The 71,282-nt window shown below is 47.2% G+C and overlaps 2 protein-coding genes and 1 long non-coding RNA gene across 5 annotated transcripts in view; 1 reads left to right on the top strand and 2 right to left on the bottom strand.

The window, feature by feature from the left end:
• The window catches only part of KCNA2 (potassium voltage-gated channel subfamily A member 2), a 12,128-nt gene extending 7,172 nt beyond the window's left edge, over positions 1–4,956 (bottom strand). Inside the window, exons 1-2 of one of the 2 annotated variants that reach the window (XM_037884809.2) lie at positions 3,177–4,956; positions 1–2,520 (exon numbers count right to left, since the gene is read on the bottom strand). The exon at positions 1–2,520 is cut by the window's left edge and continues 7,172 nt beyond it. In XM_037884809.2, the coding sequence (XP_037740737.1) occupies positions 857–2,356 (1,500 nt within the window). In that variant the 5' untranslated portion in view covers positions 2,357–2,520; positions 3,177–4,956 and the 3' untranslated portion in view covers positions 1–856. The remainder of the gene's footprint in view (positions 2,521–3,176) is intronic. The other variant, XM_027825940.3, reaches the window with a different exon arrangement.
• A 14,809-nt stretch (positions 4,957–19,765) lies between these two features.
• LOC122463451 lies at positions 19,766–57,998 on the top strand. The gene is made up of 4 exons (XR_006286847.1): positions 19,766–19,776; positions 27,016–27,019; positions 33,334–33,949; positions 57,124–57,998. It is a non-coding gene; the product is annotated as an uncharacterized LOC122463451 (long non-coding RNA).
• Positions 37,238–67,971, bottom strand: LOC102931698 (potassium voltage-gated channel subfamily A member 3). 2 transcript variants are annotated; one of them, XM_027825935.3, is made up of 2 exons: positions 64,388–67,971; positions 37,238–46,132 (listed from the first exon to the last, which is right to left on the bottom strand). In XM_027825935.3, the coding sequence occupies exon 1, from the start codon at positions 67,895–67,897 to the stop codon at positions 66,176–66,178; it is 1,722 nt and encodes a 573-aa protein (XP_027681736.2). In that variant the 5' UTR covers positions 67,898–67,971; the 3' UTR covers positions 37,238–46,132; positions 64,388–66,175. The 2 variants fall into 2 exon arrangements, with proteins under 2 accessions (XP_027681736.2, XP_043389470.1); XM_043533535.1 differs by having other exon boundaries at positions 37,238–45,060.
• Positions 67,972–71,282: the final 3,311 nt, after the last annotated feature.

The raw sequence follows: 71,282 nt of genomic DNA, 5'->3' as shown, positions 1-71,282 counted from the left end.
TAAATATATTATAGGCCACAGCATAGTTTGCTCCAATATGCTAAAAAAGGATGCTTTTTAAACTCATCTTGAATGTGTCAGTGGATGTGTCTTTGGTGACCCTGGAGATAGTGAAGATGGAAGGTGTCATTGGAAAAAAAACCCAAATAAAAAGCGGGCTCTTGATTTGTTTATGTCCCTTCCTATCACCAGCATAGAAAATTTAAGACTTAATAAATAGTGTTCTGTCATGCTAATTGTCTCTCCCCTAGGTCTCACACTGACATACTGCAGTGGATGAAACCATTGCAGCATGCAGCGTTTTCAGTTATGAAACACAAGCCTGCATGATGTATTCTTGCTTGGCATTTCCAAGGCAGAAATCTGAGCCATAAAGTAATTTGGATGCCAGGATGTATGTTCCTTTAATTAAACTATGCATTACCTTTTCATTATGAATCCATACGCTTGGAAGCTAGATGTGTGCTATTTCCTTGGGATATATTTTTGTATGTGTCGAGTGCAGTGAAACACTTTTTCTGCTTGACATTTGTGGGGACTGTTGTTTACATGAGGTTTCTTGAATGACTTTTTTGTTCAATATCCCTGGGACTGCAAGTGATATAATTTTGTTTTGAATGCCTACATGCTCCGTGTCTTTGGAAACCCATAAACCTGTGATGTAAAAAAAACAATTTTTGCATGAAAGCTTATTCGGTGTCTAAATAAGTTTAGAAAGTCACTTACACAACTATTGCTTCCCATGCAGAACCAAATGCACGCTGCAGAACATACGGTATTAACTACAATGCAGGGTATTATGCAATAGCTGTAAGTGTTCCACTTCAGCTTTAAATATGGTGACAGGTTTTAAGGACTACACGTCAGTTAGCATTTTGGTGATATTAACGTAGTTTGTGTTAGCCAGGGTGCAATTGGCTGTCTTCAGGTTCTCCTCTCTAAAGTCCTCATTACTATTGTTTACACCTTCCTGTATCTCCATATAATCAGACTTGCTGATAGTGGAAGCACTCCTGCTTTTCTTTAGGTCAGGGGAAGACGGGATCTTTGGGCAGCTGGTCACTTGCAAATACTGGGCTTGCTCCTCTCCTTCCGTCTCACGGTGGTAGAAGTAGTTGAAGTTGGACACTATGACTGGCACTGGTAAGGCAATCGTTAATACACCGGCAATGGCACATAAGGAGCCCACTATTTTCCCCCCGATGGTCGTAGGGACCATGTCTCCATAGCCAACTGTGGTCATGGAAACCACTGCCCACCAGAACGCGTCTGGGATGCTGGGAAACTGAGACTCGCTCTCATCCGCCTCTGCGAAGTAGACAGCACTGGAGAAGAGGATGACGCCGATGAAGAGGAAAAATATCAAGAGGCCTAGTTCCCTCATGCTGGCCTTGAGTGTCTGCCCCAGGATCTGCAGCCCTTTAGAGTGCCTGGACAGTTTGAAGATCCTAAAAACCCTCACCAAGCGGATGACTCGAAGGATGGCCAGAGACATGGCCTGTTGGCCTTGCTGGCCATCCTCTGGTTTCTCAGCCAGTTCGGTCCCTAGAGTGATGAAGTACGGGATGATAGCTACAATGTCAATAATGTTCATGATGTTGGTAAAAAACCCAGCCTTGCTGGGGCAGGCAAAAAACCTTACCAAGAACTCGAAGGAGAACCAAATGATGCAAAGTGTCTCTACTATAAAGAAAGGGTCTGTGAAAGAGGTCGACTGCTGATAGCTCATGGTACTGTTGGAGTAGGGGTGATGGCTCATCCCACCGCCATGCAGGTCTTCGTTCTCATCCCGAAAAACGGGCAGCGTTTCCAGGCAAAAGCTCACGATGGAGATTAGAATCACCATGACAGAGACAATAGCTATAATCCTGGCGGGCCCTGAGCTTTCTGGATACTCAAAAAGCAGCCACACTTGTCTCTGAAACTCATTCTCCGGTAAAGGCCTTTCTTCTTCCTTAATGTATCCTTCATCCTCTCGGAACATCTCCATGGCTTCTTCCCCGAGTTCATAAAACCTGATCTCCTCCGAGAAGATGTCTAAGGGCACGTTGACAGGCCTCCTTAACCTACCCCCCGATTGGTAGTAGTACAAAATAGCATCGAAGCTGGGTCTGTTTCGGTCAAAGAAATACTCATTCCGGAGAGGATCGAAATATCTCATTCTCTTTTTAGGGTCTCCTAGCAAGGTCTCTGGAAACTGAGCTAGCGTCTTTAGTTGCGTTTCAAACCGCAGTCCCGAGATGTTAATGACCACCCTCTCGCAGCATTCATGATCAGTTTCAGGGTTATAGGTGTCCTGAGGATGACCTGCCAAAGCTGCTGCTTCATCCGTGGGGTCTCCAGTAGCAACTGTCATATTTAGGTTTAAAAGCAATCCTTAATCTAAACTCTTCCGGCTGCCCGATGCTGGGATCAGGTTCAGGGGAAGGCTACTCTCCTGGGAAAGGACAAGTTCGTAGGTTTGGAAGTGGCTCATGAAAATGCAGAGGGATGATCGGGGGGGGGAAATATTTTAGCCTGCTGAGAAAGAGAGAGACGAAATAAAGTAGTGTGTATTAGGAACCTGTGCCTGGCAGAATATATAGCATACTCCTCAGCTGATTTTAATTTGCCTTCTTGGTGCAGAGTTTGAAAACTCCAGTCCCAATATCTGGTGATGATGAAAAAGCACTTGAGGAAAACTTTCTAATGAAAACGAGGGAAACATTTGCATTGGCAAAACCAAACTTTTTTTAAAAACTACAAGAAAAAAAACACTGAATTCTTTTCTATTAAAGGGACTAAACTCTGGATGCCAGTGAAAATGAATATGATATCAAATAGATTCTGCTCATGCACTTAACGGTTAGAAATCAACCATGCAATAGCAGGCAATTCAGTGTTAACCTAAAGGAGCACATTAATGTCTCCAACTTAAAGTTAAACACATTCGCAGTTCTTTTGCACTGGAAATAAAATTGCAAGCCAACATGCTTCCCTATGATAATTTTTCTCTCTCTCTTTAGGCTTTACAGACAAATGGTTTGGTTTATTTTTTTGTGGCTAGTTAATTTGCAAACACCTGTGCTAACTGACAGTTTGACTACTGCATTTCCCATCCTCAAGATTTTTTCTGTGGCTCCTCTCCCCTCCTTCTTTGCAAACGACCACTGCGTACAGAAAACAAATCGCATTACCTGGAGAAGCAAATCTCAGTGTCTCTTAGTGACACAGATTAATTGACTCTGGGGAAATCCTAGAGAGAAATACAGGCTTCCAAGATCCCCATAAGTTCCTCTCTTCAAAGTTCAAAATAATGGTGAGTCATCGTAGGAAGGGTGGCGGGGAGGGTTAGCTCTCCAGAATGTGCAGGTTAGGTCTGGTAATGGGGTGGGATTGGACAGGCAAAGGAGGAAAAGCCTCTTGATGGCCGTTGCAGCTCTTTACTTCAGGGCAGATGAGTGTCTGTCTGAAGCTTTCTCTATGATGGTGGAAAGATGCTAAGCTCAGCAAAAAACCTGATGTCCCCAGTGTCCTCAGGAGGTGTGGCGTTGCCTGGAAAAAACAGCAGTACGGTAAAGAGCTGGTGGATGCTTTAAAGCGGCATCTGCAAAAGACCCAGTTCCTAGAGGCAGCCCTCTTCCTCCTGCACGCTGTTTTATAATTCCTCACTGCCCCGTATGGCAACAAGAGAGAGGGGCAGAGAGCACCAGTGGCCACCCGAAAACACAGAGCTGCATCTCTGTCTGTCACACGCGCGGTGGCCCCTAGCACAGGGCGAAAGCCACCCTGCCCGTGGGAATTGGCGCTGGGGATCGCGGCTGCAGCCTGGTGCCGGGCACTGCGCAGTGTGATCTCGATCTCCTTTCTCCTCACCAAGGCAAACAGCAGACCGTGCCCCCTGCCATGCTCAGCTCCTGTACCACTGCGCCAGGCTCGCGGTCATGCCGCACATCCGAGTTGCCTTGGGATGAAGCCTGCTCCCTGACTCCCATGCACTAGCGGCTTTGCAGGGGGTTCCTTTGACAGCTGGGGGGGATGCTCAGCATCATCTCCTGAGCCTGGCTCTCCAAACAGCCCACAAAAAGCCCCAGGTGAGCTCAACTTCTGCGGCCAGAAACTGTCACTGAGACTTCCATGCCCGAGTCTCCGGCACAACATGGTGTCATCAGGTTCCCTGCATCTAACTTGGTCAAAACCAGACCATCTCAGGCAGCTGGGCCGTTTCTTTGGAGGCTGGCGTTTCTTAGTGCAGAGGAGTCCAACCAACCATTTTCCCTCCGAAAGAGAGACTCTCTAACGTCCTTTCTTCAGCTGCAGACAGCCGCCTGGCTTGCCTACTTTGAGCCAGGATTTCAGAACTAGGTAGGGGGAGTCAGGTGGAATCGAACCCTTAGCTTTCAGTCTCCGAGGCAGCGATTTCTGCCTGCTCCTGGGCAATTATGCCTCTTGTTCTGCCTCTTCATTCTCAACCTTGGAGGTTCTGCTCCAGATCCCCCTTTTGTTTGAAATCTCCCAGTTTCCTTCAAATTCTCCTCACCCTTCTCCTTACGCACGAGAGGAAATAGTACAACCCTGACAAGGCTTGCAGCATTCAACGGCTTCACTTAACCCTTTTTTAACAGGCCCAAATTAGGGAAGGTTAAAATGTATCCCTTTTTTTTTTTTTTTCTTCTTCTTCCTCTCCTCACATTCCTCCCTGCAGTGACTCTTTGGGAGACTCTGACCCTCTCAGCCACTCACGAGAATCTTTTTTTTTAAAAAGCCATGAACGGCGTATTTAGTGCTGCAAAACCGACAAGCACCTGATTGGACCCAATTTCCTCTGCAAGACAAAACAAACCAACCTTGATTTTTTTTTACATAATTATTTTTCCTCTGTCCATTCAAACAAACAAACAAACAAACAAACAAAAACCCAACAATCAAGGTTAATTTAGCAGCAGAAATATTGTTCTAGCATGCTGATTTATATTTCACTGTCTTTCTATATCAAAACAACCACAGCTAGTGCATACCAGGTGTTGTTATGGTGTCATCTGATCTTTGCATTTTTCAGATCCCACCTCCCTTCCCCTTTTCTCTGTTTTATGATTTCAGGCATCCCTGGATCATCTAAGGTTAGAAGCAAGCGGGGGGGAGGGGGGGAGAGCCCCATCCTTTGGCCTATTTCATGCTCATTGAGGTTTTGAGGGGTGGGTTGTTTCTTTCTCTTTTTGCAAAAAGCACCCTGGTTAGTTGCATGCACAGACCTCATTCAAAATCAAGCTCACTGCAGGCATGTGAGCCGGTCCACACATTTCAGAGTGCTTAGCATGATTTCGGAGGACAGAGGGAAGACCGCATGCATTGAGGAAAAGGCTGTGTTTGCTTAACCCTTTTCACTCGAAATATAAAGCATCCGTTCTCACAGTTTGTGGTAAACCTCTGGTTAACAGCGTTGGGGGGGGGGGGGGAGGCAACAACTTACAATTGGTTCTGCAGTCAGGCATGCAGCGCATACATAAGGAGTTGTCTGCACTAGGGTACCACTCCTTACCTGGGAAAGGTAACTTAAAGGGGACACTGCTGGAGGGGTGGGGGGCAGGAAATAGATGGCAAAAACTGCTTCTGACAATGAACCACCTAACACAGAAAGGCTTCAACATTAATATTCATATGATTAACATCAGAGTTTTTTCCTGCCCTCCGAAGTGGAGACCCATGTTTCATCCACTGGGAAATAATAAAACCCTTTGCTTTATGATGTTACTGAAACCTATAACTCAGCTCCTTGGCCATATAACAGTCTGCATCTGACCGATTAAGATTTGAAGGGTGCAGAATAACCAGCTACCCCTAACTTCAGGAAGGGAAACGTGTTAGGGTGATCAAAATCAGGAGGAAATATAGGGCCAGATTCTGCCATCCTTCATTGTGACTAGCACTGGGGTGAAGGGCAGCGTGTCTAATGGTTAGAACACTGTCCTAGGAGACCTGAGTCCTAGTCCCAGCGCTGGGAGCGATTTGCTGAACAGGGTTGATGAGAGTAGGGAAAGCCATATGAAAGATAAGGGGCCAGGCTTTATTTTAAGGGACATTTTAGGGAAACACCACTTCCCTGAGCAGATCCTGGGTTTTTTCTCTCAATTGTACATTTCTACTGCCCTCAAATATACCATGCAATGATTATAAGCTTCAATGTAATGTTTCAAATGGTACTAATGATCAATGTTAAAACAAGTCAATACATCATCAAAGAAGGGATGGGTGATCACCCTAAGTGATAAATCAATGAAATAAAGGACAGTCCCCTAAAATAAGAGATGGGTGGTTCCCCTACATGAGAGTGGGGGGGAATGGGGACAATTGTACTGGGGACCCGAGCTCAGGGAGGCCCCTCAGAACGTCTGTGTAATAAAGGGAAATGGGAAGGAGTGGGGTCCCACGAACATGATGTACCGGGGCCCCACATTTCTCTCAATGCCCTGGCTGTGATGCCTTAGGAAAATCACTTCACATCTGTCTAGTCTATTTAGACTGCAAGGTCTGGAGGGGAAGAACTATCCCTTCCTGTGCATTGGTGAATTGCCACTATGGGACCATGAACTTGGGACCTCTCCTATAGTTCTACTAACAGAACTACTAATCATTCCACCAGAGAGCCTAGGAGCCCTTGACCTAGACCTAGACCTTACTGGGCTAGGCGCTGTACAAACACAGAATAAACAGACGGTCCCTGCCACAAACAGCTCACAATCTACGTAGAAGACAAAAGCCAACAGGTGAATACAACAGGCAGAAGAAAATAAGGCCACAGCATTGGTCAGCATGCTCGTCGCTGGCTTAACCGCTGCTGAGTTTTGTGTAGGCATCGCAGCAAAAGAGAGTTTTAAGGAGGGCAATGAAGTGGTTTTGCGGATGTTTATGGGACGGGCCGCCCAAGCGTGAGAGGCAGCAGGGGAGAAAACATGAAGGGGTTTGTTTGAAAATGGAACAAGTGGACAACGGAAGCTGGTATCATCGGCTGATCAGAGCTGGGAGCTGACATGTGGGTAGTGAATGAGAGATGACAGGTTGGGTGGGGATGGGCCTTGAAGGGTCTTGAAAATGAAGACAAGCAGGTGATGTGCGGCAATATGAGATCCTTGTACTGAATAACACCTCAGTGCTGAGGAAGGCAGTAGGGCTCATCCTAGTGCAGAACATCATTCGTCACAAGCAACAGGATCAAACTTTTCAGAGTAACAGCCGTGTTAGTCTGTATTCACAAAAAGAAAAGGAGGACTTGTGGCACCTTAGAGACTAACCAATTTATTTGAGCATCAGCTTTCGTGAGGATCAAACTTGGAGCCTGTGCGAAGATTCCAGGACAAATGTGCCACCTGTCAGGAGCGAGGGCGCCCAATTCGGTCTCGAAGAAAATAAATGTCAGAAAACCGCAAAAAAGAAAAGGCGTCCCAAGCGAACCTTGAACGCCACTGAGGAGAGTATAATATTATATATTATTAAAGCATGCCAGGCTAATAAGCACATTAAGAGCCGTCAACCCTTTTCCCCTCCAGCACTCTGCGGCACGAGGGAAATGGAGAACATGGTCTCAGGGATCCCATATGCAATTATTGTCCCAGCGAGGAGCAGGGCTGACCAATGACAGAATATTTCTAAAGCATCTTATATGTGAAGATGTGCTATACAGCAGTGCTATCTGGGCAAGGTTGTTCTCCAGCGTAAGAGGTCGGTTGGAGTGGTGGATTTTAACAGGTTTTGACTCAGGCCCTAAGTGCGAGTTGAGGAGAGGCTTTGGCCCAAGGGAGATTAGACGCTTGGCAGGCTTCCCTGCAAAGGGGAAATAAATCAGAAGCTCCTATGTCAGCCCTGACATTCAACAGCACCCAGTGAAAAGCGCCAGGGCCTGAGCAGAGAATGGGCGTGTTCGGTGAGACATGGGCTTAAATGGAATCCATGTCACACCAAGGGGGCGCTATACTCGCCATCCCCCTCGACCACCCTCCTACTGTGAAGCAAGAGAAACTTGGTAACTGTGCCCTGCCTCTCTCATCCACCCAGGATGGGGGTTCACCTGTACTTGCCCTGTTATGTACAGCACCCTGCACCCACGCTCGGGAGGACCAAACCCAGTATATGCTAACTATTGCTATTTATATTTCTAGGGTGACCAGATAACAAGTATAAAAAATCGGGATGGGGTGGGAGGGTAATAGGTGCCTATATAAGAAAAATCCCCCCAAATTGGGACTGTCCCTATAAAATCGGGACATCTGGTCACCCTAAATATTTCATCCATGCAATCTACTTTAATAACCGCGGATGAGTGATGGGTGTCTAAAGAGAAAGAAACAAAAGAAAACAGTTTATTTGGCATTCCTATACTGCTTGCTATTGTTACATTTTTCTCTACAAACCTAGCATCTCTTTCTGCTCATGAGCTGTGCACCAGAGACGTAGGCAGGCTTGTAGAAACCTCTTTTCGCTGCTTTGCCCACAGCCCTGCTACCTTGGGGGGGGAAATGTTGTCAGGTTTTACAAGCTAAGAGGGGTCGGGTTTTGTCGATTTGTGGACGGGAGAACACCACGGAAACCCCAGGCGACTGCCAGAATAGTGTCATGTCTCAGTGGATGGCACCAAGCCAATGACTCAGCGGGGGGCGCTGAAGGTGCCATTTCTCAGATGGGATTCAGAGGAGAGCGCCTGACTCTTTGTAGTCATTTGAGAGCCCACAGCATTTTTAAAAGCAGAAATGTATTTCACTGCTCAACTGAACCCCATCCAAATTCCACTCTGGACAATGTATTTCTGCCTTTCTAAAGTCCCCTGTGCTTACAATTGGAAACAGGATTCTTCTTCACTTCCTGTCCTAAACTGCTGCTGTACTTGTAAGAGCTTTTTTCCTTCTTTAAAATGGTTTGTGAGCTCCGATACCATCCGGGGGAGTGTGATGAAAGAGGTTCTTGATTTCATCAGAGCCGCTTTGTCCTTTTGCTGAAGACATATCAGCAACATTGGAGATGGGCGAGCTGTGGTCCGAAAATTATCTCTAGCTGATTCTTATGAAAAAGGTAGCATTGAGGCCAGTTTGGGAAGAGGAAAATGGAGCAGGATTTGTAACTAACTATTAGCTCCATTTCTAAGGTTTTGCAAAACCACCCTGCTTTTTTGACAGTCTCTGTATAAAGGGTCAGAACCTCAGCTAGCACAAATGGATGCAGATTGCAGTGAATGAGGCTATGCTGATTTACACCAGCCAAGGATCTGGCAGCAAATATTTTCCTGAACCATCAGGGCTCTTCACAGTGGCAGAATTAGCTAGGCTTTTTTGTTTTGCAAGCTATTTTACGTGCCAGATGCACTAAAGATTCCTGTGTCCCTTCATGCTTCAACCACCATTCCAGGGGACATGTGTCCATGCTGATGGTGGGTTCTGCTCGATAACAATCCAGAGCAGAGCGGATCGACGCATGTTCATTTTCATTATCTGAGACAGATACCACCAGCAGAAGGTTGATTTTCTTTTTTGGAGGTTTGAGTTCTGTCATTTCTGCATTGGAGTGTTGCTCTTTTAAGACTTCTGCAAGCGTGCTCCACACCTTGTCCCTCTCAGATTTTGGAGGGCACTTCAGATTCTTAAACCTTGGGTTAAGTGCTGTAGCTATCTCTAGAAATCTCACATTGGTGCCTTCTTTGCGTTTTTGTCAAATCTGCAGTGAAAGTGTTCTTGAAAGGAACATGTGCTGGATCATCATCCAAGACTGCTACCACATGAAATATATGGCAGAATGCAGGTAAAACAAAGCAGGGGACATACAAATCTCCCCCAAGGAGTTCAGTCACAAATTTAATGAATGCATTATTTTTTTAACAAGCGTCATCAGCATGGAAGCATGTCCTCTGGAATGGTGGCTGAAGCATGAATGGGCATACAAATGTTTAGCATATCTGGCACGTAAATACCTTGCAATGCCGGCTACAACAGTGCCATGCGAACACCTGTTCTCACTTTCAGGTGACATTGTAAACAAGAAGCGGACAGTATTATCTCCTGCAAATGTAAACAAACTTGTTTGTCTGAGCGATTGACTGAACAAGAAGTAGGACTGTGTGGACTTGTAGGCTCTAAAGTTTTACATTGATTTGTTTTTGAGTGCAGTTATGTAACCAAAAAAATGACATTTGTAAGTTGCACTTTAACAACAAAGAGATTGCATGACAGTACTTGTATGAGGGGACTTGAAAAATGCTATTTCTTTTCTTTATCATTTTTACAGTGTGGATGGGAGGGTGGGTAGGTGCAACATCTGAGTTGAGTTAACGGTGCAGTGAAGACCTGCTCCTGTGATTGCTTAAAGCGGGGAGTTAGGTACCCAAATCTCTTTTAAAGTCAATGGGAATTGGTGCCTCATTCTCTTAGGCACCTTTGAAAATCTCAGCCTAAACCTCTTAGTCACACGCTCAGGGAAACTCCTGTTGGCTCGCATAGCACATGCTAAGGAAGAGCAAATCGGCCAGTTGGGTTTGCTCCTCAGTTTGGGCCAGTGGGTTTGTGAGCCAGCTGCAGCAGTTTGGGGTACTTGGGCCCCATTTAATTTTAGCAGCTGTAACAAAATATAAAGCAAGTGACATGGGCGGTGAGTCACCTCGAAAAAAAAATCGGCTGAATGCCCACCCTGGAATAAGAGCATTAAATGCGTCACTAGAAGGGAGCTTCTGACTACAGCTAGTTTGAATATTCTCAGTGCTAACAGTTGCGTTTCTGTGTAGAGAAACAGGATGCCAAACTGCCCCCAAATGTTGTCGCCCGCGCTGACGCTCTGTCCTCGCCTCTCAATAATGAGGAAAACAGATGCAGAGAAGCGATTGACTGAAACACTGTGACACATCATGGGGGCCAGGCTGGCCTGTCGTTCATTTATGATCCTTAAAACTTTGATCTTATACAGCACCTGCCATCTGAGGATCCCAAGCCACTTTTGTGGGATAAGTCAGAATGATTGTGCCCATTTCACAGTTAGGAAAACTGAAGCACAGAGTGATTAAGTGACTTGCCCAAGGTTACCCAGTGGCAGAGCCAGGAAAGGAATCTAGGAGTTCTGAGTCTAACTGTCTGAGGTACTTATCTGGCCCCCCCAGCATAGTATCTGAGGTACCTCCCATTCTTTAATGTATTTACCTTCACAACCCTCTGTGAGGTAGGTAGGTGGTATTATGCCCAGTTTACAGATGGAGAACTGAGGCACAGAGAGGTTAAGTAACTTGTCCAAGGTCTTATAGGAAGCCTGTGGTAAAGCAGGACATTGAACCAAAGTTCCCTAGATCCTAGACTTGTGCCCTAACCACTGAACCCTCCTTCCTCTCCCAGGCCTCTATTCCACTGTCTCTCCTGGATGATCCTTTGAGTTGCTTCTTTTGCCTCTACAATAAGCCCACTTGCCACCATAATCCATCTCAAGTACATCCTATCCCGTCATCAGCAGCTTCTTATCTTCCTTTTGTTGAATTACAGCTAGAAATAAAGTTGGCCCAAGCCATGGAGTTCAAATCTGAATCTCCCCAGTGTCTGGTGGTGCCCAGATCTGGGGTTCTGGTTCTGATCCATCTCTAGTTATCAGTGCCAGCAGAGGCTTTCTTTCTCTGAGCCATGATACACCAATCCAGGGGTGAGTGTACCACTGCCCACTGGGGCCATGGGAAAATAGTAATTGTTTTCTCTGCAAAATTCAATAATATTAAATGCAGTCTCATGCCATATTTTTCAATACGGATTTTCAAATTAACATGTTGTGGAGCTGTTGTTTTTTTGTTTGTTTTTAAACTTCATGTGTTCTGATGTGAGTCTTAATTTGAATCTGGACAAAAATGTTGAATGCCAAGGTTGGCACTCAACAGATTGGGATCTTGCGCCGTCCATCTGTATTTTTCATCTGAAAAAATTCCTCAACCTCTTCCTTGTTTCCAGTGAAACTGGAAGGAATTTTGCTCAGTCAAAATGAAATCAGAGAACTTCAGTTTTGCAGGAGTTTGAAATTCCTTGATTGGGAATATTTCATACCGCCCTGCGGTTCGCTATAAAAACGTTAATGGACCTGTTGCCTTTTAACTATCCCCTCCACTGGGCACTTAGTTAACAGTGTGGTGAGTGCATTATGAAAGCTTTACACCGATACTAATCATGGAGATAAGACTTTTCCTTTAGAGCTTATTAGATTGGATCTCTGTAGCCAGATTTTTCAAAAAGTACCCACATTTCCGGAGCCCAAACGGAGACACCTTAAAGGGGCTTGATTTTTCAGAGAGTGGGTGCTCAGAACTTTCTGAAAATATGGCCCTTGAAGATGTCTCAAGTTTGACATCTAAATGCTAATGCATCCCAAATCACTGGTCACTTTTGAAAATCATGGCCTGTGTTTATAACCTAAAGCATCATGGGTGTTGCTGGCCAGTCAGAAGACTTTGGTACATGAATGCTGCTGTGTTCCTGGGCTGTCACAGATTGCCGCCAGCTATTAGCTTGAACTAACATGAACTTCTGATACTATGAGCTTGAGGACAATCTGTGTTATGAACGTGGAGTGGAATATGAGGCACTGGCTTGAGCCGACGGTACAGTGGCCACTGCCCTCTAGTGGAATATAGAGGCCTGTTTGCGTAAATCACTTGGTGATTTTTTCTCCTAATCTCCACATACGGCTGGCTGGTTGGCTCGAGGAAGTGGGAGATATTTTCAGTTCTCTGTAGGCAGGCCATTCATCTGATTTTCAGCCGGACAGTCCTCTTTTCCTACGGTTTTGTCCCCGATCTGGGACTGAGACAAAACTAGATGCAATTTTGTGTGCATCATGGACGCCGGACACCATTTGGACGTCCACACCACATGTGAAGTCATGTCAGTGGGGGCGGGGTCATGCTACTGGGGGTGGGCCCACGCCATTCCTGGAAGTACCGGAATGTCTGGTATTCTGGGGGTGTGGCGCTAGCCACCTTAACTCTGTCACCTTAACTCTGTCACTGTCCAGCCCAGGCAGCGGTGAAAGTCATTGTTTGAAGACTCCTTGGTAGCCATGGGAGTGGCCTGGCTGGATCAGCCTCAAGTTCCATCTACTCCAGTCTCCTGTCTTTGACAGCGGTCAGCTTCTGAGGAAGCCCACAGTAGGCAGACGTGGCTAATCTGCCCCCCACCCCAATCTCATCCTGCTCCCTAACAGTTAGAGATCAGCTTAAGCCCTGATGCACGAGGCTTTACGTCCCTTCCAGAAATTTTCTTGTGCCTGGGTGAAACAGATTTGCGGTCTCCGTCTCGTTCTTCATGGAAAAGTATCCCAATGACCAAACTTCCATTCTGCGGTTGGCACTCTGGGTGGTCGTCCTAGCAGAGATGGTACGGGGTTGCCTGATACTCAGAGCTGATGGACACCACGGAGGAAGCTTGTCCTGCAAATAGAGGCCTTCGATCACCGAAGTTGGTCCAATTTACTAGCCTTACGGTCCTTTTTAAAAGCTCTTTTGCAGTATTGACTCCCAATGTCGTGCTCTCCACCCATGCCTGGTGCTGAAGTTGCCTATAAGACACTTCTTCACCTAGCAGTGGGATGCTTTCTCTAGCTCCCTTCTCGGGGAGGTTGCTCGGCACTTGCCCCCGCCTCGTGCTGGCAGCTGAAGCTGTACGAAGGCTGGTGGTGGCCGAAGTGTTGTTGTCCATCTGAAGGTGACAAGAGGGCAAAGGGAGAGAGGTTGCAATATTTTAGGATCAGCGGGGGCTTTGACAGAGCAGGAGTGTGTATCACAGAGAAACCGCCTCTTCCCTGGGAGCACCCTCCTTGGCAGCTCCCTGCTCTGTCCCTACAGCAGACTTGCTCTCTTCTGGCGATTGCTTCCCAGCCTTCCTGGGGCCGGACCTTTAAATCTGGCAGAGCCAATCAACTGCAGCCCTAAAGCAACTTGTTTGCTACCTCTCCTTCTCTTCCAGCAGGTAACTACGCTTCTCCCAGCTTCCCCTTTCTTGTTTTGAGGACACAGCGCAGCCTCTCGGGTGCACTTTGGGTTGATCCAGCTCTAGCAAGATGAAAAATGCCCCTTTTCGTATTGGTGACTACATTTTTGATGTTTGTGATCATTAGATCTGCTGGGTCTTTCTAAATGACAGTGATGACAGGATTTAGCCCCTGAGCATCTTTAGATCCAAACGTGTTTTACAAAGCAGAGTACATACCATTCTCCATTTTGGAGATGGGGAAACTGAGGCACAGAGAGGGGAGGGGAGTGACTTGCCCAAAGTGCTCTTATGACTAGACCTACTGTCTCCTAAATAATTGAGGTTTTTCTCTACAGAATGCTTTATTAAACCCTTTCGAGATGGGTATTTGAATGCCAGTTTGTTACTCATGGGGAAGCAGAGGCAGAGCGCTTACCTGCCTCACGCAGGTGTCTGACTGGAACATGGGAGTTCCTGGCTCCACCCACTAATCCACCTGCACCCTCTCCAACTTTTTTATACTATTGCAACTTTCTAATTTCCCTAAACACCAGTGCTAGGAAGCAATGCAAGGAGTAGGATGAGCTCTTTGCAGTATATGTAAGGGTTAAATTGATCATAATATTTGGGGGCCAGGAAGGAATGCCCCAGGATGTATTAGCAGGGTTTTTCTCCCCATTATTATTTGAATTGTATTACTTACCATCAATCAAGATCAGGGGATAGGTGCTATACTGACACCTAGTGAGGGAAGTTGTCCTGGAGAGCTGATGCTCTACGAGGCAAGACAGACGGGGGAGATGATTATTACAGGGTCACAGCACAGCCAGATTCGAACTGGTCTCAGGAGTCACAAGAAGCCGCCAAGTCACTGGACTGCCTTCTTTCCCAACCAGGCAAAGGCATGATACCCTCTCATCTCTTCTTCACATCGCCACGTGCATTGGGCAGGGCTCACCCATTCGGATCTGGTAGATACATCCCATGGGATCGGTTTCCCTTCAGTTTCAGGAGGGGTGCCAGAGGTGGATCTGCGCCAGCACCAAAGGCATGTGTTGCATGGGACAGTGCTTTCATCATATCTTGTACTATGGCTCATCTTCACATAAGGTGCAGCAAGGGGATTCTCCAGTCACCAAAGGCAGAGGCCAGGCGCTGATATGGCGTGAAGTGGATGCGGTGTGTGCTTTTTCATTAAGCTGCCAATCAGGATAATTTGTGAAGCCAGGCTTCCTGAAAAGACGGCTGCCTGTCAAGCTGCCATCCTACAGATTATAGTTCCAGCCTGTCTGCGAGGGGGGGGGGGGGGGTTCCTTGCAAGCGTCGTTCTCTCGTTAGTTTCAGCACACAGCAGATGGCCTGCATGTGAGCATCTCCCCTAGTATCCTTCTGTCAGTCACACAAACAAAGGGCATGAATAGCACAAACGGGATATTTTTAGAGTGGAATATGGGTAATTGTTCTGCTGTTGGCCTCTTGGTCCCAATGCTGAGCAGCTGTGGTCTGTGGATACGAACTGAAGATCAGGTCTGCAGCACACGGTTCATGTCAGACAGACAGGCAGGAAAAAAAATAATCCATGAATATTTGTTCATTGACAAGGCTGGATTTGCTTTCTATGCACACAGGAATTGCCAGACTGGATCATACATAAGAACATAAGAATGGCCATACTGGGTCAGACCAAAGGTCCATCCAGCCCAGTATCCTGTCTACTGACAGTGGCCAATTCCAGGTTCCCCAGAGGGAGTGAACCTAATAGGTCATGATCAAGTGATCTCTCTCCTGCCATCCATCTCCACCCTCTGGAGTCCTGGGGTCCATCTAGTCCAAGACCATATCTCTGACAGTGGCCAGCACCAGGTACCTTCAAAGGAAGGTGCAGAAACCCCTGCAGAAGGCAGTGGATGGGTTAACCAGGGTTCTCCTAAACCTCAATACTTAGAGATTGAAATAAGGAAGAATTGTGGCCCAGATCCTCAGAGGAATGTAGGTGTTTAACTGCCATTGAAATTTGAGGATCTGGTCCTGTAACCCTTCCAGTATTCTTGTTTTTAATCCTTACTTTTCTAACCCTGCCTATTCTAGTCATGTCTCTTTGAATCCTGCACTGTCTCATTGATATACTGTGTCAGAGAGTTCCACAGGCTAATTATGTGTTGTGTAGAAAAAATAGTTCCTTTTATCACTCTGAAATTTGCTTTCCCTAGACTCATAGATGCAAATTTGACTAATGCAAACACCTGGGAAAGGTGAATTTGCACCTCAATGAGTCATCAGGAGAGAATTTCAAATTGTTGAAGTGTAAAATTCTCTATTAATGCTGTGTTGATTAATTGCAGGAGTCCCATGGTATTCTTGTCTCCTCATTGGATTGCATCTGTAACTAATCAGAGGATGAGAACAGACCCCCCAGGACTTCTGTATCTAGACAAGGCAATGTGAATGACAAGTGTTTTCAATGAACTCTTTGCAACCAAGAATGTCCTGCTGCAGGAAATAAGGGCATAATTTGAACAACAAATAAGTAGGTGAATTTTGAAATCTACTTCTGGATAACTCACCCGTGGAAAAAGAAAGCGAAGTTCTGTAGAATAAATGATGCATTTGGAATCATTCATTCAGGTTTTCTTGATACCAGTAACATTCACAGTACCCAACAAGCAGTATTGCCAAAACCATTCAGAAATCAGGAGCCAGCTCCAAAAAGGGGCAGAGCGAGGACAGAATTCACAATATTTTTGCAACACAGGGTTTCTCATTTTTTTATTCAAAATTTTTAAATTTGAAATTTCACTAACACTTTGAAGAAAATTTAGGCTGCTAATTTCCTATGCCACTTTTGAAAATTTTATCCAGAGAGATTCAGTGAGTTGCTCAAGGTCATAGAGGAAGTCTATGGCAGTTGGGGATTAAACCCAGAGTTCCTGAGACTCATGCCAATGTCTTTGCCACAAGATCAGTCTATCTCTTGATGCTCTTTTTCTTTTTTCTTTTTTTTTTTTAAGTGAGTTGGCTTTGTGAGGCTGGACAAATTAAAGGCACTGGCGGAATCTCCAAAAATTCTAAAACATACTTCGGACTTAGCAGCACCAGAAATTGCTTAGCATATGTCTTCACTGCAGAGTTCACACAGATCTACACAGCTGGGTATAGGAACCTGCGTTTGCCGTGCCTAGGTGTGAGCGCCCACACTTGAGTTATAGCTCCGTAGCTGCATTCACAGTGGCACTGCACTAACCTGGCTGAGGCACTAAAATTTCTGTGGGCATATCCTATGTCTCTTAGTGCTGCATTAAACTGTGTTACTCTGTGACCTGTTTTGCAGGGTATTGTGGGAGAAATTGTCCATCTTTCCCTGCCCCACCCCCTGCATGGAAGTGTTCTTAACCTCCAACTCAGTGAACCAAAGCACTTCCATCTCAGCCTGCTGCACACTTATGCCCACGACCTCTGTTCTGGACGGTCCCCAGGCATGGGTCCAACTCAGCACTAGGACCCGTTCCAGCTGTTGGTATTAAGACACCACCCATTTGCACAACGCGAGGCAGTTAGAGGGTTTGCCCCATGAGAAGGCGGCAGCATGCCTCGCTAAGGCGATCACAGCGTCTGCGTGCAGACATGGAGCCGTGGAGACAGAGGATGGAGGTTGCCGATTCCCCTTTTGCTGACCAGTGCTCCTGGAGCAGGGCCACAAACACAGAGCGGTGGCAATCCGTCATCCTGCAGACCAGGGGTGACCCAGCACTGGCTGCAGAACTTCCACTTGAGGACGGACACCTACGTGGAGGTGCGTAAGGAGCCTGGAACGTCAGTGCCAGGACACGCAGATGAGAGAGGCCTTAATGCTGCAGAAGTGGGGGTTTATTGCCCTTTTGAAGCTGGCCACCCCTGACAGCTACAGATCAGAGGCAACCGAGTCTGGCATTGGCAAATCAGCTGTTGGTGCTGTAATGATGGAGATTTGTGAGGCACTTATTGCCATGGTTCACCCAGAGGTGGTGAAGATTGGTAATGTCCCCAGAATAATAGCTGGCTTTTAGGGGACTGGGGTTCCCAAACTGTGCAGGGTCATCAGTGGCTCACATGTGCCCATTGTCTGCTGCCCACAAGGTGCACATGGTGGGACGCGTGGGGTGGGGGCATGCAGGGTCGCCCCTTGTTACCACCCCCACCCACCCCCATTTGCTGCTTGACTTGTACTGAGCATGCTCAGTAACACTGCTGAAGTGGGCTGCCCTCGCTCCCCCCCCCACCCCACTATGGGCAGGCACAGGTTGCCCTTTAGAATCATAGAATATCAGGGTTGGAAGGGACCTCAGGAGGTCATCTAGTCCAACCCCCTGCTCAAAGCAGGACCAATCCCCAACTAAATCATCCCACCCAGGGCTTTGTCAAGCCTGACCTTAAAAATATCTAAGGAAGGAGATTCCACCACCTCCCTAGGGAACCCATTCCAGTGCTTCACCACCCTCCTAGTGAAAAAGTTTTTCCTAATATCCAAACTAAACCTCCCCCACTGCAACTTGAGACCATTACTCCTTGTTCTGTCATCTGCTACCACTGAGAACAGTCTAGATCCATCCTCTTTGGAACCCCCTTTCAGGTAGTTGAAAGCAGCTATCAAATCCCTCCTCATTCTTCTCTTCCAGAGACTAAACAATCCAAGTTCCCTCAGCCTCTCCTCATAAGTCATGTGTTCCAGTCCCCTCATCATTTTTGTTGCCCTCCGCTGGACTCTTTCCAATTTTTCCACATCCTTCTTGTAGTGTGGGGCCCAAAACTGGACACAGTACTCCAGATGAGGCCTCACCAATGTCGAATAGAGGGGAACGATCACGTCCCTCGATCTGCTGGCAATGCCCCTACATATACATCCCAAAATGCCACTGGCCTTTTTGGCAACAACGGCACACTGTTGACTCATATCCAGCTTCTCGTCCACTGTAACCCCTAGGTCCTTTTCTGCAGAACTGCTGCCTAGCCATTTGGTCCCTAGTCTGTAGCGATGCATGGGATTCTTCCGTCCTAAGTGCAGGACTCTGCACTTGTCCTTGTTGAACCTCATCAGATTTCTTTGGGCCCAATCCTCTAATTTGTCTAGGGCCCCTGTATGCTATCCCTACCCTCCCGCATATCTACCTCTCCTCCCAGTTTAGTGTCATCTGCAAACTTGTTGAGGGTGCAATCCACACCACCCTCCAGATCATTTATGAAGATATTGAACAAAACCGGCCCGACGACTGACCGTTGGGGCACTCCACTTGATTCCGGCTGCCAACTAGACATGGAGCCATTGATCACTACCCGTTGAGCCCAACAATCTAGCCAACTTTCTATCCACCTTATAGTCCATTCATCCAGCCCATACTTCTTTAACTTGCTGGCAAGAATACTGTGGCAGACCGTGTCAAAAGCTTTGCTAAAGTCAAGGAACAACACGTCCACCACTTTCCCCTCATCCACAGAGCCAGTTATCTCGTCATAGAAGGCAATTAGATTAGTCAAGCATGACTTGCCCTTGGTGAATCCATGCTGACTGTTCCTGATCACTTTCCTCTCCTCTAAGTGCTTCAGAATTGATTCCTTGAGGACCTGCTCCATGATTTTTCCAGGGACTTAGGTGAGGCTGACTGGCCTGTAGTTCCCAGGATCCTCCTTCTTCCCTTTTTTTAAAGATGGGCACTACATTAGCCTTTTTCCAGTCATCAGGGACCTCCCCCGATCGCCATGAGTTTTCAAAGATAATGGCCAATGGCTCTGCAATCACATCCGCCAACGCCTTTAGCACTCTTGGATGCAGCGCATCCGGCCCCATGGACTTGTGCTCGTCCAGCTTTTCTAAATAGTCCCAAACCACTTCTTTCTCCACAGAGGGCTGGTTGCCTCCTCTGACCTTGTTCATGAAGACAGAGGCAAAAAAAGCATTGAGTACATTAGCTTTTTCCACATCCTCTGTCACTAGGTTCCCTCCCTCATTGAGTAAGGGTCCCACACTTTCCTTGACTTTCTTCTTGTTGCTAACATACCTGAAGAAACCCTTCTTGTTACTCATAACATCTCTTGCTAGCTGCAACTCTAGGTGTGATTTGGCCTTCCTGATTTCACTCCTGCATCCCCGAGCAATATTTTGATACTCTTCCCTGGTCATGTGTCCAATCTTCCACTTCTTGTAAGCTTCTTTTTTGTGTTCAAGATCAGCAAGGATTTCACTGTTAAGCCAAGCGGGTCGCCTGCCATATTTACTATTCTTTCTACACTTCGGGATGGTTTGTCCCTGTAACCTCAATAAGGATTCTTGAAAATACAGCCAGCTCTCCTGGACTCCTTTCCCCCTCATGTTATTCTCCCAGGAGATTCTGCCCATCAGTTCCCTGAGGGAGTCAAAGTCTGCTTTCCTGAAGTCCAGGGTCCGTATTTTGCTTCTCTCCTTTCTTCCCTGTGTCAGGATCCTGAACCCGACCATCTCATGGTCACTGCCTCCCAGGTTCCCATCCACTTTAGCTTCCCTACTAATTCTTTCCGGTTTGTGAGCAGCAGGTCAAGAAGAGCTCTGCCCCTAGTTGGTTCCTCCAGCACCTGCACCAGGAAATTGTCCCCTACTCTTTCCAAAAACTTCCTGGATTGTCTGTGCACCGCTGTATTGCTCTCCCAGCAGATATCAGGGTGATTGAAGTCTCCCATGAGAACCAGGGCCTGCGATCTAGTAACTTCCGTGAGTTGCCGGAAGAAAGCCTCATCCACCTCATCCCCCTGGTCCGGTGGTCTATAGCAGACTCCCACCACGATATCACCCTTGTTGCTCACACTTCTAAACTTAACCCAGAGACTCTCAGGTTTTTCTGCAGTTTCATACCGGAGCTCTGAGCAGTCATACTGCTCCCTTACATACAGTGCAACTCCCCCACCTTTTCTGCCAATCACATCATAATTCCTTGACTGTGCCAGGACTTCCAGTTCTCCCTGCTTGTTTCCCAGGCTTCTTGCATTTGCAAGGCCTTGGTTGACCATGGAGGGACTTTCATGAACACCAGGGTGGGATCCCCTGGCAGACTGCATGATGCCCGGGTATTCCAGAGATCACCCCCAACCACACATCCCCCTTATCAAACTCCTTATCTCCACTACTAAGTCAATGTACCTTGAAGACAAAGAGCCTGTCCCTGCTTCTTACCACGAGGTGGCAGCATATAGCATGATGAAAGCTGATGCTCAAATAAATTGGTTAGTCTCTAAGATGCCACAAGTCCTCCTGTTCTTTTTGCATGATAGAAATGTGTCACCTCGACTGCGGAGCACACGGTATTCCAACCTTCTGCAAACCAGGAGCTGAAGAACGAAACTGACTCCTGAGATGCAGCGTGCACTAAAATTCCTGCCAAGACTTCGAACATTTGTATCGGTTTCAGAGTAGCAGCCGTGTCAGTCTGTATTCACAGAAAGAACAGGAGGACTTGTGGCACCTTAGAGACTAACCAATGTATTTGAGCATAAGCTTTCGAGAGCTATAGCTCACTTCATCGGATGCAATCGTGCACGGGATTTGTGTTGTAACTGTGCCCCCAAACCACTTGCATATGGAAAAGTCCAATGGAACGACAGAGGAAATGATGAGATTTTGCTGGGTTTTCTGAAGGATCCGATAGAATTTAATAATTATATCCTGCTGTAAAATTCTACAGGCTGGTTAAAGGAAAAAATACAGAAAGGCATGCTATATCTTATATGGTATGCTTTAGAGGGAATTCCATGGAATCCCACTGGCTGCATGTCTGTTCTTTCTCCTGGACTTTGTCTGAGGCTTTATAGAGATGAATAGTAGGGTGTTAATAAATACCGAAAGTGGGAGACTGGAAATCAGAAGCAGGGTTAAGAAACATTTTCAGTGGCTGTTTGAAAGTGGGTGGAAAATGAATCCTAATGTTCTGTGTCACAATGGGGCCTGAGCCCGGGACTGGGGCTCTGAGCTGCTTCTGTGATCATCATCATCATTCATAATGTCAGTTTTCTGTTCTCTCTATTACTATTGGTGGTAGATATAATGGCAGCCCCCGAACACCCTGCCAGGACTGGGGCCCTGTGGTGCCGAATGCTGTGCATAGAAAAGAGACAATCCTGTGATCATATTACAAAGTGGGGCCTTAGAATGTGGTTGGAACGGCTGTCTGGGATTTGCTGCTCTTTCAGGCTTGTTTAAGGGGAAGGTTGAGCCCCAAATCTGAAAGTGGGGTTGTGCTGAAAAGGATGGCAATCTATTGTTCTCCATGCTCACCGAGGGGAAGACCAGAAGGTATCGGCTTAGTTTGCGGGAAGGGAGATTTAGGTTTGATATTAGGTAAAACTGTTTAACTCTGAAGATAGTTACACACTGGAACAGGTGACCTAGGGAACTGTGGAATCCCCATTGTTGGAAGTTTTAAGAACAGGTTGGACAAACACCTGTCATGGGTGGTCTAAGTATATTTGGTCTCACCTCAGCACAGGGGGATGGACTGGGCCATATCCTGAAGTCCTTACTCACATGGACCAGTTCCCCATTATGCAAGGTGCTGTACAAACACATAAAAAGACAGTCCCTGCCCCAAGGAGTTTACATTCGCCTCTGACAATTAAGCCATTTATTTAGGTATTTAAATATACATTTAGATGCTTCACTTTAGGCACACAAGTATACATAAAAAGAAAAGGAGTACTTGTGGCACCTTAGAGACCAACCAATTTATTTGAGCATAAGCTTTCATGAGCTACAGCTCACTTCATCGGATGCATACTGTGGAAAGTGTAGAAGATCTTTTTATATACACACAAAGCATGAAAAAATACCTCCTCCACCCCACTCTCCTGCTGGTAATAGCTTATCTAAAGTGATCACTCTCCTCACAATGTGTATGATAATCAAGTTGGGTCATTTCCAGCATAAATCCAGGTTTTCTCACACACACACACACACACCCCCGCACACACACACAAACCCACTCTCCTGCTGGTAATAGCTTATCTAAAGTGACCACTCTCCTTACAATGTGTATGATAATCAAGGTGGGCCATTTCCAGCACAAATCCAGGGTTTAACAAAAACATCTGAGGGGGGGGGAGGAGGTAGGAAAAAACAAGGGGAAATAGGTTACCTTGCATAATGACTTAGCCACTCCCAGTCTCTATTCAAGCCTAAGTTAATTGTATCCAATTTGCAAATGAATTCCAATTCAACAGTTTCTCTCTGGAGTCTGGATTTGAAGAGTGGTCACTTTAGATAAGCTATTACCAGCAGGAGAGTGGGTTTGTGGGGGGTGGGGGGGTGAGAAAACCTGGATTTGTGCTGGAAATGGCCCAACTTGATTATCATACACATTGTAAGGAGAGTGATCACTTTAGATAAGCTATTACCAGCAGGAGAGTAGGGTGGGAGGAGGTATTTTTTCATGCTTTGTGTGTATATAAAAAGATCTTCTGCACTTTCCACAGTATGCATCCGATGAAGTGAGCTGTAGCTCATGAAAGCTTATGCTCAAATAAATTGGTTAGTCTCTAAGGTGCCACAAGTACTCCTTTTCTTTTTGCGAATACAGACTAACACGGCTGTTACTCTGAAACAAGTATACATGTTATTCACATTCATTAGCTAAGTAATGCCAATACCCAATATTTGATATGGGATTGAATAACTCTACTCTTTCAAATCCCTCCTGGAGACTCACGTCTTTTCATTAGCTTTTCATTGCTCCCTTCGACCCTGGCCAAAAATCCTAGCTGTGTGGTTTAGTGGCTAGAGGAGGAAAAGCAGTGGTGGCAGCATAGTTAACTGGAGAGAGTGCTGGCATTTAGGAGACTAGGGTTCTATTCCCAGCTCTGCTACTGTCCTGCTGGTTGATCTTGGGCAAGTCACTTTCTTTCTCTGTGCCTCAGTTTCCCCATCTGTAAAATTAGAATGATGCTTTCTGCTTAGAGAGCTATAGCTGGAGATGAGCCATGGATGAGTAAGAGCTAGGGGGTATTATTATGTTAATTCATTTTTGGAGGGGGGTGGAAGTAAGAGAGGAACTAAAGCAATGCCTGTGCAACATTAAACTCCACTCTGTGATCTTTCATCCCCTCATACCATTTCAACCTCCCCCTGTTTGTCATTCCTGCCTGTGTCCTGTCTAATTTTGAGCCAGTTCTCTCTGATTCCAGTGGAAGCTATGCACCGAAATACCTTTGAAGATTTGGGCCTTGGTCCTTAGGTATTTGACCCAGTCAGCAACTGCTCACTACAAGCGCAGTGCTTAGTTCTGATGAGCCAGCTCATGCTAGCAAGCCCTTGGCAATGAATGTTTTCAGGATGGGGCCTATTCTTTGGAAGTCCCTTCTGTGTCAGGGATCTGCCTGCCAGCGCTGGTCAAAAAAGTTTGATTGAAACACTTTTTTGCTAAATAAAGCCTTTCTTCCCCCTTTTTCTAAATGAAAATGTTCACAGAAAATTTTTTGCTTCTTTCCTAATTTTCCAGCTGTTCCATGGAAAACCAGACAGGGTTTGATTTTTGAAAACTGGAAACCAATACAGTTTCTCATTTAAAAAAAAAAACAGAAAATTTTTGCCAAAAAAAGGTCAAACTCTCCCCCAACTTTTGATTTCTTTTGAAAATTTTCACTGAAATATCATTTTCCCACCCCTTCTGGCCAGATTCTGAGCTCCCTCAGATCTAGTTGCTTACGGACAAATAAGAAGATGGAAAACAGGCGTGAGACATATTTCACTGTATAATCTCTCCCTCTCTTTGAGGGGTTTCTATAGCACCTAACACTGTACGGATGAATTTCCCAAACTGCTCAGCTCCACTGGCTGATTAATGGAAGCTGCGGGGTGCTGAGCTCTTTTGAAAATCTAACCCATAGAATCTAAGGAAACACTTTGGCACATTCACAGCCCCGTAGGCCGCACTGCGGTGGAGCGTAGACAAACCCTTAGGGACCCAGTGGCGCTGGAACATTTTTGAAAGCCAGCCCCCTTATCCCTGTCCACCCCGCCCCCCAGAACTGAGGCCGGGAGCAAAGCCCTGGGTGTGGGGCCGGCAGCTGAGACCCCGGGTGCGGGGCCGGCACCTGGGACCCCGGGAGCGTGGGGTGGCAGCCAGGATCCCAGGCAGAGGCCCTGGCTTGTGGGGCAGGAACCGAGACCCCAGGCACGGGGCAGGCAGCTGGGAGCCCGGGGGCACTGCAGCGCTCCTGGCGCCCCTAGTTCCCACACCTATGTAGGGACCTTTCCCTAATCATTAGGGAGGTTCCAGATCCTCAAAAGGCCAGATCCACTGAAATCAATAGGAGGCACCTAAATACCTTTGATTTCATTGACTTCAAAGGGCAAAGGATCAAGGGCTGAGCCTTAAAGAATAAGTCTGAATGATGACGGTCATGCCACTAAAGTGCATGTGCAGACATGATTTGTGGGCTGGGTGAATGTAGGTGCTCAGTTACCACATGGCTGAACAGGAGATCAATTTCTTTTTATTGTGTGTCTTATGATGGCACCTCGATGCCCCAACTGAGACCCGGGCCCCATTGTGCTAGGAGCTGTACAGGCACATGGTGAGAAACCGTCTATGCACTGCAGAGCTTACGGTCGAAGCAGACAAGACACGCGAGCAGGTGAGGAGATAGAGTTTAAGGTCTTTGCGGACGGCACCATCTTTTTGCCCGGTGTTTGTACTGCGCCTAGCACAATGGGGAGCGGACCCAGGACCAGGATGCCTCGGCGCTAAAGTAATACAAATAAGAGAGAGAGAAAAAGTCACTGGCCCATGGTCCCCCCAAGCCAGTAGCAGAACTAGAATGCAGATCTCCTGTGCTTTATTCATCCATGCTGCCTGCCAATGATAGACGCTATCACTGTGTAGGAAAACAAGCTCCCTTCCTTTGCGTCCTCTAACTGCAGCATGTGCTGATTTCGGCTGACTGGTCTGGAGCAGATGGCACATGGTTTCCACTAGCCCCTCTCTGTCTTGGTAGCATTCAGTTTGTAATGCCGTATCATTTCTGCTTCCTTGTCGTTTTTCTGTCTTGTTTACTATTTCTTTGTCTTCCTCCCTCTCTTGGGAGCATGAGACTTCCCAGTTGTCATGGAAACCCCCTTTCTTCCTCTCAGCTATTTTCAGACCCTGCTTTGTAAAATGACTATTTATAGCCACGTAGCTTCCCCTACCCTCCTGTTCTGAGAAGGTGGTTTCCTGTATCAGCAGAATACTAAAGGACTGTCATCTGCTGATTGCAAGCCTCGACTGGAAATTGCAGCTTCAGATGATTTTGGTTTGCTCACCAGCTGGTTGCAAGAACATTTCTGTTCAAGAATGGCAAAGCTCAGGTTTGAAATGTCTCAGCAGTTCGGAGGGAGGAGAAAGGTTGTTTGGAAGAAATTCAAGTCAATCTTTCCGTCACTTGCTCACCTTTCTGAGAGGCAGCGTCATCTAGTGCTCAGATCAGTGGTTTTCTGGGATTTAGGAGCTCTTGGGTTCCACACCCAGCTCTGCAACTGGCCTTGGAAAAGTCACTTAATCACTCTGTGCCTCAGTTTCTCCACCTGCAAAGTGGGTGTAAAGATAGTTCCCTGCCACACAAAGGGTGCTGTGAGTATTAACTGATGATGGTGAAGCACTCTGGGATGTTTAAATGAATGGTGGCCTAGAGGGGGAAGGGTGGTCTTGTGATTAAGGCACTGGGCTAGGACTCAGGAGATCTGGGTTTTGTCCCTGGCTCTGTGACAAATTCCCTCTGCCACTTAACCTCCCTGTGCCTCAGTTCCCCGTCTGCCAAAGGGGAGTAATAACTCTCCTCTGACAATTTAGACAAAGGACTGTCTTTGTACAGCATCTAGCACATGGGCTCTGATCTTGGCTAGAGCCCCTAGGTGCTGCCGTTATTTATTCGGTGTATGTAATCTGGTCAAGCCAAGCCACCGCATCTTATCAATGGTGTTCAAGGCATGAAAACCTCCAGGAAGCTGAGTCATTTTGCAGCCACATGTGTCATGCTTTGTGGCTGCCCACATTGACCTAATGGTCTCTAAAATTCCACCCAAATTCTGCTGCAGCACAAGTTCCGTGTCCGGGGCAAAACCGGTTAAGAAGGCTCCACCGGCTTTATAGTAAATCAAACCCAGGTTGACCCTGAGAGGGGTTTGAGATAGGATAATTATCTGTCACTTTCTCTGCAGACCCTGAAGCTCGCCATGCGTCCTCTACCATAAATCCCTCACCCTGTTGCTGTTTGCCTGCTGCTCCCACTACCCACTGTCCATCTGTTTTCCTGGGTCCATCTGTTTTCATGTGAGCTCCTCAGAGCAGCTATCTTGCCTGCCCACTTAGCCTGGAGTCAATGTACATCCACACCTAGGATTCTCCTCCCCCCTCATTGTCACATGGCATCACACCCTGAGATCAACCCCACATGGCATCACTCCTTAGGAACCTCCCTTTCTGCATGTGACATCACATGCAGGGATTTCCTCCCTTCCCCCCATGCTCACATGGCATCACCTGCTGGCATTCCCTCACCCCTTGGAATCCCCCCTACCCCGCCTCGCTTGACTTCCCAAGCTGGGATTCTCTCCACATGGCTTCACACTCTAGAGGCACCATCCCGCCTATCCTCAAATAGCCTCCAGAGGGGAAATGGCTAGGGAGCCAAATGTGGCAGCATGGAGGAGGGGGTGAGATATCTCCTGCTCCTTATCACTGTTGTTTAGAGAAGGGTCTAGCTCATCTTAACTAATTAGCCTCTCACAGCTTGTATTGTAACTTCCAATTTATCTGTATATATATATATATATCTTACTATATGTTCCATTCTATGCATCCAATGAAGTGGGCTGTAGCCCATGAAAGCTTATGCTCTAATAAATTTGCTAGTCTCTAAGGTGCCACAAGTACTCCTGTTCTTTTTGTGGATACAGACTAACAGGGCTTCTTCTCTGAAACCTGTGATCATTGTAACTGGATTTTCTTTCCCTTTGGAGAAGAGGCCTGGAAAACACACCCCTCCCTCCCTTTCCTCTCCTGATGTCTTTGGGCAGCCCCTTTAAACATCACATGGCCTAAATACTGGGTGATAGTGTTCTTTAATGGGCCATTCTACTTGAATAGCTCCTTCACAATGTGCTGGCTAAACACCTTGTTGGTATTACCCAGAAGCGAACACCTTAGAAATACAGGTACATAGTTAATATTCCTAACTTAACTACAAAAATGATACATGCATACAAACAGCATAATCATATTCAGTGAATCATAACCTTTCCATAAATATCTTACATGCCACATTTTGTACAAGATTTGTTGCAATTATATAACAGTGGTAGCAACAATGATCTACATGGTCATAGTTTAATCAGCTAACATCACAAGGGGTTGTACCATGTTAACCATACTTGTATAATTAAAGCTGTTTTGCATGTAGACAAAGCCTTAGAAATGTTTGGAATGTGATCAGGTTCAACCTTCAAATTTCAGAGTAGCGGCCGTGTTAGTCTGTATTCGCAAAAAGAAAAGGAGTACTTGTGGCACCTTAGAGACTAACCAATTTATTTGAGCATCAGCTTTCGTGAGCTACAGCTCACTTCATCGGATGCATCAAAGCTTATGCTCAAATAAATTGGTTAGTCTCTAAGGTGCCACAAGTACTCCTTTTCTTTTTGATAACCTTCAAATTTTTGAATACTGTTTTCAGTAGGGAAGAATCATATGGCCATTCTTATGTTCCTACTGCATCAGACCAATGGTCCATCTAGCCCACTATCCTGCCTTCCAACAGCAGCTGGTGCCAGATGCTTCAGAGGGAATGAACAGAACAGGGCAATTATCAAGTGATCCATCCCTTGTCATCCACTCTCAGCTTCTGGCAGTCGGAGGCTAGGGACACCAGGAGCCTGGGGTTGCATCCCTGACCATCTTGGCTAATAGCCATTGATGTACCTATCCTCCAGGAACTTATTTGAACTCTTTTTTGAATCCTTTGTAGTTTAGGTCTTCACAGCCCTTGGCAATGAATTCCACAGGTTCACTGTGCTTTATGTGAAGAAGTACTTCCTCTTATTTGTTTTCAGCCTGCTGCCTATTAATTTAATTGGTTGGCCCCTAGTTACTGAGTTATGTGAAGGGGTAAATAACACTTCCCTAGTCAACTTCTCTATCTATAGACAAATAGAGGTCTTTTATAGACCTCTGTCATATCCACCTACCCCGGCTTGTCTTTTCTTTTCTAAACTCAACTGTCCTAGTCTTTTTAATTTCTCCTAACATGGAAGCTGTTCCATACCCTAATCATTTTTGTTCCCCGTCTCCCTTACTTTTTCCAATTCTAATATATCCTTTTTGAGATGGGGCTACCAGAACTGCATGCAATATTCAAGGTGTGGGTGTACCTTGGATTTATATAGTGGCATTGTAATATTTTCTGTCTTATTATCTCTCCCCTTCTAATGGTTCCTGACATTCTGTTCGCTTTTTTGACTGCCGCTGCCTATTGAGTAGATGTTTTCAGAGAACAATCCACAATGACTCCAAGGTCTCTTTCTTGAATGGTAACAGCTAATTTAGACCCCCGTCATTTTGTAGGTATAGTTGGGATTATGTTTTCCAGTGTCCATTACTTTGCACTTATCAGCATCGACAAAGACAGGTATCCACCATTTTGCAATATTAACATCCTAGTGACGCTCCCTTTCAAGGGATGCTTGTAGCCAGCCTAAAGAAGTTAGTTAGATCTTATTTATTTCTAAAACGGTGTTCATTTCTATGAATTAATAACATCCGTCCAAAGAAGAATGAGCTATTAGTTGGCCTCTGTATTATCCATATGGAGCTCAGAAACAGCTTGTGAGATTAGAGAGGCAGTGTAATCTATTGGCAAGGGCACTTCAACACATGGGAGACATGGGTTCCTTTCTTGGCTTCTGCCACTGACCCCTTGGGTGACACGGGTCTCCCTTCACCGCTCTGCTTCTCCTCCTCTTTCTGAGCCAGGCTGAAAGCTTTGGGGGCAGGGAGTGCTTCTTACTATGGATTTGGACAGCGCTTAACACAGTGGAACTGGGATCTTGATTGGCGTCTCCAGGCTCTCTCGGAATATAATACTAACCTAGGTTGTCACAAAATCTAGGGGAAATTACAGTTCAGATGATAGATGACCTTCGAACTCATAAATTAATATAATTCTCCCAGAAACATTACATTTGCCTGTATATTACCTTGTATGGAGGTATTAACTCTTTGAGACTCCAGGTTCACATATCAAATCCAATCCTTAGTGCTTATGCAGAAGAAATTGCCTTTCTGTCCAGTGACGCAATGAGATAGCTCATCCTTTTGCTTCTTGCAACGGAGCTTGCATCTGACTCAATAGATATGACAGCAAAGAACACTGGAACATCTTAAGTGAAATACAGTCCATTGTCTTCCTGAAGCAGGAGGTGAGTGTAATGTCTGCTAAAAACCCTTGCAATTGAAAAGCACGGGTAAGCAAATACTTGCTAAAGCTATTGCAATCTAAAAGGTGTTGCATGAATAATGAAGGAAGGGGAAATAACTAAATAAAAAGGATTTGTCCTGGAATTGCTGTCATGGCCCCCATTAAAATTTGAAAGCACTTTTGTCACAGACCCACAGGATCTGTGCCATGTCCCAGCTTTTAAACTGTCCCTTGGAGGAACCTTTCAGTGTATCAGACCCCCACGCAGTCCCACTCTTCCTTCAGGGTAGGCCACGCAGCCTCGCCACATCCTAGACCAGTGGTTCTCAACCAGGGGTCCGGGTCCCGCTGGGGAGCCGCGAGCAGGTTTCAGGGGGGCCGCCCTGCAAGGCCAGCATTAGACTTGCTGGGGCCCAAGGCAGAAAGCTAAAGTCCCAGCGCATAGAGCTGACGGCCGGGGCCCTGAGCCCTGCCACCTGGGGCTGAAGCCAAAGCCTGAGTTGTGTAGCTTCGAGGGGGCCCCTGTGGCATGGGGCCCCGGGCAGTTGCCCTGTTGGCTACCCCCCAAAGCCAGCCCTGGCTTTTATAAGCAGAAAACCAGTAACTGTGGCACAGTTGGGCCAGGGAGTTTTTATGCAAGTTGGGGGCGGGTGGGGGGGCTCACAAAGGAAAAGGTTGAGAACCCCTGTCCCAGACTGAGCCCCTGGGCTTCAGCACTCCTGCGTCACACCGTGGGCTCTGTCCAATGAGCCCAGTTGAGGCAAACTCCTAGTTAGAGACTGACATGCTCTGCAGGGACTAATGCACCCAGCCAGTGTCTGCAGGGACCAAGCAACGTTTTCAAACCAGCGTAGAATTTATTAGTCAACTGGAACACAGCATGGGAAGCCCTGAGAGAAACAAAGGTTAAAGCATAATCCATTCTGGTCAAGCCAGAGCAAACCACCAGCCAAGCTGCAGTGGATTCCATCTCAAGCTCAGTCTCCCTCCAACCTCTTCAGTCAGTCCCAGGAGAGGGCAGCCAGCTTTCTCCAGAAGCCCACACTTTATTTCCTGTCTGTCATGTCTCAGTCCTTTGTTCTCAAGCTGGTCTTTGCTCAGCTTCCCAGCTGAGAGGTGGAAGGAACCTCCTTCCTCTGGGTCATTGTTTGCTAGGTGTCAATATTCTGGCCCTGGGGGCTTTTTCCATTGCCTCTTTCAGATTCTGCATTGCTTTGGGTCGCTTCCAGCCAATTCCTTAATGACCCTATTCATTATGCATCCGATGAAGTGAGCTGTAGCTCACGAAAGCTTATGCTCAAATAAATTGGTTCGTCTCTAAGGTGCCACAAGTACTCCTTTTCTTTTTGCGAATACAGACTAACACGGCTGTTACTCTGAAACCTATTCACTGTGGCCCAGCCAGCAAGATCATACCCACACCTGACGTCCTGGGCACAGACTTAACCCTTTTTCCCTACACTCGGTAACCATGCAAAGTACAGAAGGAAACTGAGGCACACATAGGCTTCTTACAAATACTACAGAAAATTCCCATGTTGTCACAGCATGTTCCTCCAGAAACTGCTGAAGGACGGTCTGTAATTTGTTGCCATTCAGATCACAAATCTGTATGGCAGAGTTGACCCTGCTCTCCCTTATGCAGATGTAAATCGGGAATAACCGCATTAAATTCAATGGAGCGCCAAATATGGGGAGAAGAAAATTAAGTCCTGTGTCTTTTCTTTGTTTTCCTGGTTGAAATGATCATTCAGGTCCCACTCAAATCCTTATGGCTTATGTGGGACTTAAGTGGTGCACGGGACTTAGTTGTGTTGCAGGGTGAAAAATTGTAACCTCTGAGGACAGGACAAGAAGCAATGGGCTTAAATTGCAGCCAGGGAGGTTTAAAAAACTTCCTAACTGTTAACTTGTGGAATCTCCGTCACTGGAGGTTTTTAGGAACAGGTTAGGCAAACACCTGTCAGGACCAGTCTAGTTAAATACATAGTCCCACCTTGACTGCAGGGGACTGGACTAGATTGGACCTATTGAGGTCCCTTCCAGTCCTACACTTCTATGACTCTGCGCAGGGGTGAATTTCAGCCCATCTAAAGAAGAGGAGAGGCCTATTTTCAGTCTTCAAGGGGCATTCTCGCCTCCTTCCTCTGCAATGGTTCTCAGAACAGGGAGTTGTGTCTGAATAGCCAACTCTCCTGGGCTTGTCTCGGAACCGCACCAACGCACACATTTCCCTTGGTTTGAGACAGCCCAGCCCAGTTTTTGCTTAATCCTGAGCCCTGGCTCATGTCCGCTGTTGGAGCTGTGAGTTCATAATGAAATACAAGAACAGGCATGTTTTGTGCGCCAGCATTTCACGCTCCTGGATTAATGGGCTGCTCTAGGAAACTGTGAGCATGGCTTAACGGCATAAGCATAAATCTTAATTCAGCAGAGAGAACGCACAGTTCAGATCAGGATTTCATATAGCCCCACAATGTTCTGAATGGGTTAGGTTCTTTGGCCTGTCCTGTGCAGGAGGTCAGACTAGATTATCATATTGGTCCCTTCTGGCTTTAAAACCTATTAATTTATTAAACCAGAATTTTAGCTGGGGGCTCCTGTCTCTAGTTAATTCATCTTTTTTTTATCCAGCTTGTCTTTCATAGCTTCTGAAAGTAGTTTGTGTGTTTGACTTACATTCTTTTAACAATCAGATTATTCACCTGGGTCTCGCATCTTAGCATCCTGAGCCTCTTGCTATTACTGGGTTTAAATACTATGGGAGGGTGTGATGGCTTGTAAACCCACCCCACCTGGCACTGAAAGGGTAAACAGGAACAGGAGTGCTCCATTGGGACACCTGGAGGCAGCTACTTGGTGTGTCAGGCTCAATTAAAGATGAGACCCAGGTGTGGAGGAGTTGGGTGGCTAATACCAAGGAAGGGGTTCAGAGCAGGAAGAAGCTGAGGACCAGGTGTCTACTGCTCTGTAATGTGGAAAGGGAACTGTTACACTAGGCTAGGAGATGCCCTAAGAAGCCATGGCAGCTCCTTCTGTGAGCATTGATAAAAGAGCAGAAACCAGACCTCCAGGGAGAAAGCTCTGGAAAGTGTTGCCTGCTATCAGAGTAGGAAAGAACTTTGCAAAGCCTGGAAAGGAGCGAGGGCAAAGGAGCTAGAGACCGGTCGTGGTAGGAAGGAGTCCAGGTAAACTGCAAGGACTCTGAACTAGTCTTGGCTGCTTGCTATGGGGTCCTTGGACTGCATGAGGTGTAAACAGAGGGCCTGGGTTCCCCTCTCCACCACTGGAGGAAGTGGTATCAGACCCCTAACAGAAGAGGGTAAGAATTACTATCCTCTGAGGCAAGAGGATGTAAGGACCACTTGGCCCAGAATCGGGGGCTGAAGACCAGGTCATTGGACTACTTGGTGGTGGGACTGCTGTTACCCTGGCAGGGTTGGGAGTGACTGGGAGCTGGCTGGAGGGCCGAGTCACAAGAAGATGCAGACCACTGCTGGCCCCAAGTGGCTGTCAGCAGTGGGGGCCGCAAGAGGAGAGCCTGCTATGCTGTACCCAGCTTCCTGGTAAGTCACCCCTTTCCAGTGCAGTTTTCTAAAGCCCAGATTCTCCAAGGCATTTAGGTGCAATGGGACTTGTGCTCCTAACTCACATAGTCCCTTTTGAAAAGTCAGCCTTCCATAACAGAGCTTTTCTGATGGAGAGACCTCCTCAGCTGTGGCATTCAAGCCTCATGGAAACCCAGAGGCAAGGGCAAGGTCTGGACCTTACCTCCAGTTTGGGTTGTTACTTTTCTTTCTTGACAAAAGGAAAGGGGTTTAACTGAACCCACAGAGATGGGTCCAACTGCAAAAGCCTGGATCCAGACCCAAACTTTACAGTGTGCTGAATTCTGGAATTTGGTTCCAGATGATCACTCTAATATTGGGCCAGATCGTCAGTTGGTGTAAAGCAGTGTAGCTCTGTTGACTTCAGTGACTACACCCAATGAAGATCTCACCTTTTGGCTTTTAAATGAGATCTGTAAAGAATTACCTAGAGGATGTTGTTCCAGGTGCTCTAAAAAAGACTGACAGGAATTGCCTAACTAATCTTTACAAACTTTCCACTTCTGTAGTGGTGTTGGAAATTCTCTTTAGGGCTGTGTTGCCTCCTTGATTGCTGGATCAGAGAAGTGTGACTGGTTACAGCTGTTTGAGGTTAAATGGGGCTCATTAAATCACTGGGGATTTGGGACATAAGTATGTGCTGATCTTCCTTGTTTATGGAAGTTTGAGCCTTTATTTGGCCAAGCTTATAAAGCACCAAGGACCAGATTTTTCAAAAGTGCTCTGAGCCAGATTTCCAAAGGCTCAATGCCCAGAGTCAGTGCTAGGTTTTCAGAACAGCTCTGCTCCAGTTTAGGCACTTAAATAAAGCACCAGATTATCAGAAGTGCTCAGCACCCAACAGCTTCTGTTGGGACGCTAATTGACCAGATTTTCAGAAGAGCTCAGATTCCAGCATGCCCCCATTGTGGGGTGCTCTCGTGAAGATCTTGTCACTTATTTAAGTGCTTAAAGAGAGTGGAGTGCTCTCGAAAATCTGTCCCGTAGGGTTTAAGTGGGACTCAAATGATGCTTAGGCCTCTCTGTATAGGGGCAAACATCACCCCAGTGAACTTCAAGGTACTCAGCTTCTCATCCTTCAGACGTAAATAAATTGAGTAGGTCCAGGGGATGTAAATATCTGTTTCCAGGAGACTAGGTATTTCAAATTTGATGCTTATACCATGGATTGTAACCATGCTGTTCTGCCCCGTCCCACAACCGTCCCGTCTTTACAGTGAAGTTGATCATGAGAGACAATGAGTCAACAAGGTACATATTTTAGACATTTTATTGACTTTTGCATATGAAATAATTTAATATTTGTAAGTTCTAATGCAAAACATTAAAAAAATAAATTCAACATTAGGTAAAAAAATCACACAACCAAAAAAATCACTTGTGTTTACTGGTAACTTAACACAAGGCCCCATACTACAATGGCATTTACATTTTCGAACATAGTATGTAACCGCTTGGTTTAGTTTGGTATCAAAGGAACAACTTGAACATGACTTACTGTCAAAATTGGAATTAAAACAACAACAGCCTGAAACAAAAGAACAGGTTTTGAATTACATTGATCCTATAAAGTTCTCGTGGCATCTATTCATGGATGATCAACTTTTTTTAAAGAGACGCATGTTTGGTTTTATCTATCTTTAACTACAGAATTTCAAAAGGCAGGTACTTCAAGACAAGCTTGAAAGTTCTGCTGAAATGCATCCATATGTGTTCTGATACAGATGGAATCAGATGTTGCAGTACTATTCAGAACTGTTAGGTCTAGCTTGGGAAAGCAAAGGCAAAAATATATCCAGTCGTTTTTAGTCACAGGAGAACACAATGGAAATGTCCTGTATGATGAAGGGAAGAGAGAACTTAACCATTTCAGTGGTGGAAGTTGATGATTTAGTATTTCCTGGCTGGGTTTCGGTCTCAGGTTTGCAACATCTTATTGCAAAGATCTCCAAGTGAAATTTTCAAAAGCGCATGAGTTAGGTACCTTCTGTCCATTGAAAAGAGTTGAACACTTAGGCCCAGATCCTCAAAGGTATTTAGGTGCCAACGAGAGTTAAACCCCTAAATATCTTTTGAGGATCTGGGCCCTAACTCATTCATTCAGATGCTTTTTTTGAAAAATCCTCAACAATTAAGGCCAGATTCTGCCACCTTCCTCTCACTGAGTAGCATCATACTGAGTGCATAGTCCCCGCTATTTCAGTGGACTACACAAGGAGTAAGGTACTGTTACACAATGCCAGAGTGGCCCATGCAACTACGATTTGAACCTAGCTCTCAGTAAATCGGATTTTTATTGCGAAGCATGTTGGCTGTTGTCAACACCATTTTGTAGCCCATTCTCTATGGATACAGTTGTCTTGAGTTGTCATTGATAACTGGCCACCTAAAACAAGGTGATCTTAAAGAAAGAGTCCAAACAAGTTGTCCTTGAAACTATGGGTGAGTTTCTGTGCTGTGGGCCTAAGAGGTGCTGCAAGCAACTTGCAATCTGAGGGAGACAGCTTTGAAGCCACCTTTATGCCCAGCTGAACCTGGGCTGCCTTGTGGCTGCAATGTAATTTATACAGTCCCAGATGTCTGAGTTTGCAAGGGGTTCCTCACAAGGTAGATTTATGGTTGCCTTCCACAATTCCTGCACTGGAGGAATTTCCTTCCCTGCACCTCCCAGTCAGAACAGAGGCTTGTCCAGCCTTTCATCTAGCAGAAATGGGGTGGGTGGGTGGGTGTGTGTGTGTGTGCGCGGGGGGGGGGGGGGGGGGGGGGGGGGTTGAGACTCTTCCCCTTTGAGATGGATCATTCGAAGTGGCTGCTTTTTGGAGGCTTGGCCATGTTCCCATTTTGTTTGTTTTAGCCTGAAAGCTCCATATACCAGTAAAATGCTTGGTGTCCATCCTACTGTAGAAATAATTGCCTTTTAATGCACCTCTAACATAGGTAGGAAACCGTGCAAGGTGCTCTCTAAAGTGTTGAGGTGACCTCAGTAATAGCAGGAAGAATGAGCTGAGCGACTGGGCTAGCCATTCTTATGCTGGATTGCAAAGTACAAGTATGTGCTTATATCGGAGGACGTGGCGTGGGCTAGTGGTTAGAACATGGGACTGGCCTGAGCTCTTAACTCCCTAGAACCCTGGGCTCCTATGCCAAATCTTTGAGCCTGGACAAATCAGTTAGGCCATACTTCTTCTTCAAACATGGGCACCTAAATGAAAGTGGCCTGTTTTTTGTCGTCGTTCTCCCTTTGTGGAAAATGGGAGAATCAGGTGCCCAGCACTCCTGAAAATCAGGTCACTTTCATTTCTGTATCTAAATATGATCGTGGGAGCCTAAGGGCTTGTATACGGGAGGTGGGGGGAGAGACGCTTGGAATAGGTATTGTGCACTGGCTCTCCATGTGGATTTTCTTATTCCGCCCTAAAAGTGCCTTTGTGGGGCTTAGATTAATCCATGCTCTTAAAATAAATCTACGCTGCAGCGGGGGGGGGGGGGGAAAGCGGGGATCATTTGCAGCTAATGTAGATGTACCCTCACTTAGTTTTAATCTAGCTAGCTCATGACAAGCAACAATGGGGACGCAGCAGTGTGGGCTTCAGCACAAGCTAGAAATGCAAGTATATACCCAAGGGGGCCAGACAGGTGCATGCAGCCCTGACACTGATGCCATCCCCTCATTACTTGCAGCAAATTAGCTGGATTAAAGCCTGCTTGGGTATGTCCTCATGAGCTGCAAACGATACCCTAGTTGCAGCGCAGATGTAGACATAGTGCAGAATAAGAGTGGGGACAGGGATGGCAGTTTCCTGGGGAAACACTAGTTTAAGACGGGGAACTGTACATGCTGCCTTAAACTGGGGAAAAATGATGATGATTAGACTATACTAATGCAAATTACTGAAATTAAACCCCATGAGGTTGCCTGGTAAAAACCACCTCTGGTAAATACCATGCCATCCCTGCATGGGGAGCTAGTGCAGAATAGGGCACTTTAAATTCATACTCTAGCTTATTTTGCAATAGCCTCCTTATGTATCTGATCCCCCAACCTTAGGAACATAAGCTTGAAAATGTTACTATAAGCAGGTATCACATAAACATCATCTGCCAAAGCGGATAAAACGGTTTGGGGTTTATTATTTAAAGTCACACAACTGTGTTTCTCTAAGGGGGGAGGGGAGAGAAATAACCAAGACAAATTGTACATTACCTTCTTGACCTGTATCAAAGGCTGACAGGTCAGAACATCAGATTGAAAGAGTAATTCACCCTAGGACCACTGCTCTAATCTTCTAAGATATAGGGACCTCTTTCTGGATAAATATACTACTGCGATGAAGACAGCAGAAGATTCAGAATGTGTTGGCTTCAAAAACTTTTCAGGATCAGGGGTGGAGTTTGACTTCCTGTGAAGTTTCTCAATTTTAGAAGAAAGATATTGATTTCAATATAAAATCTAGACTGTAAATATTGATGCTTTTACACACACCATTTTTTATCCAAGGATATTAATGAGCTTTATGTTGAGTCTTAATTAACATTTGTAAAGGTTTATACCTCTGAGTATATTTAAGGAATGTAGCTCTTGTCCAAAGGGCTTAATTCTGTGTCATTAAAGTCAATGGGAGCTTGGTTGTTGGCATAAGTGGAAACAGGACTAGGCCTAAAGTGAATTGCTGATGAGGCAGGGAATGGAACCCAGGAGTCCTGACTCTAATCCCCCCGGTGACAATGCCTCTCGATGCTTTGCATGTTGCCTATTAGAGAGGAAAGGATCACACCCCATACCAACCGATGTAGGGTTACCAGCTAAGCCCCTTCCTATCTGTTATGTCAAGGGAGCACTTACTACAACCTCTATAGGATGACTGACAAAACGTATTCAGAAATTTCTTGCTTTATCCTTACAACTCCATGAACAAGACCCTCAGCTGCTGTAAATCAACATCGCTCAAGTGACTTAATAGCCATATAAGGATTTGGCCCCATAGCTTTGAGTCTGACAGAAAGGGCAGCAAAATTCTGCCTGTACTCAGATGAGCTGCCTTATCAAAGTCCATAGCTCAGGGCTGGAAGATGGACCCTATGTTTACTAATAGTCTAGACTATTATGGGCTGTGATACCTTGGTCTAATGTTGGTTGTTGGATTTCGTGTGCGGGTGCTGGGGGGTGTTAGTAGCCTGGGATGTGTAGGAAGTCAGACTTAGGGTAACCAGATGTTCCAATTTTATAGGGACAGTCCTAATATTTTGGGAATTTTTCTTATATAGGCACCTATTGCGCCCCCACCCCCTGTCCCGATATTTCACTCTTTCTATCTGGTCACCCTAGTCAGACTAGATAATCTGATGGTCCCTTCTGGCCTTAAACTCTGTGAAGACAACAGTTGTGCTGGGCTCAAAAGAGAACTGCGTGGTGCCCAATTTCTAAAGATCACCTATAATGCACAGGCTTCCAGCATCTCCCAGAATGTGGCTTTGAAAGGTTATGAACGAAGATGAGTAGCCTGCATCAGACTGTGAGAAGGAAGATGCTCCATATTTCTGCTCTTTTGCAGATAGCCGCCATAATTAAATCACCTTTAGAAGGCGTGACTGGGTGCACTTTTACTTTGCCTTCATTTTCAAAATGCAATACAGCCTTTGTCTTCCGAATGATGTATTCTCCTAAAACGCACAACGCTATATTCAGCGTTAACCCAAGTAGTACATTGCACTGAAGAACTAAGAGTATCAGATCTTCTTGATGAGTTAGAAAAGCACACTGACAACGAGCTTGTAACACCAACCCAACAAAACGTCATAGAACACACCTTGAAAACATTTACCGACTGTCAGTTTCATTGTTAACTCTATGTACAGTAATGAAAATAGTACGAAATTTGGCAAGTTTTTATCTGCTGTGGATGTGTCACCAGGTGAATCTGCTACTTGACAGAGACCATCACGGCATTACACAGGTGGGATTGCGATTTGTTCTCGGAATGGAACGTTCTGACTCAACAAATGCAGACGCGAGCGGTAAAGCGAGTCTCGTTTTTAATCCCCTCGCTAGTCAAAATATGCACTTCAAACCATGCCACAGAAACACGTCCACAATATGGGCTGCTACTGCGAATGCATGAGGTATAATGTTACACGGACACACCAGATAAAAATTACTCCAGAACACCACTGAAAAATAAAAACATGAGTACGAGTCCATTAAAAATTGGATTTCCTCTCTGTATTTTAAGGAATACTTTACAGTGTTCCAAAAGAAACCCTTTAAGAATCATTGAACCCCTTTGGGACTGCTTCCCAAGGTTGGTGATGAGATGCACTCTAGGAAATTATTTTTTGCTTATGCCAATGTGTGGCTCCAATCTGTCCCCCTTACTCGTGTAAGTAATCTTACTGAAATCAGTAGGATTACTTGTGTGAGCAAGGGCTACCCACGTGACTTGAGAGGTGCTGGATCGGACTCTAGACTGGTACTCAGCCTGTTTTGCAATCCAATCGATTCCTGAATGTTCACGGGGTGGAAAAGTGCTTTCTGAGCTAGTCTACAAGTGGCTTTAGGCTCACTTCAAACCTGCTGAAGCCTTTTGTTCATTTCATTTTGAGACTCAAGAGTCCAACCCCGCAAGCATATTAAGCAGCAGGAAACACTGTAAACAAATATTTTAGTATTCGAGAGTGAGACCATAAATTACACCAAATCAAGAGCCAGGGGCCCCTGATTCTAATCTCAGCTACATCAGAAGCAGATCCACTGAAGTCAGTGGAATTGCTCTAGTTTATGCCGGTGGAAATGAGATCAGAATCTGGCCCCCATGCCTCAGATCCTTTGATTTAAATGTTGGCCGGGTGCAGAGTAAGACTGTCTCTGTGTTGGGCACAAATCCTTTTGGTCAAATTATGCGAGGTGCTTTGAAGTATTTCCTCTTACTGTTGCTTTTGGCAGCCTAAGGGAGTTAGGTTTCTAGCTCTCATTGAATTTCAATGGGGTTTGGGTGCCTCACTCACTTAGGCCCTTTTGAAAAATCTCCAGCCTTACTCCGTCAATTACTGGTTTTTATTTATTTTTTTTTTCCCAATGACGTGTGTGCCACTAAATGACTTAGACCTTTCTGAGAATCCTGCCCACTGGGCAAAGAAGCTACGTCTTTTCAGTCTGAAACATCCTACCCACAAGAAGCAGAGAATCCTGTGATTCTTCACTGCAAGTGAGACACTTGTGGGGGGAGGAGGAGTGTTACCTACCAGGCTCGGGCCACATAACTCGGCTTTGTTTTCAACCCTGAAAGGACCCATTGACAGGTCAGGAAGCTGATGCACAAATAGCTCTGATAGGAGGGAGCTGGCATTGAGAGAAGACCAGTGGGAATCTACAGATCTGAAGGAAAAAATATACAGAGGAAATTAAAGAGATATGGGCTTAGTTTAAGGGCCAGATCCTAGCCTGGTGTAAATCAGCCCAGCTCCAGTGAAGTTAAACTTGCTGAGGATCTGGCCCAATGTTTTTTATTTTAATTTTTTGAAATGTACTTTGCAAGGCCTCATTCCGTAAAGCAGAGTTTCTGGGATTAGATGCCTCTGGGGATTGGTAATGGAAAACAGAACCTTTCACCTCTAGGCTATGCTGGTCTGTGGACAAGCAGGACTTCAGTCTCTAGAGGGGGAGGTTTGGGGTTTTTTTTCCAAAAGCCACTAAGAGATTTGGGAGCACGTGTTATGCTGAAAGTCAATGGGACTTGTGCTCCTAAATCACTCAGCTGCTTTTGAAACTCTCCTTCAGTTAGCTCTTTTCACACACATTTAAAAGGTGGTAAGGGCTCTAACTCCTTCAGGACTGAGCTCTTAATTGACCCAAAAAGTGTTTTTAATAAACTCAGAAGGGTTCAGTTTGGCCCCCTCCATTTATACAACACGCCCCTTTTCTTGCGGATCTGGGTGAAAATGCAGGATTCAGCCTGACCGCTCTCCTGCGGGTGTGAATCGGGAGCGGTTCCATTAAACTCAGCAGAGTAGCCCTGGGGGAAAGGTCGTGTGAGAGGAGGGCTGGGCCTGGTGTGTTTGCCTGACTCGCATGGACTAGCATGGTACCTCATTGTGGCAACGTGATGCCTGGATGCTCCAGCACGCTCATTCTCTTCTCCTTATACAACCCAAGGGCCTGGGGACTCCACTCCCTTCTGCTTTGTGGAGCCACTGGTACAGTGGCGATGGGGGTTCGAACATCCTGCCATTCTGACTTTGAACTGGTGCCAGAAACTCCACAAACTGCAGGGCCCATTGTTTTCCAAACGCTTCCTCCTTCCCTTTCCATCTTACTATGTCCCAGCTTTATAGCCAAGCAAACGGTCCCTTCCTGTTCAGCCACCTCTTCCCTTCCATTGCTACCCCCTCTAGCTCAATCCAAAGTCCTGGACCCTCAACCACAAGGCTCTATCTTAATCTCCAAAACAGGAGGATTTCACTTGGTGAAGCCCACTCAGCCACCAATGATCAAGGGTTCTGTTTGTTCTCTTAGCCTTCTCCTTCCTTCACACCCCTGACTGGCCATGTGCACTGAACAAACTCTCTGCCAGGTTCCCCGCTACGCAGACTCCCAGCTCCAGTTACCACTGTCTTCAGGAACCAGAAGACCTGCCTTAATGAATGATGATGGTCACAGTATATGGGCATTCAGCCTGTGGCCTCTGGTCTGGTGACACTAGCAGAAATATTTCTTTAGTTTGGGGGAGGGAAGGGAAGAATTCAAGAAAAGGATTTTGTAGGGATGAGGTTTGTATATGTGTGGGGTTGTTTTGTTCTTAAAGGCATGGACAATTTTCAGGTAGATAAGTTTTGAGGCCTAAACAAGGTTAGCGGTGTCCCTTCAAGGAAATTATTCCCTCCCACCAACGGCTAATTTTATAAACTGAGCACCAGTTGCGCATTAGGCGGATCTTACAACAGCCAGGCCTCACAGTCAGACCAGGCTGGCAATTGTGAACTACAAACAGGCCCCTGTCGATCCAGCCCAAACCCAAGGTTTTGAAGAAGTTAACTTCAGTTTGATTCCTCTTCGTAGCTCCAGTGCAAATGAAACACAGGCCAATCGGTTGACTACGTAGCCTAAAAAATTCTCTCAAGAAATTTTTTGTTTTGTAGAGCCTCTATGCCAGGGTGGGTAGGATATTTATTTTTTAAAATGTTTTTCCTGACTCCGAGTCCCGTTCAGAAGCATTTCTCGCACGTGGCCCAGGGATGTTCCACATGGCCTGATTGCCTGGTATCCTGGTTTGAAATGCAAGTGAACATACAGTGTGTGTGTGTGTGTGTGTGTGTAAGCTTCCGCTCCAACCTCACTTTACCATTAGTTACAAAGCTGGGAAAGATGAGATGTTTGTTCTAGCCAACTGTACAATAGACAATGGTCTTTACTCTGTTTCCTGTAACATCTGAATTGCATATACGTCGAAAATGCTCTTGGGATGCTGAGTCTCCGTTGGGGCTGTTGTTCTCTTTTGGGTCGTCACTCCTCGTGGTTTCACTGCCTTTGTTCATGCTATTTCTTCAGAGGTTGGTGGTTCTGCTCTTGCTTCTGCATCCCCCACGGCAGACAGAACCAACTCCATCTCAGCCAGTCCAATCTGGGTTGACAAGCAGCCTCTGCGAAAACAGCTGCTGTGATGTGGTTAAAAATAAACAATGGGGTGGGGTTTTTTTGGGGGGGGGGGGTTAAGTAATACCATGCAGAGCCTCATCGGAAACCCATCAGCTTCAACAGGCTTTAGATCGGGCCCTGTCTACGATATTTCCTTTTATACAAGACTCAAAACCCCTTGCAGTCATAACCCTACTCCTCCCGCGAAGTACCGTCCGTGTTTGGCACAGCTTTGAGTGGATGTAGGCAGGGCGTGAGATGGAGCGATGCAGGGGGATGAATGTCTGAAAACAAACTGTGGGCGGGGAGAATCTTTTAGAGCAACACGTTGGGGCTTGTCTGCTTCTTCGCAGTTTGGCTCTGCTGGAGTCCTATCATCAAAATACAGAGAGCTGCTATTTCCCTGTACTGTCCTCGGGGAAAACACAGGCACAGCAGATATGCTAGCGCTCCTCACACCCACCTGATCTCCCACGTGGCTATGCTTCTGGACGGGGAGAAGAATCCCTTGCTTAGAATGCAGCTGGGCGCTACATATATTAGGGGGAGGAAGGGGAAAGCCTATGGCTAGTTCTCCCAATAAGCAGTGATTACAATTGCACCTCGCTGATCTCCACACCTTAAGATTCCTAGCCCACCGTGGCATCTTCCCACGCTTCAGAGCAACGAGTTCAGCGCAGAGGATGCTGTACTGAAGTCCCATGTGCCCGAGCAGGGTTTGGACAAGCATCTCCACTGTGGCGTGCAGCTGCTGATACAAGAGCTGGTGCTGGGGTAACCAGGGCCAGGGATACTGGGGTAACCAGGGCCGGGGATACTGGGGTGGCACAGTCAGTCAACAGCCCCTGGGCCATCCCGCTTCCTGCTGCCGGTGGAGTAGGAGGGGTTCTCAGGACTTCCCTGCATTCCTCAATCCCTAGCTGCTATTTAGCCCAAACATTTACATAGCAGTTTTGCAGCCAGAGCCCTGTGAGCCTGAGTCAGCTGATCCAGGCCAGCCACCGAAGTTTGTTTGCTGTGTAGATGTTCCCGAAGTCCTTTCCAGCCAGCATAATTTATACCACGGGACCCGACTAGTATACAGTCGGGGTGGGAATGTAAAGGTGAGCTTTATGCTATCTTTTCACACCCATTTCCCCGATAGATGTTGTAGGCTCCTCGGCCATAAGCTAAGATCTGGGCTTTATTTAATACAGTAGCGTTACTAGCAAAAACAACCAAGTATCGTAACGGTCAGTCAACGAACAAAGGATTCTTTGTGAGGCACTCTCCTTCCCTTTGCAATTGCTCACCTACTTGCTGACAACATTGTCCCCAGCCGCGTGTCTCTCAGACATCACTCCGAACGTGAGAGGTTCAACTTTATCAGCATGCTAAAGGAATGATTTGCTGCTTCTCTCTTTAACCCCGGTGCACTGGATGTCGGTGGGAAAATAACAAACTGATGTAAAATAAAACAGCAGTTGTTACATGAATAACGTTACGGACTCCTTTTTTTATTCTAGTATTATAAACCAATACTACAATATGCACTCCTGATAACGTTCAACATGCTGTGGAAGAGGGAGAATGGATGTCTGTGAAATGAGGAGTGAATTATGGTGATGCTAGGGTCACTATTAGTCACCCCTCGCTCCCACAGCGATCGACCTGGACTCTTTAGTTTTTCTTTTAAACTGAATTGCTTTTTAAAGCCAGGCACAGCTTGTTAGCTGACGCTTCAACACCTTCCTCTTCAGCATCAGTGGATGATGTTACCCTTTTCTCCTAGTGTAATCAGGGCTCGAGTAAACTGGAAATCCTTTGGTACAGAACATACCTAGTTATAACTAACATTCCACAGAAAAATAGAACATTACTCATTCATTTCTCATGGCTGGACGCAGCCTGTGATTAAGTCATTTGAAATAGAGCAGCTGAATTGTTAAACAAAACATTTGGATTGTTTATTAGCTGCTCTATTTAACGTTTCCGTTCTGATTGTTTAATCTTTCATGAGCGTATGGGGTTTTTGTTGTGGTTTTTAAAGGCTGAAATAAGGTCCACGTGACTTTCCGCCCCCTTCTGCCTTTTCCTGGCTTTGTTCGGTCTCATTATTATATTGCACCTGGTTTGAAGATAATCTTCTGGCTGAAAAGATGTTCCCGTCTACATAATGCACTTTTTTAAAAAACACAGATAACATGTAGAACTCTTTATGCCACTAGAAGTTAAAGTACTGCATACATAAGAGGGTAGGCCATCCATCCATCCGTTCAGTCCATGATGTTCAGAATATAACTAGTCACTGCATTCTTGATGTGTCTGATTCTTTTAATAAATATTTTACTGGCCAGCTATAGTTTTGTAGCTCTTACGTTGAGACGACTTCTGTTTTCTGTTGGGCAGAGTAAATAACAGCTTTGAAAGAAAGACAGTGTTTGGATTTTTCTTTTTTTTTTTTTTTTTTTAAGGCAAAGTGGAACACATCTTGCGCACAGATCCCCTTTAAGAACCTTTGAAATCTTCGTGCCCTAAAAATGAAAAGTGCAAAATAGCTAATTAAAGCAGTTTAACCGTCTGAATGCAGCACAGTCTAAATAACAAAGTTTGATATCCTAAAGACAGGAAAAGATCCAAAAATATGCTCAATTATGATCTCTCATTAACGTTGAGTCTCAAATCCTACCCGGGATAACTAGCATGACATGGCTTTCCCTCATCATGTTTATCTCAATCAAGCTGGCTTTGTTAAGGCCTGATATAATTCAGATGATGTTTAGCAACTGGTTGGTCTTGTAAATCTGGCAAAAAATTAGCGTGAACCGATGATGGCAAATGTATGTGAATGATTACAGAGAGGCAAGGCCAGGTTTGTACCCAGTGGAAATGCAGAGTAACACCAGAGCAGGCAGTCCTGATTTGCACCACTGGACTCGGAACAGAATTTGACCCCAAGTATTTGACACCTTTGAAATGATAAAATTATGGGTAGATTTGCCAATGTAGTAAAGGGGGGGGGGGGTTCTCTTTTCACCTCTCCCATTCAACGTGTATATGCAACAGGTGGGAGGGTTAGCGGGTGAACACGAGCTGGGATATGTTCCATATGCTGATGACACCCAGGTCTTTATCTTTGTTATATCTGACAGGCCTCGTCAGTGCATCGTTCCGATGCAGACCTTGCTCCCATTATCCGCTCTTTTGTCACCACCAGCTTAGAGTGCTGAAATATGCTTTATGTGGAGCACTTGGAAACTGAAGCTGGCACCAAATGCAGTGAGCCAGTTTATTGCCCGGAATTTCATGCCGGGAGCCTGTTACACCAATGTTTCAGGAGCTGCACTGAATTCCAGGTGGAATTCAAGATGTTGTTTTTACCCGGTCATTAGGGTTGCCAGGCATCCGGTTTCTGACTGGAACGCCTGGTCGAAAAGGGACTCTGGCGGCTCCGGTCAGCACCATTGACCGGGCCGTTAAAAGCCTGGATAGCGGCGCAGTTTGGGGCCGGGGCTAAGGCAGGCTCTCTAGTGGCCCCCTAGATGCATGTGTGGCCAGGGGGCTCCGCGTGCTGTTCCCACCCCAAGGGCTGGCTCCGCAGCTCCCATTAGCCAGGATCCCAGAGTCCACACCCCTAGCCAGAGCCTGAACCCCCTCCCGCACTCTGAACCACTCAGCCCCAGCCTGGAGCCCCCTCCTGCACCCCAAACCCTTCAGCCCCACCCCAGAGCCTGCACCCCAGCTGGAGCCCTCACTCCCCTCCCACGCCCCAAACCCCCTGCCCCAGCCTGGTGAAAGTGAGTGAGGGTGGGGGAGAGTGAGCAACAGAGGGAGGGGGGATGGAGCAAGCAGGGGCGGGGCCTTGGAGAAGGGGCGGGGCCGGGTGTTCGTTTTTGTGCAATTAGAAAGTTGGCAACCCTACGTATGACAGATGGGTCCCAACCCATTTATCACAGCAAACCCTCTTTCTCTTAGCTATGCTGCTGCTAAGATCAGCTCAGGGTCTTGAGCCGGAGCCGCCTCATTCTCCCGGAGGCGTTTTAAGTTTGGGAGTTCGTTCCCCACTGCCAGAACCCAGCTTTGTTAAAAGTCACGGCACGCCCAAAGACCGTGGAGGAGGGCGTTTGAGGCTGTTACCCGCCTCAAGAAGGGGAGTGTTTATCTTCTTATTTCTGCAGGTGCATCTAGCTGTGTATTTGCTGAGTGGGAAGAACATTTTATTGTGGAAAATTAAATGAGGTAGCAGTGTCCAGCGCAGAGAAAGGGGACTTGTTCATACCAAATCTAAAACAGATCTCTGGTATTTTAAAAGTGCCAATCACCTAATCTAATGGTATTAAGGTGCCCTTGCTATCCAAGCACTGAATTACGGAGGTGCAGGGATGCTAGTATTGGGTAGGATCTGTCTTTGGGATGGGATGGGGTGGGGGGGGAAAGGAGAAATCACAAGCTTAAAGCTTCCCAGGTCAGATGCTGTGTTGTCTCCAGAAGAACCCAGGGGGAAGAAGGGGCACAGCGGTCTTTGAGACAGCTTTGTGCCTTCCCACGTCTAGACTGCTTCGAGCCCCAGTATAACCAAGACAACCCAGGGGCCGGCTCTGACTTTTTGGCGGCATCATTGGTGCAGCTTATGGTGCAAGCCAGAAGAGCCATGCCACCGTGCACTGTGGTCCCGCCCCCAGCCAGAGCTTGCAGGAGAGGGGGCAGAATGGGGGGCGGGGGGGCAAACGCCCTCCCTTTAGTCCCTTGCTTCCAGAAAGGGCTCTGGCTTTGATGTTGCCATGTGGTACCCACTGCCCACTCAGCAAAATGTACTACTCTAGCTTCATGCAGGGCTCAGGCTTTGGCCCTAGCTCTACAGAGCACAGATGTTTGTGGAGACTCATTATACCTATTTCTGTGTCTTGTTCAGCGGCCTTTTTAATCAGGCTCTTTAGAACTTCAGAACAAACCTTTCTTCGGAGCTGAAATTGAGCACAGTCGGCTTTTACCGGAGAGTGAATTATTGGCCTAACATGGAGAGCACGGGGAAGGACTGAGAGTCTTTGAATTAGACACACACACACGAATCTGCCCTTCCAAATTGCTGGGTGTTGCATACTTGTTCTTAAATTGCAGGAATCCCACCTCTCCCCCTAGCCTGGCCTGTTTCCATCCTTCCCTTCAGCACTGCCAGAGGAAAGCATGAAAGGTGCAGTGACAGATATACTGCATGTAGTTACTCGTTTATTATTTTGGGCGGGGGGGGAGGGGGTCATATTGTATTTTATGTTTAAAGTATGAACACCTCAAAAATCATCATCTTGAGAGAGGCCCATTCGTACCCCTTTGTACCAATACAGATGATAGGTATTTGTGTGCTCCTGGCTCACTGTAGGGAGGTGCCTTTCCTGCAGAATCTGGAGTCACTGGTGGGTGATTAATGCAAAATCCCCCCATAGGTCACAATTTCAGGGGAGCTGCACCTTTGACCTTCCCGCCACTGGGGTCTGTTCTAGGAATGCCCGTTCAGCTCTAAGGTGTCTAGCCTTTGCCTCTCTTGGGTCAGGACTGACTCCCTGCGACGCAGGCCTGACCCCCTGGGGAATAGGAGAAGGGATGTGGGTCCCTGCCCATAGAAAAAGGAAGGCTAGATGCCTCAGACCTGAATGGACATCCCTAGAGCTGACCACAGAGGGGGTCAAAGGTGCAGAACGGTGACAGGCGCCACAGAGCTGCTTGAGCCTCCCTTCCCAGTGAGAGGAATGGTCCATGCACAGATAGTCCCGGGGCCTAACTCTCAGCTACTCCAGTTTAAATCGAGAGCGATTCAGTAGAAGTCACTGAAGTTCGACTGGTGAGAAACAGGTCTGAGAGGCGACTCAAGTCTAGTATCCTTTTAATGACAAATGCAAGGTTTCTCCCACAGATGAATCTGGAAATGTCAGCTGCAAATGAATTTAAGTATGTTTGAAACTGACAGCCATATAGTGGTCATAAGTATATTAGATAATGGCCATTTGGGGGTACTTAAAATTGCAATAAGCAAACGTAGTGGTAACAGGATGTTTGAGTCGTACAGGAAAATGCATTTTACTTCTCTGTGTAGCCACGGTAGAGTCCTAGGAGTGGTGAAAACCCATTAGAATTCTTGTGAACAATCCCTAAACTAAAAGGTTTGGAAAAAGGCAAAATTGCCTTTGATACACTGACTGCATATTTGCCAAATGTAATTCAGCTCCCCCCGCCCTAAAGCCTTTGAATCATTGCTTTATCTTCATGAAGTAGTTTTTTTGGAATATTAATTAGAAGCAAATTTAAAATGTATAATTATTTAGAGGAAAAGCAGTAATGTGTCTCATGAACATTTGTGCCCTGTGTTGGAAAGAGTAAAATATGTCTGTCGTAGTCTGACCATTGGGACTGGAGAAAGAGGGTCAGTTTTCAGGAGGGACTTAATTTGGTGAGACAGCCGCAGTGCAGACGGCAAGTTGGGGGCCAGGCTGCCACCACCGGCAGCTCTTTCGGCATACAGCACAGGCTTCTCCACGGACTCAGTGTCGCGCTACAATCCCACCTGCCTGCTTGGAGCAGGGGGACTTGCCCTACAGTCTCCTGCTCCTGGGGACCAAGGGGGCCTAACCCCTGTCTTACAGCATCTTTCCTGCTCTCTCCGGCTCAATCACTCTTTATCTATCTACAGTGGAACAGCTGCAGGAGTTTGCGGGAGCCCTACATCTATATATCCCATAGTTCATTGCTTATAGCCCTCACAGGGCAGGTGGGCAGAGAACCGGTGAAGTCAGTCGGACTCTGCATTAGGTGCAGGGTGTACTTCCAGCAGTCAGTTTGCAGAACTGCGGACTAAAGGGGCCTATGGATTAGCACCTCCTACTTTATCCACTGAGGTTGCAGTCCTGTAGCCATTGTATATCCTAGTCAGCATAAGATCCAAATGTGGACATTATTAATGTAATGGGGCCCACGTTTTTAAAAGAGTCGCACACTGGGTGCTGATCTCCTTTGAAAATCGTATGGTTACTTGGACGTCTGCGTGGGAGCTGAGCTCTTTTGAAAATCTGACCCTGATGGTGTGTGCTAGCATTTGAAAATCTGGGTCCGCGTGACTGCAGTGGATTGGAAGAGGACATGGGGTCCACTACCAAAGCAATTTACACACTACAGAAGCATTTTCACAAGCATCTATGTGATTTAGGAGCCTAAATAGTAGTGAAAGGCAGTAGGACTTGGGCTTGTCTACACGGGGAAATAGCTGTTGCAGAATAGTTCCTGCGTGGACACATTTATTCCACACGAGGACCTTTGTGCACTTTAGATTCATCCGGTTTGTAAGTGGATTAAGCTCACCTGTACAAAGGCACTCGTAGTGCTGAGTAAGAGTGTCCACACAAGCTCTATTCCGCAATAGTCTTTGCAAAATAATCTAAGGGTATGTCTTCACTACCAACGTTAACCTGCCTGTGTAGTCGCGGCACCAGCGCTGGGAGAGCTGTAAACACAAACCCACCCCCATGAGGGGAGCATAGTGGGGTAAAGGAGCACTCTCCCCACCATCCAAAAATGATTCCACCCATCCCTCCTGGGGTCTGCAGAAAGAGAACCCCGGGGCCTTAGGTACCAAAAGCTGCTTGCCGGGGCATGGTCACTATCCGCGTCCAGTGCCAGGAGGGGCTCACAGCCTAAAACCAAGTGCAGGTTCTGCTCGGAGCCATGACTGACCAGGCTCAGCGAAGTCTGGGGTTTTCAGAAACTGCCATCACAGGGGTTCTCAGGACAAAAATTTTGGTGGCCTCAGAGTGCAGCCACTGACTCTTGCTGGTGGTTGCTCTCCTGCTCTTTCCTTAAATACTTATTTAGCTTTAGGAAAGACAAATAAATAGGCACACAGGCACGTCCAAATCACGGTAGTTATTTACTGCTAGCTAGTAAGTCTGTTGTGAAAAGTGATATTGACAAACATACAAGTTTTGCTTTCCACAGCCCTGGCAAGCCTGGGGACAAATTAAGCCCTGGGGGAGGGCCAGGGGAGGTGGAGGTGAGGGACTGGGGGAGGCAACGAGGGCTGGAGCTTGAAGCCCAAAGTCCCGCAGCCGGAGGACGGGGCCCAAGGATGGAGCCCGAAGCTATGTGGCCGGCCCCTGCGGCCTGCTGCCACACAGCCAGCGCCCAGGGCTGGAGCCCGAAGCTCCGCAGCGAGAGCCTGCTGCCCTGCCACAACTGAAGCTCAAAGCCTGAGCCCCTCTGCCCCGGGAAGGTGAGGAACTCACTGGTTCCCTGCTCCTCCAGCCTTATGCCCCTGGTGACACCAGAGGGGGGCAGGACCCAACCCCTGCTGGTGGCCCCAACAACCAACACCAAGGCAGTGCATCCAGGAGCAACAGGGTGGGGGACGGGGAGGAGGTGCCACTTTGCCCTCCCCACCCCATTTCCCTTCTCCTGCAGGGATCAGGGAACCCAGCTGAGCGAATGAGCAATGATCCAAACTGCAGATAGGCAGGAGTAAGGCCAGGGCGAGGAAGGATCTGTCTGTTTTGGTGCCTTCAAATGATGCTGCCTTTCTCAGGATTACTCGGATTTAGAACTACGGATGAGCGCAATACTGGCTGGAAAGTTTATTCATATTGAAAGCAGAGATAAGATAAAATCCAGTGCCTGATTTAGGTCAATCTGAAATGAGATTTGCTTTCATGTACAGGACAGGAGCCAAATTCATCCCATTGACTTCATTTAGACTCATTCAATTAAAAATGAAAAGGGTGAGGGAGGAGATGATTATGAAAGCCAGAGGGGATTTTTTTTTTTTTAAAGCAGAATGTTTAGCAATCTGTGACTCAAGGCCTTATTCAAAAAACCTAAAGTTCAAGGACTATGCGTTGGCATATACGACACGTACGAGGAGGTGTTAAAAAGCATTTCCTTCCATAGCGCATTGTGCTATGCACACAACTCCAAGCTAGCATCCTTTCACACCTTTCAGTACAGATTATATTTCAAAGTGAATTGAGCATTGTCGAGAGGTGCCAGCTTGACAGCCCCAGAGATGTGTCCGCTAGTTTCAAGTTAGGGATGGACAAGGTTGTTTTGTCTCCTTGCAAACCCGCTCCAGAACCGTGGGTCTGCAAACTTAACTGGAGCTCAAATGCTAGGTTTGAGCTCCGCTTTGGAGAGAGAGTGATAAAAGAAGCAGGGGGAAATTAGGATGAAAAATAGATATAAACACTTCAGAAATGAGAGAGAGAAATGGAGGAAAAGCAAACACAAAGAGACACAGTGGAGGAAATGAGCAGGGAAAACGAGAGGAAAAATTCTAATGAAAACAGATACAGTGGGCTAGATCCTCAGCAGGTGTAAACTGGCATGACTCCGCTGGATGTCAAGGGAGCTACTCCAAAGAACAGTGGGAAGGATCTGGTCAAGTGAGCTCCCATCTGCCCTGTTACATCCCTGTCAAGTTGAATGGAACTGCACGAATAATTTGGCCCAATTTAACCCCAGTGCCGTCAACAAGTCAAAGCACTCAGCGCAGCCTGGCTTAGCTCGGTGTGCAGGGAGTTCGGGGGCAGGTCTTTGTACCTAGTGCAAAGCACATGCTCCCTTTCAGCTAGGAAAATATTTTTGAATGAATTTCCCTTGTGAGGAAAACTAACATAAGAACGGCCCTCCTGGGTCAGACCAAAGGTCCATCTATCCCAGTATCCTGTCTTCCGACAGTGCCGGGTGCCCCGGGGGAGTGAACAGAACAGGGAATCCTCAAGTGAGCCATCTCCTGTCGCTCATTCCCAGCTTCTGGCAAACTAAACATAAGTTTAAATTACAAGGGAGGAAAAACAGTTCATGAACCTTAAATCAGCTTTGCAAATACCCTCAAAGAATAGACAAATTTCATAAAAGCTCCAGCCTCCATGTGGTTCACCCACCTGTGGGTTTAAAATTAATAATAACACTATGCTCAGGGTCTAACTGATGGCCATGTGTGGGGCGGGGAAGGAATTTTCCCCCAGGTCATATTGGCAGTGACCCTGGGGGTTTTTTCATCTTCCCTTACAGCATATGGGTGCGGATCACTTGCCAAAATTATCTGGGTATTTCCCACTTAATCAGTTCCTTGCCCACTGCAGGGCCTCAAGCACTGGTGCACCTCAGTCCCTCCCGTTCTCTGCCTGTGGCACATAAATAGTTTAGTCTCCTCTGGGCTGTAATACTTGGTCTAACTTTGGTTATTGGGTTTAGTGTGCAGGTCCTGGGGCAGGGGGTGGCCTGTGATCTGCAGGAGGTCAGACCAGATGATCTGGTGGTCCCCTCTGGCCTTAAACTCTATAATTCTTATATTTTGCTTTTCATCTGTAGCTCTCAAAGCACCTTACAAAGAAGGTCAGTATCATTATCTTCCTCTTGCATGTAGGGAAACTGAGGCACAGAGGAGGGATGTGACTTGCCCAAGGTCAGCAAGCTGGTCAGTGTCAGGGAAAATAGAATCTAAATGTCCTGAGTCCCAACCCAGTGCTCTATCCACTGACCATACTATGGCAATAACCCTGGGCCGTGTTTTACTCCTGTTTTGTTCATCTGAATAGCCGAAAAATAGCAGCAAATACATTGCCTTGTTTAATTTCCATTCTCTAATTCTCCTGAATGGTACAGCCCCTGGGCGGTCTAGTCGCTAAATCTGCATGAATCCTTTGCGGGCTCTTTGTTACAATCTTCTGGGTCCCGACTCTGAACCTGACTGTCTGCGGATGCTCAATAGAACCTCGCTCTCGTACACAGTCAGCTGCAGAACAGGGCTTTCACGTGCATCCATCAGTGCTGATTGAATTTGTTCCCTTCTTCCTAAATGACAGTGTCAAAACTTCCGGGGTTCAATCTGTTAAGAGATTAGAATGGTGAGCTGGCTCACTCATGATTGATCAATTATATATTCATAACTATCGGCTTAAAGGGCTCAGTCTGAAGCACAATGTTTTAGCTTGTTTCAGTCATTTGAAAAATGGCTTTTGGGGAAATCAGCAGAGGTTTCATTCAACCTCTGTCTGGCCCAGAGAGCGATTCGATAACTCTCCACTATGGGGTTTCTTGCACTTCCTCTGAAGCCTTTGCTACTGGCCACTGTCAGAGATAACACGAGATGAGCTACTGCTCTGATCTGGTCTGACAACTCCGAACACTTGTGTCTGTGTTGCCCAAATCAAGCAGATGCACTTGTTTTGTATTTTAAAAAGAAATCCCAAATCTGTATAAAATCCTTAATACCAAATATTAATTTATGGGCAAACTGGCTAAAAACCAGGTGTACTAAATGTCTATCTATATAAACAGACACACACATCTATGCATACACTGTCCATGTGCAGACTCATAGAGAAAACACGGAAAAATGTCTGAATAGCAGTGCCTTCCGAAAAATGATCTGTTTAAAAAAATCAGCCATCTATATCAAGCTTTGTGCATTTCAGTTTGTTTGGATTTTAGTTTACGAATGTGGTCAGATCACTAGGATTACTCAGACTGTGACCTGGGATGAAAGCAGTTGTGGGTGAGAAACTCAGCCACACCGAAACAAGACTGACAAGCTAAAAGCCAAAGCTTGCTTCATCTCAGTCTGACACAAGACCAGTTTTAATTTACTTGAACATGTCTTGATTCGTTTTTTTAAAAAAAAAGGGCGGGGGCAGCGGGAATGATGGAGCCCTGGGGGGATTTTCATGCAGGAGTATTTGTCAATGTGTTTACTCAGAATGAAAACCTAAGGCCTGTGCGTTGATATATGACACACAGGTGGATTCGTGAAACTTGTGGAGCTTGTAAAAGAGCATTTTGCTCATAGAAGGTCTAATCAAATAGTCACAGTGGAATTAATGAGCAGTATTTTTCAGCAAAGCACTGTTGGTTGTATTTTGCCCTGTACTGCCAGCAGCAGTGTTAAAATGGCTTCAATAAAAAAGGACAAGCACGGGTACATATCCCTCGGTTGCAAGAGGGAATGTTTTCTTAATGGGCAAAAACATCATTTCCTTTAACCAAGTGACAAACCACAGGAGTTTGTATTAAAGTCCCAATGCACTCAAAATGAAACCAGCGAACGTGTGTCCCTGCTCCATAGGATGAGCATGCTGTTCATGTTAGCGTATTAACCGTTCTCCCTATTCAGTAAGCATCATACAAAATGTGACATCTGGATATGTCTACTGTGACCCATCCCGAAACACTGGAACGGTGGCAAAAAGGAAAGGCTAAAGCAGCTACTTAGATTCCATGGATTCAGGGCCAAATTCTGGGCTCAGAGACGCTCTGTTGACCTGAATAGAGTGACTGCAGGCTTACACTGGTATAACTGAGAGCAGTGGAATGTAGCCCGCAGTATGCAATGTATGTGGCTGGAGTGCATTTTCTCCCCACTTCAGCCCCTTTGGGCCACAAAGCTACCTGCTCTCCTCCAGCAGGAAAGGCAGCAGTGGCTTCTACCCTTTGCCCCCCCTACAGCCCTGGGTGCGGGGGGGGGCGAGCAGGGGGCGTGCCAGGGAGGGAAGGTAGCACGGCCAGAGCGCTCTTGCAGTCCCTGGCTGATGGACAGCTCATTGGGAGCCATAATCAGCTGGTGTAGATCAAAGCAGCCCTGAGGCTGTTCTAAACTAAACTACGCCGGTGCTTGGGGCAGTGTAGAACCAGCCCTTGGATCCGGGAGCCACAGCCTGTGTCCTGATTCTCAGGAGCCTGGCCCCTTGCATCCCTGGGAAATATCACCCCAAAGAAGGGCAGGCGAACTACCAAAACTGCCCTCCCTCACATTTTTCTGGTGTGGGGGGCATCTTGTGTTTTGTGACTGGTGCCCTGCCAGCGTAGGCCGCCAGCGGGGCGGTTGCGGGTAGTTTGCAGTGACGCACCCTCCCCCGGTAGATTTTCTGCCCAGGTGTTCCTGGGCGGAGGGATAGCTCAGTGGTTTGAGCATTGGCTTGCTAAATCCAGGATTGTGAGTTCAATCCTTGAGGGGGCCATTTAGGGATCTGGGGCAAAAATTGGGGATTGGTCCTGCTTTGAGCAGGGGGTGGGACTAGGTGACTTCCTGAGGTCCCTTCCAACCCTGATATTCTATGAATATGGCTTTATGCATGAACACACATGCCAGGGCAGGCAGGGTGGGGTCAGTGCTGCTCTGTCCCCTCTCCCCGTTCTCTGACCCCTGCTCCTCTACCTTCACCATCACTGATCTCCTGCAGAATCCTCACTGCTGGGTGGCAAGATTGGGACGTCCTGCAATATCAAAATGAAATAAACCAGTCACCCCCCTCATCTCCTATTGATCTTCCTCCTTATGCCACTTCCCGACGGCAATGCTATGAATTAAAATTCTTAAAATCTTGGGAGGAGGGGTTTAAACAAAAACCAAGCTTTTGAGCCAATAGGTCTTCTGCAGTTTCCACGATATGCTATGCATCCGATGAAGTGAGCTGTAGCTCACGAAAGCTCATGCTCAAATAAACTGGTTAGTCTCTAAGGTGCCACAAGTACTCCTTTTCTTTGTCCGCAGACAGAAACCAACAGCCATAGCGATATTCAGCTATATGGCATGAAGGTGGGTGTCCATCTGCGTGTGGAGGAATGCATTGCAAGCTTCCGATCTCATCCGGACAAGTGAGGTGTCAATCAAATTTTATTAGGTTGTGGATGCTCATGCCATCAGAAGAATTTGGTTGAGAGCCAGATCCCCAGAAGGTATAAATCAAGCTCCATTCAACTCAATGGAGCTACACCGATACTCGCTAGATGAGGCTCTGGCCCTATAATTTGTAAAGAATTTTAACTGGTTACAGGATGCAACTGATTTAAGAGGGAGGACAGAGGAGGGAAGGATGCTGTGTAGCCGATTTCACTTTGATGCACGCATTTGCAGCATTAGGTATACCCTGAGTAATGAGCTAGTCTTCCTTGAAACAGAAAGGGGAAGCATGCCACCAACACCTTCCCCATAAAACTCCTGCTGGAAATAAAGGAACAGGTCAGGGGAGCGCTCACAACCAGCTTCCCCAATGATTGTTTGTGGCTGGGCTGACAACTCCGGGGGGAGGAGTGGAGAGGTGTGTTTTTTTTGTTTTTTGTTTTTCCTACGCAAAACCAAAAACCACACCCACTTTGTTTGGGTGGAACGAAATGTGTTCAACCATGGTTCAAAACCACGTTTTGTTTTGAAAATCTAGTTTTGAAAGGGAATGTCAGAACAAATCATTGACATGTCTGAGTTGTTTTTCCAATTGTTTTCGATGAATTTGCAAACAGTGTTGGTGCATTTTTTCAGTGAATTTCATTTTCGGCAACAACAACAAAAAGTCACCCGGCTCTGTTCCTCCCAAACAGCTCTGCCACTGCTCCTGGGACTATGCGCCACCTTATGTGTCTCTTGTTTTCAGATTAATTTGGTATTAATAGTCATGCTAACTTTATTTAAGGGATTCAAGCAAAAATAATCATCTCACTGGAGATTTCAAGGCCTGTCATCATCTAGTCCACTGGCCTCCAAGCTTTTTTACGTCCAAGATGCCTTTTGGGCTCTAAGGACAACCCAGGATCTACCCTGCTCCTTCCCCGAGGCCCCGCTCCGCTCACTCCGTCACTCGCTCTCCCCCACCCTCACTCACTTTCACCGGGCTGGGGCAGGAGACTGGGGTTTGGGAGGGAGTGCGGACTCTGGGCCAAGGGATTTGCAGTGTGGGGGGGGGCTCTGGGCTGAGCCTGGGTCAGGGGGTTGGGGTGCAGGGGGGATGAGGGGTGCAAGCTCCAGGAGGGAGTTTGAATGCAGGAGGGGGCTCGGGCAGAGTGTTGGGGTGCAGGAGGGGATACAGGTGCTCACTCCGGAAAGGGGGTCAGGGTTGGAGCTTGGGGTGCAGGAGGGGGTATGGGATGCTGGCTCCGGGAGGGGGCTCAGGGCTGAGGTGCAGGAGGGGGTATGGGGGGCTGGTTGTGAGAGGGGGCTCAGGGCTGGGGGTTGGGGTGCGGCCTCCGGCCGGGCAGCACTTGTCTCCGGCAGCTCCCAGTCAGCAGTGGGCGCACAGAGGCTAAGGCAGGCCCCCTGCCTATCCCGGCCCGACACCACTCCCAGAAGAGGCCAACTTGCCCCCTGTGGCCCCTGGGGGGGTCAGGAGGCACGTGGCTCTGCACGCTGCCCCTCTCTGCAAGCATGGCCCATGCAGCTCTCCCTGCCAATGGGAGCTGTGGGGGCGGTGCTTGCAGGCAGGAGCAGTGTGCAGAGGAAGACCCCTGCCCCCCACCACCACCACTGGGGCCGTGGGGCTGCACTGGCCACCTCTGGGAGCGGCGTGGGGCCGGGGTAGGGAAGTCTGCTTTAGTGGCAGCCCCGCTGCACCGCCAGAGATCGCAGTCGACTGGCAGATCCTCTAGGATCAACTGGTTGGTGACCACTGATCTAGTCTAAGTTCCTATATAACACAGCCACAAACTTCCCCAAAATGATTCCTAGAGTAGATCTTTGGGGGGGGGAAATACACTCTTGATTTAAAAATTGGTTGGGACTGATTTCCCCACCTCTAGTGAACAAACCCACCAGTCCAAACTGAATTCATAAAAAGCTTCTCGACTAACTGGTATTCCAGGGGGGCTATTTTCTTTTCACAGGTTCACACAAAGAAAAGCTACCCCACTATGCTGTTGTGTATTTATTTGTGCATCCGACGCACGTGCTCCCCACCAAAGAGTCTGCCCATCACAGCCAAGACAGGCAATCCTAACCAACAGCTGTTTCCAAGGTAACATCGTAGAAAGAAATAAAATAATAATAAAAAAAACCCCAAACCAACAACCACCCTCATTTCAAAATTTCTCACTTTAAAAACTCTTTAAATTAGAAAAATGAGTCTAAAATACTGCAGGAGAAATGCAATGGCCCAGATTCTCAGCGGGTTCTAGGCTCACTCAGTCTCCAGAAAGGGTTGGTATACCAGCTGGGACATCACTGAAGCACACGCCCCGTCCTCCTGGCTACATCCTTAATATGCCCCCTTTGCCAGGGAACGAAAGCCAGCTCTCTCTCTGCTATATCCGGGGAATGTCCAGAAGGCCAGATCTGAGACCTTTATGTTTCCCATAGTGTGGGAAAGAATCTGGCGCAATACCAAATGGATAGTAATAGATTCGTACTTTCCTTCTTACTGGCTCTGGTGAGGGGAAGGAGTACGTAATTGACAAGAGGCTGTGCCTTGCGTGTAGTACCGTGTTCCAGCGGATACTCACTGGAACATGCTACTACATTCAGCGGGACTCAGGAAACCTCGGTACTGTTCCTGGCTCTGCCACTGCCCTGCTGTGAGAGTCACCTCCTCACACCGTGCCTCAGTTTGCCCATTTGTAGACTGGGAAGAATAATACTGATCTCCTTTGTAGAGCGTTTTGAGATCTACTGGTGAAAAGTGCTATATCGGAGCTCGGTAGTATTTAAAACGATTTCCCAGGGAGAAATTTTACCTCTTCTGGAGGAAGCTGACCAGCTACGCATTCCAGGCCTGACTGACACACACACAGGGTTATACCGTGTTGTTCTTATCATCAACTATTTGTATTGTGCCCAGATCAAGATCTACCGTGCGAGGACCTGTACAAACATATAGAGAGAGTCCCTGCTCCAAAGAACTTACAATGGAAAAAGACAAAAGTAGATACAAGGTAGGAAGAAAGGGATGCCACATGCAAGTAGAGCACTCAGGAGGATGCCAGGCCCACGACATGTCAGAGAAAAAAGATGTGGAACTTTTTTGTTTCTGATTTGTTACCAAAACTTAGTTGTATATCTGTTGGGTGGGGCACTTGGGTTTGAAGAGAGGGAGAGGAAGGACTTCTGGGAGGAAGACAGGAGGGTGGGTAAAGGGAGACGGAACTTGAGGATGAGGGAAGTGAAATGTGGAAAGGAGAAAGAGACCATCTCCGATTTCCCACAGGGGAACAGCATTACTAATTCAGTGTTACCTTCTGGACTGGTACTGGGTGTCTTTATGAAACATTTAGCAGTCATGGCAACGACCCGACACAGAATGAGACCGCTGCTCACCCCTCCCTCGGGGATTGGCTAATTAAGGGTACTGCTTTGGAGAGAATCGAAGGATTTGCTTGTGCAGCCACTGTGGCACTGGAGTCTTAAGATAATTACCTGAACCCTCAACATGTCCCTGATCAGACTAGATAGGAGCCTTGCTAGATTCAGCTCCTTTCCTCCTCCTGCAAGGATCCACGATGTAGTATACCTAGTAACAAGAATTCACCAGGGCCACCAGGTATCAACAAGGCCCTTGCTGTGAAGGCTGGAACCTGCTGTTTGTGGTACCCACTGCAAGCCATCCTAGAGGAAATTTAGAGTATGTCTTTGCTAGAACTGGAAGGTATAAACTTAAGCTCGAGGAGACACCCCTTAAGAGCCCTTATCAGTGGTTACAGTCCCCCCCCCAGGCACACACACTTGCACCCCATCTTGGTAACAGACTCCCTCTGATATGCAGCCCAGGGACAATTTACTATGTGGAAAGGACTTCTAAATTCCTCTGTACCATTGATATATTCTTTCCGTGATGGGAAACGCTTGGAGGGACTCTGAGTTCGGGACCTGCACACTGAGGTCACCAGAAAAATTCCCATTGACTTCAGTGTGCACTGGATCACACCCTTCGTTATGGGGTCTAGGAAATAAGCAGCACACAAGTGCAATGAAACCAAAAGAATTTGGGAAGGGCAAGAATTTAAATGGCTAATTAATGTCCCAAAGATAAGTGACAGGTTTCAGAGTAGCAGCCGTGTTAGTCTGTATTCGCAAAAAGAAAAGGAGGACTTGTGGCACCTTAGAGACTAACGAATTTATTTGAGCATAAGCTTTCGTCAGCTACAGCTCACTTCATCAGATGCATTCAGTGGAAAATACAGTGGGGAGATTTATATACACAGAGAACATGAAACAATGGGTGTTACCGTACACACTGTAACCAGAGTGATCACTTAAAGTGAGCTATTCCCAGCAGGAGGGGGTGGGGGGGGACCTTTTGTAGTGATAATCAAGGTGGGCCATTTCCAGCAGTTGACAAGAACATCTGAGGAACAGTGGGGGGTGGATAAACATGGGGAAACAGATAAGTGGTGGCCCTGCACGAACTCTGAATCTGAAAAAAAAATAATAATAAAGTATTTGGGAGACCAGGTCTGTGAAAGTCCAGACACCCACGCCACAATGGGTTACAAATTGCAAGGAGGCACAGGGTTTTGTTGCTTGTGGCGTGGAACGGTCTATTTCTATTCTGTCCTCTCTGTCCTTCAGCGCAGGGAGCGAATGTCACCCTGCTGCCAGATGAGAGGTGTGAAAGACAGGGATGCAGCGAGAAAGCACAGAAGCCAGAAAATTCAGTTACGGTTCCCACCGCAATGGTAACCATGCCATTATGCACGTGCATCTTATAGCCACTCAAGTTAACACCATGTAGAGCAATCAAAAGTACTACCGATGAGCCAAGTTACAGCTGCTGCAGAAATCCCTGCTTTGAACTGCTTGACGGCTGTACACATAAAGTGTCAGCCGGGATGTTTCATTAATGGTGTATGACACTAGACAACCCCCCCTAGGGAAGGTTTGTCCGTAAACTGCCAGACAATTTACATGCAGGAGAAGAGATAATACTAATCTTCTAAGCACATTTAAAAACATTGTAGTCCAACGTACTGCAAAGGGCCGATCTTTATCTCAAAAATGACTGTCAGAGTCCTGAAAGATCCACTAGGCACATGGCAAGATGGGAGATAAAATGCATTACAGAGAGCTAGCAGGCTGCAAAGAGAACAGGGAGCAACAGTCTCCCCGATCTCTACAGGAAAGGTCTCGAGATTCTCTGTGTGGACAAGCTAATGAAAGCGTAACCTTCAGACGGCACAGCTGTGCAGAGATACGGTAGCTGATTCTGACCAAGCTAAACTCATGGCTATGAAGTGGAGACAAAAGCAGGTAGCCAGCAATGGAATTTCCACATTTCCCCATTCTCCTCCCACCTCTCTGCTTTCAATGTTTTGTCTACTTGGTTTACATTTGTAAAGAAGAAAGCAGCAGTGATTTTTGGTGGCTGTTAGACGTGCTTTGTCAGCTGTACCATATGCTATATTTGGGGAATGGGCTCTTTTACTGGAGCCTATTCACTGGATCTTTTTCAGGCTCTCTTATGGGTATCACCTTTTACGGACAAAAACATCATTTTTTCCAATTATTTGGTCACCTTCCACCCCCAAAATATGGTAAGAAGTGGTCATGCAAATCCAAAATTATTAGTTAAACCTCGCTGCACATTATATGCACACAAGTATGCTTTTCTTTTAATGATTCCAAAGTGCCATATTTATGCTTATAAGATGTCTCACCCACATATCCAAACATGTTGACGCTAATTCAAACACAGAATTCATCTGTAAATCTATAGTGCTCTGAGTGGAAGTCAAGTGGACAGTGTTTCCACTGCTTTCCCACTAGGCGAATAAAATCTTTAATTCTGATTTAAAATTTCAAAAACACGTACAAAAAAGTCTTATATCCTCAGCAGAAAATGAGGAACACTGAATGTTCTCCCTCTGTGAGAAAATTGGCATATAGTTTTATCAAAGTGAGGATTTGTTATCTTTGAAATCACGCTTAAGTACAGGTACGCAAATGTAATAAGCATGTTAAGGAGTTACATAGACAACCGATGGACAAACAACTTGTGCTTGGATGAATGACAAAAGTGTTCATGAAAGTATGGAAAGAAAAATATGGAGGATCAAATTTCTATATATCATCCTTCCACCCCTACAACAAAACTGGAAAGAAAGGGGCACTCACATCTACCTAGCTACAACTATGGCTCCCCTAACATAATGTCTGACCATTGCATAATCATTAACTGACCAGATTCTGAGCTGCTGTAAACTGATGTCGCTCTAGTGAAGTTATGTCAATTTACACTATCTGATCTGGCCTCATGAATTTTCTCAAAGGTTTTATTAATTGAAAAGGGTGGGGGGGCTAAAAAGAGGATGAAGGCAAAGGGGTAAATTTAAATAAGATCAGAACAGAAGACCACATGTAAATCATGAGTGAAATCCTGGCTCCAAGAATGTTGTAAAGAATAAAACCATATTATAAATTTATGAAAACTCTGAGCTTATAATTAAAATCAGATAATTATTTGCCTATAATAACCTGCCCTGTCCCATTCCTTTCTACATTATTTTGCTATAAATTAGACAAATTCCTCCAATTCAGCAAAACACTTACGCATGTGCTTAAACCCATCCATATTCAGCAAAGCACTTCACTTCAGTGGGACTTAAGCACATCTTAATCGGGCCCTTACTGCTGACACTTCAAGCTTGTATCTTTACAGGGCGGAATAGGTTGTCACTGGATTTTCTTTTTAAAAGGGATCCAAGACCAAGTGAACTAAACCATTGTGGAAACCGTAATTTCAGCATACTATGGGTGAACAAAGCCACAAACAGTATCGCTGCTTCGCCGCACAATGAGTATGCGTCGTGCTATTTAAACTAAATACATATTATTTAAACCAAACGATATGAAGAATCAAACTGAAATAAGACCAGACAGTTTAGCTGGGAAAAAAATAGTCAGGGGACTCTTATGGAAAAGATTATTCCACTTTAGCTCATGTGCTTGTGCATAAAGGGAGGGCTTTATGCTGTGTTTGGGACAAAGACATGAGGTCTATATCTGAAAGCACAAATGTCTTAGGGTGCATAATCTGTTTTCTCCACAGCGCACAACTCACCTGTTTCTGTCTGATGTTCCACAGCGGCTGACTTGGATGAGACAAGGCAGGCATATTTTCCCACAGGGTTTTGGTTACTTTGCACCCCTGCACTTTACAGATCTCTGCTTACTCCCCATCCACACATCCCCAGGGTCAAAAGATTGATATCCTTTTGCGTTAAGAAGTTTCCTGTGTGGTTGTTCGGTTCCGTATACGGTTGCAAATGGAACTGCTGTTTGGTGTTGGAGGGAAGGTTTTTTAAAAAAATCTCGGTCACGTACCATACATTTAAGTACGGTTTATTCCGTCAGGGATGAGATCGCCTTTCTAGAACTTCTGAGCAGATGTATGGATTTGCATATAGAGAATCAATTTTCAGTTTTACTGCCCAAATATTAACTGGATAGCAAGGGTAATTTGGAGGTTTGTTGCGTTTATTGCCTATGAACAGGTGTTTTATTCAGCACATGTGCGCAGCAGCATTCCAGGGATGATCATTTTGCTTGTTGATTCGGTAGGTACCAGGACTTCAGGAATGTTTCAGATCTAAAGAACCATGCTTGCATCTAGGATAATGACTACTTTCTACTCCTAAATCTCTCCAGGATTAACTCTCTGCATGCGTGTGTGCGGTTTACCAGGGCAGCGGCTTTTCCGTGGAATCACAGAAGTTGGAACCATCTGGAAGGGTTACTGTGGAAACAGCACAGGATGAAGGGGGATGCGGTGAAGGGATACCATGACAACCTTTTGGGGTTTCCCAGGAAACCAGGGTTGCTATGGAAACTGCATCACTCAGGTCCGAATTAGTAACTTCCGCTGGAAGGATTTTGTCACTTTAATCTTCTTGTGATAGATGCAGACGCTTATCTCAGATGCATTGGAAATGGACAGAAATACCCGCCCCCCTTTTGTTTCTAGGCTCTTGATAGGTTTTGTTTGAGGCTGCAGCCGCTTCAAAAAGCCCATTACTGATTTAATGGGAGCCTAACTATCCCCAATCTGCATTGGCATCATAGGATGTTCAAACACTCAGGATGCTGTTTGGTTAGTCAATTGTTAAACCTTTCCATGTGGGAAGAACATTTCCCCATACACACCATGCAGCCAGGAATTTCGGGTTGGATGAAACAATTCCATACGGTTGTGGGAGAAGGGAATTAGGAATAGAGAATGGGGGCATTTTTCTGATTAAATCGAAACTGATTATACTTGGGTTTCTGAACAGATTAGAATTTCATAGACGATCTGGCTGGGGAAGAAAAGAAATCAAAGGTGCCCATAAAGGACATACACCACACGTTCAATATTAAGCATCATTTAGCAATGTGGTAGCAGAGATGCTTTGCAAAATTAAATGGTTATTCCCTCCCCTTGCCTGCAAACAGGCTTTGCAATATAATGTTATTTTCTTCCCTTCTGACTCACGGTTTTCAGTCCAACAGGTGCATGTGTATGTGATGGAAAGGGAAACAGGCTACACAGCGACTCTTTGCAAAAGCGAGAAAAGAGGCAAGCTGCCCACAAAAAACCCCCACAAAGCAGCCCTGCAATGTGTTGCAGAATAAACACCTGTTTCAACGGGGAGCGTATTATCTTCCTTTCCGCAGCCACCGCCATCCTCTTATCTTCCAATTATTTTGTAATCCTCTTCTTTGTTCTTTAAAAGGAATGATCTAAAAAATATAGATGTAAAACGAGCGCACACAGACCAATGATGATGCATGTTCCAGATAATACTGATTACATGGTCACTTTGCATTATTATTATTTCAACATTTCCTCGGAGGCTTGGGTGGTTTTTTTTTAAACATCAGTGAAGATCTTTTTGATGTTCACACAATTGGGATTGTTTGTAGCTGTGTAGTTGCCCGTCTTAAAGGCAGCCTGTTTGAATGCAGTGTTGTTGATTCCCCCCTCCTCTATCACCATGTACTCCGACTTGCTCAGGGTGGAATTGCTACGCCCCTTCCTCAACTCCTCCGTAGAGGAGAGGTGCTGGCAGCTCCCTACGTGCAGATATTGGGCTTGCTCCTCGCCTTCGGTCTCCCGGTGGTAGAAGTAGTTGAAGTTGGAGACTATCACAGGCACAGGAAGGGCAATGGTCAACACCCCGGCAATGGCACAGAGGGACCCCACAATTTTGCCCCCAATGGTAATTGGGTGCATGTCCCCATAGCCCACCGTGGTCATGGTCACCACCGCCCACCAGAAGGCATCCGGGATGCTGCTGAAGCCTGAGGTGGGGTCATCCGCCTCTGCGAAGTATACGGCGCTGGAGAAGAGGATGACACCAATGAAGAGGAAAAATATCAAGAGGCCTAGTTCCCTCATGCTGGCCTTGAGGGTCTGCCCCAGGATCTGCAGCCCTTTGGAGTGTCGTGAGAGCTTGAAGATACGAAAGACCCGGACAAGCCGAATGACCCTAAGGATGGCCAGGGACATGGCTTGCTGGCCATTCCCCTGCCTCTCAGCCAGTTCCGTGCCCAAGGTGATGAAGTAGGGGATGATGGCCACAATATCGATGATGTTCATGATGTTCTTGGAGAAGGTGGCCTTGCTGGGGCAGGCAAAGAAGCGGACAAGCAACTCAAAAGAGAACCAGATGATGCACAGTGTCTCCACCACGAAGAAGGGGTCGGTGAAGGATGACACCATCGAGACAGCCAAGGAGGAGGAGTTGGTGAAGACGTCCATCGCCAAGGGGCCGCTGCTCGTGCCGAAGGTCCCCCCTGTCCCCTCATAGTCACGGTCGTCCCTGAACTCAGGCAGGGTCTCCAGGCAGAAGATGACGATAGAGATGAGGATGACGAGGACTGAGACAATGGCAATGCCTCTGGCCGGCCCGGAGCTCTCCGGGTATTCAAAGAGGAGCCACACCTGGCGCTGGAACTCCTTATCAGGCAGGGGCCTCTGCTCCTCGCGGATGAAGCCCTCGTCCTCCCGGAACTTCTCCATGGCCTCCTCGCCCAGCTGATAGAAGCGGATCTCCTCCGAGAAGATGTCGATGGGCACGTTGACCGGGCGCCGGATGCGGCCCCCGGACTGGTAGTAGTAGAGGATGGCGTCGAAGCTGGGCCGGTTGCGGTCGAAGAAGTACTCGTTGCGCAGGGGGTCGAAATAGCGCATCCGCTTGCGGGGGTCGCCCAGCAGGGTCTGGGGGAACTGGGCCAGGGTCTTGAGCTGGGTCTCGAAGCGCAGGCCCGAGATGTTGATCACCACCCGTTCGCAGCACTCGTGCTCCCCGCCCCCCGCCGGGTGGTGGCCGGGGGGCGGCGGGACGTGGGCCGGGGGGTGGTCGTAGCGTTCCCCCGCCAGCAGCGGGTGGGGGTGCTGGGGCTCCTCCAGGAGGGGGTCCCCCCCACCCACCACCACGGTCATGCCGCCCTCCTCTTCCTCGGCTTCCTCCTGCTCGGGGCCGGGCTGGGGGGCTTCGGGGGGGGGCGGCGGCTCGGTGTAGCCCGGGTTGTGGTGGCTGCTGGAGGAGGAGGCGGCCGGCGAGCGCAGCAGGCTCCGGTGCTCGTCCATAGGGCAGCGGGGGGGGGGCGCCGCCGCCTGGCCCGGCCGGAGAGCGAGAGAGACCCGCCCGCCGCCGCCGCCAGCCGCCGCCGCTCTAGCGAGGAGCGCCGGGGCTCGGCTCAAAAAATCCGCCCCCAGCCCGGGCGCCGCCCAGCGCCAGTCGCTGCGCGCCGGGGCCGCCCACGGACCGCCCCGCGCCGCGCCGGGGAGGGAGCCGGGTGCCGGCCCGGGACAGGGCGTGCCCAGCCCGGGGGGAGGTGGCCGTGCCGCCCAGTGGCGGGCAAGCCCCGGGGCTGCTCCGGAGAAGGAGCCCGGGGCGGTGGAGCCCAGGGGAAGGTGCCCAGCGCCGGGCAGAGACGCGTAAAGATCTGTGCGCAGAGAGGGGCAGGTGGCCTCGCCCCAGGCCGGGCACAGCGCGGGGAAGGGGAAGCCTAGGGAGATGCCCGCTCCACAGAGGGGCTGAATCCTGGGGATGGTGAAGCTTAAAGACATGCCCCTGCCAGGGGAGGCACCAAATCCTCCCGCCCAGGCCCGGGGGAGCCCACAAGGGTGCTCAGGGAGACGCCCACCCTGGCAGGAGGAGGAACACACCCAGCTCTTTGCTGGGGCACGCTTACTGATCATATTCCCTGGAGTTGGTCCGAAAACCCTAATTTTTCCTGCAAGACATGTTGAATGCAAAATTTATCGCCCCCCTGCCGAACCCCACCCAGGGGAAATGTGGCGATAGAACATTTTGGTTTCAAATCGACCCCTGGAAACACAACGCGTTTTGGTTTTGAGATAACCAGAAGCAAACCAAAGGTTCCAAAGAAAGGAAAAAGAAAAGGAGTACTTGTGGCACCTTAGAGACTAACCAGTTTATTTGAGCATGAGCTTTCGTGAGCTACAGCTCACGAAAGCTCATGCTCAAATAAACTGGTTAGTCTCTAAGGTGCCACAAGTACTCCTTTTCTTTTTACGAATACAGACTAACACGGCTGTTACTCTGAAAAGAAAGGAAAGGTGCATATTGGTTTTGTGTCGGCATTTTGATTATTTTGTTGTCTGCTCTTTTGATTTGAAACGGGACGAAAACAAAAGGAAATACCCGTTTACGTCACAGCAAAATAAAAATGGTTTATTTCATTGAGAAATGATTATTCCAATGGCAAGTGTGTGTTTCTCAGTTCCCTGCGGGAGAAAACAAGACCTTTCATCAGAATGGATTTTTTTTCCCCCTCCCTTGAAAAGTTTTCCGTGTTGATGAAACATGATGTTTTTGGCGGGAAAACACTCTGCACAGAAAATGTTGACCAGCTTTAATAGTCACCTCCGCCCACTTGCCTACCTGAGCGCACACGCTCACCGAGACAATATTCGCCACTTATTTACTGCCTGAAACTTGCCCAAAGCTGGGGAGCACACCCAGTGATCATTAAGTTACCCCTGGTCCAGGGGTGAAAGTAACTTAAGGGACTTACCGGTACGTCGGCCAGGGTCCTGAGCAAACTGGGGGCGGGGCCTCTGGCAGAAGGGGTGGGGCCTGTAAATCCCCGGGCCCTTTAAATTGCCACCGGAGCCTGAGGGCTCCCTGCCGCCGCTGCTACGCTGGGGCTCCCGCGGTGGTTTAAAGGGCCTGGGGCTCTGGCTCCGGTAGCAGCAGCTGGGAGCCCTGGGCCCTCTAAATCGCCACCGGAGCCCCAGAGCTCCCGGCCACTGCCGCTACCCCAGGGGGAAGCTTCCCCAGGCCGGCAATTTAAAAGGGCCCTCAGCTCCTGGCAGCGGCTGGAGCCCCTGGCCCTTTAATCACCGCCAGAGCCCCGCTGCCAGAGCCCCGGGGTAGCGGTGGTGGCAGGGAGTCCCAGGGCTCTGGTGGTGATTTAAAGGGCCCGGGGCTCCCGGCCTCTGCTACCGCAGCCAGAGCCCGGGCCCTTTAAGTCACCGCCAGAGCCCCAGGGTAGCGGCCACGGCTGGGAGCCCTGTGCCCTTTAAATCACCGCTGGAGCCCTGGGGCTCCCAGCCGCCGCCACCACCGCTACCCCAAGGGTCTGGCAGCGATTTAAAGGGCCAGGGGCTCTGGCTGCTGCTGGGAGCTCAGGACCCTTTAAAAACGTCAGCCTGGGGAAGCTGCCCCCTGCCGGTACTGTCAGCTGTGTACCAGCTCTTGCCAGTTCGCCGTACTGGACAGTACCGGCTTACTTTCACCTCTGCCCTGGTCCCTAAACGACTGGGCTGTGGAACACAATGTGGTGGATTTTTTCAATAAAGGCCGCAAAATTCCTCTTACTCAAAGTGTCCTCATTTTCCTGAGCCTAGTGTTGTCTCCCATCCTGAGTGAATACTGGGTCTGTATGTGATTCGCTGCCCTTCTCGTATTGCTACATGGGAGGGGGAGTCTAGGTTGGATCCTGGCTAAATAGCAGTGCATTCCTGGGGGATCAGGGTACCAACGTAGAGCACCATTGTTCTAGATTCTACTCCCCATGTTGATTTATTGCTACGGTTATTTTTAAACAGAAGAGCCTCCAGCAGGTAGGGGAGAAACAGAATAAAAGATCAAATTTATTTATACTTAACAACGGGCTGTATAAAATACACAAATATATAAAAGGAGCCAAGCATGAGATGATAATTACAAACAAAATTACAAAAACTGCCAACGCTGAGTTCTCAACAGGAGCACCAAATGAAACGTGTGGCTTATTGCAAACAGTACCCATGTCCCTTGGGGTCGTCAAACTAGGATTCCCTTTGCCACTCTCTCTGCCTCGAGAAATGGAAATGCTACCATACCCCAGCGTCAGCATTCTAACCCACAGCCTGATCGGCCAGTTGTTCCCTGGGAGGGGCAAATGAGTCTAAGCAAAACACTCAGGCCATTCACTGGACGAGCCTGGGACTTTACATCCATTCCAAGCAAGGCCTCCTCCCAAACTACCATGTGCATCCCATGTGTTTCCTTGGTACCTACTTGGCAGCCAGTATAATATTCTTCAGCACATGTCCATCATACTTCAGGATGGTCACCTCAGAGAATATGTGCACCTGAAGACACTCACCTGGGTGACTGTCTCAGCGGCACTCACCTGGAACTTGTGCATGCAACTAGTCAAGGCAACCATCTGTTCCTATCACAGTTATTCTTATCCTTCATCTGCTAGCTAGTGCCACTTATTGTGTCTCATCTTAACTTGAGGCAGGGGCTGTTCCTTACTATCCACTTGTACAACATCCAGAACAATGGGTCCCCGAGCTGACTGGCACCTCTGGGTGCTACCGTCATTCGTAATAATGCTAATAATTAATAAACAGTATCCTTCCTTCAGAGTTTCCCCATCATAGACCCAGCAAAGGCAGAATCATATTCTCTCCCGCCAACCCTCAGGATTCCCCTGGGGATCAGGATTCCCGA

Source organism: Chelonia mydas, chromosome 21 (assembly GCF_015237465.2).
Source record: "Chelonia mydas isolate rCheMyd1 chromosome 21, rCheMyd1.pri.v2, whole genome shotgun sequence".
NCBI classification, from domain to species: Eukaryota; Metazoa; Chordata; order Testudines; family Cheloniidae; genus Chelonia; species Chelonia mydas.
Note: the sequence above shows the minus strand (reverse complement) of the source record. Positions and strands in the feature narration are given on the sequence as shown.

What these genes read in the sequence shown, in the direction of transcription:
- LOC102931698 (XM_027825935.3), bottom strand. Translation starts at nt 67,897, where the DNA reads ATGGACGAGCACCGGAGCCTGCTGCGCTCGCCGGCCGCCTCCTCCTCC.